This window comes from Cetorhinus maximus, unplaced genomic scaffold, assembly GCF_964194155.1.
Source record: "Cetorhinus maximus unplaced genomic scaffold, sCetMax3.hap1.1 HAP1_SCAFFOLD_1723, whole genome shotgun sequence".
NCBI lineage: Eukaryota > Metazoa > Chordata > Chondrichthyes > Lamniformes > Cetorhinidae > Cetorhinus > Cetorhinus maximus.
This window is the reverse complement of record NW_027597663.1, coordinates 1-70,718: the sequence shown is the minus strand read 5'-3', so window position 1 is coordinate 70,718 and position 70,718 is coordinate 1. Positions and strand designations below refer to the sequence as shown.

Genomic DNA, 70,718 nt, shown 5'->3' with positions numbered 1-70,718 from the left:
TGGGAAATTTGCAGCTGACGCAAAAAATTGCCGTGTACTTGATAGTGGAGAGAACAGCTGTCGACTCTAAAATGACATTACTGGTTTGGTTGAGTAGGCGAAGTGGCAAATTGAATTCAATCTGGAAAAGTGTGAGCTAATGCATTTGAGAGGGGGGAGGGGACAAAGCAAAGGAATGCTCAATAAAGAGGAAGATATTGAGAGGTTGAGGAAGTGCGAGACCTTGGAGTGTATGCACACAGCTCCCCAGAAGTTAGCGGGACAGGTGGACAAGGTGGTCAAGAAAACATATGGAATGTTTTCCTGTATTGGGCGAGGTGTTGAACAGAAAAGAAAGGATGTAATAATGGAACTGTTTAAAACGCTGGTTAAGCTACAGCTGGAGATTTGCGTACAATCCTGGTCACCACGTTACAGGAAAACATAATCGCTCGCAGAGAGCTCAGAGGAGATTTACAAGAATGTTGCCAGGGCTTGAAAATAGCAGCTATGAGGAGAGATTATATAGGCTAGGGCTGTTTTCCTTAGAACAGAGAAGGCTAAGGGGTGACCTAATTCAGGTGTACAAAATTATGAGGGGCCTAGGTAGGGCAGACAGAGAAGAGTTGTTTCTCGTAACTGAGTCGTCAATTATCAGGGGGAAAAGAGTTAAGGTGATTGGTAGAAGGATTAGAGGGGACATGAGGAAAAGCATTTTCACCCAGAGGGTGGTGGACATCTGGAATTCACTGCCTAAGTTGGTGGTTGAAGTTGAAACGGTCAACCCACTTAAAAGACACCTGGATCTGCACCTGAACTGCTGTAACCTGCAAGGCTATGGACCAGGTGCTGGGAAGTGGGATTAAAATGAGCGGCGAGTTTCTTTTATCTTTGGCCAGTGCAATCACAATGGGCTGAATGGCCTCTTTCTGCACCATAACTTTTATATGGTTCTATGTTTCTATTATCCGGCAGTTTTTAAGCTCTAAAGTCTGTATTCTCTTTCCAAAGTTGAATTCGCTTCTGCTATTATTTCAGGTTGTTTATTCCAGCTCATGACAACTCACGGTGTTAAAAAAATCAGTTCTCATCTCACCATCCAGTTGAATTAATCTGAATCTGTCTACTCTGATCACTGATTGTTGTGCCAGCTGATCGGGCTCTCTTTATTTAAGCCATCAAACCCTTAATAATTTTGAACATGTGTATGAAAGAGATGCAGAGATGAAGAGAGATGCCGGAACTGACACAGAGCATAAAACTGAGCGAGGGAAAACAGAAAGAAGGAAGAAGCGGTGAGAGAGATAAGCTGAGAAATAAAGCCAACAAGTAACACAGAGGAAATGGCACAAAATATAAGGGAGCAAGTGGTCATTTCCCGGCTTTAGAGAACAGGGGATGTTCAGTGAATGATCCACAGACACATCCAGTTATGTCCTGGAATGGCAACTCTAAATAGAAATAGATCACAGCAGCCCCATTTGTAAATCTCACCGCAATGTGATCTGTGTGACTCTGCACTGACTCTCTGGCCAGATATAGGCCGCCTTGACAGATGTTTCCACCAGATTGTGGCCCCTAGATTTATTTTCTGCTCAGAAGTGAGATGTGCGGTTAGGAACCAGCAGCAAAGAAACAGGAAGTGGTGTTACCTGAGAATGAAACAACAGCCGTCAGTTTCATGTTATCACCATGAACAGATTTCCTGCCTGTGAGGGTGAGCTCACTCTGACAGCATCAAGAAGCACAGCATAAATTGTTCCTAGTTCTAACATTGCATTCACATCCATTCCCATATAAAATAACAAAACATATGAGTTTATATTGGTTGTAGCACGTTTATTGAAGGTGGAGGTGGGTTAAGGATTATCACTGGGAGAAAAAAATAAAAACTAAAAAAATCCCTCACGGATGACTCTTCGGATAAAGAATGTTTTAAATGGATCATGTGTTGTCTGAGAAAGGGACTAGAGAGTTTAAGAGAGTTAAATGGCCTCTGTGTGCGAGCGGGGTTAAACAATTTTGGTTGTGTCTGAGAGAGTTTAAGTGAGTGAGTTGCTGTTTTGAAAAGAAAAGAGGTTAAGTGGCTGAGCTGTTGAGAGAGAGAGAGACAGACAGACAGAGAGAGAGATTAAATGTGTTTCGCGAAGCCTGCCTTTCTTTCTTTCATTCATTCATTCATTCATTCATTCATTCATTCATTCATTCATTCATTCATTCATTCATTCATTCATTCATTCATTCTTTCTTTCTTTCTTTCTTTCTTTCTTTCTTTCTTTCTTTCTTTCTTTCTTTCTATCTATCTATCTATCTATCTATCTATCTATCTATCTATCTATCTATCTATCTATCTATCTATCTATCTATCTATCTATCTATCTATCTATCTATCTATCTATCTATCTATCTATCTATCTATCTATCTATCTATCTATCTATCTATCTAACTATCTAACTATCTATCTATCTAATGTATCTATCTATCTATCTATCTAATGTATCTATGTATCTATCTATCTAATGTATCTATCTATCTATCTATCGATCTATCTATCTATCGATCTATCTATCTATCTATCTATTTATCCATCTATATATCTGTCTGTCTGTCTGTCTGTTTATGAGATGGTGTTTAGTGTAGTCTTAAATGAGCTGAGGCCTAGTGTGGTGTTAACATAAACAGTGTTTGGATCAGTCTAACCGAGGAACAACCTTGTGTAATTTAAAAGCACTCCGGCTTGAAGGTGATAACCGAGATTAACATAATTTAATAAAAATAGAGATATGGACTATTTTAATATTAGACGAAGTATGTTCGGCTGTAACAGTAACAGTGACATTGTCTAGAGCAGTACAACTGAGGCAGAATCCACTGCAGCCATTACATACAAAGTATCTGGAGGAAAATAATTTCATACTGCACCTAGGGGCAGTGATTGATGATACAGGGTTTGATCAATATAAACGGAGACACGGTCAAGTGCACTGGCTGATGATATAGGGTTTGATCAATAACAACTGAGGCAGGGCCTGGTGCAGTGATTGACGATAAAGGGCCTGGATTAATATCAATTGAAACAGGGCTGAGTGAAGGAATTACTGGTTAAGCCCCTGGATGAATATAAACTGAGACGAGGTCTAGTTGCAGTGATTAGTGTAACAGGGTCTAAGTTTAAATGAATTGAGGCATGGTCATGTGTAGTGATTATACTGATAAAGGACCTGCATTGATATAAACTGGGACAGTGACTAGTGCAGCGATGACTGTTACTGTGCAGAGATTAATATAAACTGAGACAGTGCCTCGTGAAGGAATTACTGATTAAGAGCCTTTGTGAATATAAACTGGGGCAGGGGCAAGTGCAGTGATTGTTGATGCAAGACTTAGGTTGACATAAAGTGAGGGAAGTTTAAGTTCTGTGATTACTGATACTGGGCCTGGGTTAAAATGAACAGAGCAGAATCTGGTGCAGTCATTACCGATACATCACCTGACTAAGGTTTACATCCTCATACCCCTCACGTGGGAAAGGGACTGCATGCCGAGGGACCTCAAGGATGCTCTTATCATGAGCCTGCTCAAGAAGAGAGACAAGCCCGATTGTAGTAACCAGAAAGGAGCCCCTTTGCTGTCTTCCAGAAGGAAGATTATTGCAAGCATCCAGCTTTGTCACACCCTTACCATGACCACAGAGCTCTTTGGAGAGGCGCAGTGACATTTTCGCCCATCGAAAGGTTTTCACTGTGTGGCAAATCCACCAGAAATGCCAGGAGCAGCACACGGACTTGCTCCGCATCAGAAATGTCTTTTCCCCTGCCGACGATTAAGACTTATGGAGTATCCCCTCAAATTTGGTGCCATCAGAAATGTTTCACATCTTCCATCTGTTCCACGATGGATTGCAAGCCCTGACCCTCACCAAAGGAACCAATACAGACCCTACCTCAATGAAAACTGGGGTCTGACAGGATTGTGTCATCGCACCAACCCTCTTCTCATTGTTTTCTCTCTGTAATAATTCACCTCCCCTCCAGCAGATTACCCGCCGGTGTGGAGATAAGCTACAGAACAGACGGGAACTGTGGAACCTACACCAACTTGAATACAAAACCAAACTCACCCAGCATCATTCATTGAGCTTCAGTAAGCAGATGACTCTTGTGTGCGCACTAACTGAAAACTAAGCTCCAGGTCATTGCTGACACCTTCTTTGAAGGATATGAAAAAAATGACTTTTCATTAAACACCAAGAAAGGTAAGACTCACTTCCAAACAGCCCCCAGACCACTAAACCTCCCCCATTGGCAAGATCCTAAAAAAATGGATCTTCATCAATATCTTCGGAGACTCCTCTCTAGGAAGGCAGAAATAGGCAACAAAATTAATCACCGAGTCTAATGCGCCAGGTCAGCCGTCGTCCGAAAGACGATCAGGGTTTTTGAGGACTAGACTTCCAAACCCAAGTCCCTGGCCATGGTATACTGGGCAGCAGTGATCTCCGTGCACCTAAATGCTTCGGAGAGTTGGATAAAGTAGAGTAGGCACCTCTAAGCTCTGAAAAATTAACACCAGCGGTTCCGTTAGAATATTCTACAAATTGAGTGTGAGGAAAGGCAGTCAAACAGCAGTGTCCACTCTCAAACCAACATGCCCAACAGAGAGGCCCTCATCAGTCAATACCGGCTCTGCTAGGTGGAACATATGGTTCGTATGCCTAACACAAAACTCCCAAAGTCATTTTTCCACTTGGAATTCTGTCGAGGCAGGAGGCAACTAGAGTGCTTGAGGGATGTGCTCAAAGTATCCCTGAAAAGGTCGAACAGATCTGCCAACTCATGGGGTCCGTAGTTTGCGGCCGACCAAAATCAATGAAGCTTATTCAGGAAGGCTGTAGTCCACTAATGCCCTTCAGGGAAGTCAGGCCAGGGCCACTGAGCTCCTGGCCTTATTACAGCCTTGGTCCAAACATGGACAAAAGAGCTAAAATCGAAAGGTGATGTGAGAGCAACTGCCTTTGATATCAAGGCAGCATCTGTCAGAGTGTGGCATCAAGGAGTCTCTGCAAAACTGGAGTCAATGGGAATCAGGGGGGAAACTCTCTTTTGGTCGTTATCATATGTTGCACAGAGGAAGATGGTTGTGGTTGTTGGAGATCAATTATCTCAGTTCCAGAACATCACTGCAGGAGTTCATTAAAGCAATGTCCTCGGTCCATCCATCTTCAGCAGAGTCTGCAGAAGACGCATTGGGCTTAACAGCCAAATCAGAACATATCGAACTGGCATGGCAGCATGTCATCCTCGACCCTGATGGAATGACTAATAAGAAGGAAACAGTCGCGAGATGAATTTATACCGAGACAGAACACAGTGCAGTGATTACTGATTCCGGGCCTAGATTAATCTGAACGAAGGCAGTGCCTCGTGCTATGATTACAGAAACAGGGACGAGATCGGTATTAACTAAAATAGAGTCGAGTGCAGTAATAACTTACCAGACCCTAAGTATTATAAGCTGAGAAAGGGCCTTGTGCAGTAATTATAGATACAGTGCCTTGGTTACTGTAAACTGAGACAGGGTCAATTACAGTGAATGCTGACACAGGGCTTAGAATAAAATAACCTGAGACAGCATCTACTACAGTGATTACTGATACAGGACCTTGGTTAATATAAACTAAGAAAGGGTTTGTTACAATGATTACTGATACAGGGCCTCGGTTAATATAAACTGAGACAGGGCCTATTCCATTGATTACTGATACGGGGCCGATATTAATATAAATGGAGACAGGGCCCATTACATTGATTACTAATACAGGGCCGAGATTAAGTTAAACTGTGACTGCATCTATTACAGAGAGTACTCATGCAAGGTAAAGATTCATAGAAACTGAGGCAGGGTCTAGTACATTGATTAATGATACAGGATCTAGATTAATATAAATGGAGACAGGGTCAATCACAATGATTATTGAGACAGGATCTATATTAATATAAACAGAGGAAAGGGTCTTTTACAGTAATTACCAATACAATGTCTGTATTAATATAAACTGAGACATGGTCTATCACAGTGATTACTGATACAGGGTCTGTATTAATGTAAACTGAGACAGAGTCTATTACACTGATTACTGATACAAGGTATGGATTGATATCAACTGAGGCTGTGCTTATCACTGTGATGACTGATACAAGTTTTGGATTAAAATAAACTGAGACAGGGTCTATTATAGTAATGAACAATACAATACGTGTAGGGATATAAAGTGAGACAGTGTCTATTACAGAGATAAATGATACAAGGCATGAATACATATCAACTGAGGCAGCGTATGTTACAGTCATCACTGATGCAGTGTCTGGGTTAATATAAACTGACACAGGATCTATTAGAGTGATTAATTATACATGGTATGGATTGAAATAAACTGAGACAGGGTCTGTCACAGCTTTTAATGAGAAATGATCTAGATTTATATAAAATGAGACAGAGTATATTACAGTGATTACTGATACAAATTATGGATTAAGATAAACTGAGACAGGGTATCTCACAGTAATTATCAATACAATGTCTGTATTAATACAAACTGAGACAGGGTCTATTACAATGATCACTGCTACAAGTATGGATTCATATTAACTGAGGCTGAGGCAGGACTGATTACAGTGATTGTTGATACATGGTCTGGATTAATATAAACTGAGACCAGGCCTATTACAGTAATTACTGATATATGGTATGGATTAAAATAACCTGACAGGCCTATTAGAATGATTACTATTACAGGGTCTAGATTAATATGAACAGAGACAGGGTCTATTACAGCGATTACCGATACAAGATATGGATTGATATAAACTAACTCAGGGTCAGGTTCAGTAATTACTGATGCAAGGTATTGATTAATAGCAACTGAGGCAGGGTCTGTAACAGTGATTACTGATACAAATTATGGATTAATATAAACTGAGACAGGGTCTATTACAGTAATTACCAATACAAGGCTCGGATTGATACAAACTGAGTCAGTGTCGACTTCAGTGATTACTGATACAAGGTATTGATAAATATCAACTGAGACAGGGTCTTTTACTGTGATTACTGAGGCAAGATCTGCTTTAATATAAACTGAGACAGTTTCTATTACAGTGGTTACTGATACAAGGTGTTGATTAATATCAACTGAGCCAGGGTCCATTTCAGTGATGACTGATGATCTAGATGAATATAAACTGAGACAGAGTCTATTACAGAGATTATTAATACAGGGTCTAGGTTAATATAACTGAGTCAGAGTCTGTTACAGTAATTACTGATACATGGACTAGAATAATATGAACTGAGGCAGGGTCTATTGCAGTGATTACTGATACAGGGTCTAGATTAATATAAACTGAGTCAGGGTCTATTGGTTTAATTACTGATACAAGTAATGAATTAACATAAACTGAGACAGGGTGCATTACAGTCATTCCTGATGAAGGGTATGGATTAATAAAAATGATACAGAGTTTATTGCAGTGATTACTGATACAAGTAATGGCTTAATATAAACTGAGACAGGGTGTATTACATTAATTACAAAATACTATGTATGTATTAATATAAACTGAGACAAGGTATCTAACAGTTGTTATTGATACAAGGTATGGATTAATATCAACTGAGGAAGGGTCTATTACAGTGCTTACTGATACACGGTCTAGATTAGTATAAATGGAGACAGGGTCAATCACAATGATTATTGATGCGGAATCTAGATGAATACAGACTAAGGACAGGGTCTATTGCAGAAATTACCAATACAATGTCTGTCTTAATATAAACTGGGACAAGGCCAATTACAGTGATTACTGATACAAAGTAAGGATTAATATAAACTGAGGCAGTGCTTATTATAGTGACTACAGATATAAATCTTCAGATTAACATAAACTGAGGCAGGGTTTATTACAGTAATTACCAATACAATGTCTGTATTAATATAAACTGAGACAGGGTCTATTACAGTGTTTACTTGTGCAAGGTATGGATTCATATTGATTGATACAGCATCTGTTACAGTGATCACTGATGCAGGATCTGGATTAATATAAACTGAGAGAGGGTCAGTTACAGTTATTGCTGTAAAATGGTTTAGATTAATGTAAACAGGGACAGTGTCTAGTAATGTGATTACCAATACAAGGCCTGGATTGATATACACTGAGACAGGGTCTATTACAGTGCTTACTGATGCAAGGTTTGGATTCATATCAATTGATACAGCATCTGTTACAGTGATCACTGATGCAGGGTCCGGATTAATATAAACTGAGACAGGGTCAGTTACAGTTATTGCTGAAAAATGATCTAGATTAATGTAAACAGGGACAGGGTCTATTAAAGTGTTTACCAATACAAGGTCTGGATGGATATACACTGAGACAGGGTCTATTCCAGTGAGTACCGAAACAAGTTGTGTAATAATATGCACTGAGTCAGGGTCTACTGAAGTGATTGCTGATACAATGTTTTGATTAATATCAACTGAGATGGGGTCAATTACATTGATTACTGATGCAGGGTCTAGATTAATATAAACTGAGGCAGGTTCAATTACAATAATTAATGATACAGGGTCTAGATTAACATATACTGTGACAGGGTCTATTACAGTAATTACTGATACAAGCTATGGATTAATATAAAATGAGGCAGGGCCTATTACAGTGATTACTGATATATGGTATGGATTAAAAAAACTCAGACAGGGCCTGTTATATTGATTTCTGATACAGGGTCTAGATCAACATAAACTGAGGCAGGGTCTATTAGAGTAATTACCAATACAAGATCTCTATTAATATAAACTGAGACAGGGTATATTACTGTGATTACTGATTCAAGTTTTTGATTAATAACAACTGAGACAGGGTCTGTTGTAATGATTACTATTAAAATGTATGGATTGATATAAACCAAGACAGGGTCTTTTACAATGATTACTGAGATAACGTCTGTATTAATGTAAACAGAGACAGGGCCTCTAACAGTGGTTACTGATACAAGGCATGGATTTATATCAACTGAGACAGGGTCTATTACAATGATTGCTGATACAGGATCAAGATTAATATAAACTGAGAGAAGGACTAATACAATGATTACTGATGCAAGACATGGATTAATATTAACAGAGATAGGGTCCATTATAGTGATTACTGATACAGCGTCTAGATTAATATAAACTGAGACAGGGTCTATTACAATGATTACTGATACAGGGTCTAGATTAATATAAACTGAGTCAGGGTCTATTAGACTAATTACCAATACACAGTCTGTATCAATATAAACTGAGAGAGGGTCTAGTACATTGATTACTGATACAGGGTCTAGATTAATATAAATGGAGACAGTGTCAATCAGAATGATTATTGATACATGATATAGGTTAATATGGACTCAGGACAGCGTTTATTTCAGTAATTAATAATACAAGGTATCGATTAATATAAACTGAGGCAGGTTCTATTACAGTAATTACCGATACAATGTCCGTATTGATATGAACTGAGACAGGGTCTATTACACTGGTTACTGATACAAGGTCTGAATTACTATAAACTGATCCTGAGTCTATTAAATTGATTACTGATACAAGTTTTGGTTTACATAACCTGAGATAGGGTCAATTGCAGTAATTACCAATAGAATGTCTGTATTAATATCAACTGAGTCAGAGTCTACTGCAGTGATTACTGATACAAGGTTTTGATTAATATCAACTGAGACAGAGCTTGTTGCAATGATTATTGTTACTATGTATGGATTGATATAAATGGAGACAGGATCTTTTACAATGATTACTGACATAAGGTCTGTATTAATGTAAACGGAGACAGGTTACTGATACAAGGCGTGGATTAATATCAACTGAGACAGGGTCCATTACGATGAATATTGATAAAAAGCATGGATTTATATCAACTGAGACAGGGCCTATTACAATGATTACTGATACAGTGTCAAGATTAATATAAACTGAGAGAAGGCCTAATACAGTAATTCCTGATGCAAGGCATTGATTCATATTAACTGAGGTAGGGTCTATTACAGTGATTACTGATACAGGGCCTAGATTAATATGAACTGAGACAGAGTATATTAGACTAATTACCAGTACACAGTCTATATCAATATAAACTGAGACAGGGTCTATTACAGTGATTATTGATATAGGGTCTCGATTAATATAAATGGAAACAGGGTCAATCAGACTGATTATTGATACAGGATCTAGGTTAATATGGACTCAGGACAGCGTCTATTTCAGTGATTACTGATACAAGTTATCGACTAATATAAACTGAGACAGGTTCTATTAGAGTAATTACCAATACAATGTCCGTATTGATATGAACTGAGACAGGGTCTATTACAGTGATTACTGATACAAGGTCTGAATTACTATAAACTGAGACAGAGCCTATTAAATTGATTACTGATGCAGGTTTTGGTTTAACATAACCTGAGATAGGGTCAATTACAGTAATTACCAATATAATGTCTGTATTAATATCAACTGAGTCAGGGTCTATTTCAGTGATTACTGATACAACATATGGATTCATATCAACTGAGACTGGGCTTATTACAGTGATTCCTGATACAGGGTCTGTATTAATATAAACTGAGACAAGGTCTAGTACAGTGATTACTGTTATATGGTATGGATTAAAATAAACTGAGACAGCGTCTGTTACAGTGATTACTGATACAGAGTCTGAATTAATATAAACAGAGGCAGGTTCTATTACAGTGATTACCACTAGAAAGGATTTGATTGATCTAAACTGAGTCAGGGTCTACTTCAGTGATTACTGATACAAGGTATTGATTAATTTCAACTGAGTCAGGGTCTGTTTACTGATTACAGTGATTACTGTTACAATGTGTGGATTGATTTGAACTGAGACAGGCTCTATTGCAGTGATTACTGAGACAAGGTCAGTATTAATATAAACTGAGACAGGGTCTGTAACAGTGATTACTGAAACAGGGTCTAGATTTATATAAACTGATACAGGGTCTATTAGAGTAACTACCAATACAAGGTCTGAATTAATATACACAGAGACAGGGCCTCTAACAGTGTTTGCTGAATGCAAGCTATGGATTAAGATCAACTGAGGCAGGTTCTATTGCAATGATTACTGATACAGGATCTAGATTAATATAAACTGAGAGAAGGCCTATTACTGATACAAGGTATTGATTAATTTCAACTGAGACAGTGTCTGTTGCAGTGATTACTGAGACAAGGTCAGTATTAATATAAACTGAGAAGGGTCTATAACAGTGATTACTGAAACAGGGTCTAGATTTATATAAACTGAGAAAGGGTCTATTAAAGCAACTACCAATACAAGCTCTGTATTAATATACACTGAGACAGGGTCTCTAATCGTGATTGCTGATACAAGGGATTGATTCATATCAACTGAGGCAGGGACTATTACCGTGATTACTGATATAGGGTCTAAATTAATATACACTGAGACAGGGTTTATTAAAGTGATTACTAATGCAACTTATGGATCAATATACACTGAGGCAGGGTCTATTACAGTGATTACCAATACAATGTAACAATTAACATTAACTGGCACATGGTTTATTACAGTGATTACTGATACAACGTATGGATCAATATAAACTGAGGCAGGGTCTATTACAGTAATTACCAATACATTGTCTGCATTAACATAAAGTGAGGCACGTCCTTTTATTGTGATTACTGATGCAAAGTATGGATTGATAAAAAACGACATGGTTTATCACAGTGATTACTGATACAGAATCTGGATTAATATAAACTGAGACAGGTTTTATTGGAATTATTTCTGATACATAGCATGGATGAATAAAAAATGAGACAGGGTTTATTACAGTGATTACTGTAATATATGAATTAATATAAACTGAGACAGGATTTATTACAGTAATTACCAATACAATGTCCGTTTTGATATAAAGTGAGACTGGGTCTAATACAGTGATCACTGATACATGGTATGATTTTAAATAAACTGAGACAGGGTCTGTTAACTTTATTACTGATACATGGTCTAGATTAAGGTAAACAGAGACAGGGTCTCTTTCAGTGATTACCAATGCAACACCTGGATTGACATCAACTGAGACAGGGTCTTTTCCAGTCACTATCGAGAAAAGATCTGCATTAATATAAACTGAGTCAGCATCTATTTCAGTGATTACTTATACTAGGTATTGATTAATATCATCAGAGACAGAGTCTGTTACAATGATTACTGTTAAAATGTATGGATTGATATAAAACGAGACAGGTTTTTTTGCAGTGAGTAATGATACAAGGCCTGTATTAATATAATTTAAGACAGGGTCTCTTTCAGTGGTTAATGATAGAACGTATGGATTAATATCAACTGAGGCAGGGTCTATTACAGTGATTACCAATACAAGAACTGGATTGATACAAACTGAGTCAGGGTCTACTTCACCGATTACTGGTACAAGGTATTGGCGAATATCAATTGAGACAGTTTCTGTTATATTGATTATTGTTACAACATGTGGATTATTATCAACTAGGGTCTATTACAGTGATTACTGATACAGGGTCTAGATGAATAATAACTGAGAGAAGGTCTGTTACAGCGATTACTGATATAAGGTGTGGATTCATATAAGCTGAGGCAGGGTCTATTACACTTATGACTGATACATGATATCAATTACCATAAACTGAGACAGGGTTTATTACAGTGATTGCTGATGCAACATATGGATCAATGTAAACTGAGGCAGGGTCCATAAGAGTGATTATTGATATAAGTTATGGTTTCATATCAACTGAGACAGGGCCTAGTACAGTGATTACTGATACAGGGCCTGGAATTATATAAACTGAGAGAGGGTCTGATACAGTTCTTACTGATACATGGTTTGGATTAATTAAAAATGGGACAGGGTTGATTATAACCATTACTGATACAAGTTGTCAATTAATATAAACTGAGACAGGTTCTATTACAGTAATTTCCAATACAATGTCCTTATTAATATAAACAGAGACAGGGTCTATCACAGTAATTACAGAAAAATGGTATGGATTAAAATAAACTGGGACAGGATCTGTTACATTTCTTACTGATACATGGTCTAGATTAAGGTAAATAGAGACAGGGTCTCTTTCATTGATTACCAATATAAGGTCTGGATTGATATAAATTGAGACAGGGTCTATTCCAGTCATCATTGAGACCAGGTCTGTGCTAATATAGACTTAGTCAGCATCTACCTCAGTGATTACTGATACAATGTATTGATTAATATCAACAGAGACAGGGTATGTTCCAGTGATTACTGTTAAAATATATGGATTGACATAAATTGAGATAGGGTCTTTTACAGTGATTAATGATACAAGGTCTGTATTAATATAAAATGAGACATGGTCTATTCCAATGATTACTGATACAAGGTTTGGATAAAAACAAAGTGAAACAAGGGCTGTTAGGTTTATTACTGATACATGGTATCGATTAAAAGAAACTGAGACAGAGTCTATTACAGTGATTACCAATACAATGCCTGGATTGATATAAACTGAGATAGGTTCTATCCCAGTCATGACCAAGACAAGGTCTGTATTAATATGAACTGTGTCGGGGTCTACTTTAGTGATCACTGATACAATGAATTGATTAATATCAACAGAGACAGGGTCTGTTACAGTGATTACTATAACAATGTATGGATTGATATAAACCGAGTCAGGGTCTTTTACACTGATTACTCAGACAAGGTCTGTGTTAATGTAAACTGAGACAGGGTCTCTAACATTGTTTGCTGATACAAGGTATGGATTAATATCAACTGAGGCAGGGCCTGGTACAGTTATCATTGATACAAGGTATCCATTTACATAAACTGAGACAGGGTTTATTACAGTGACTACTGATACAAGTTATGGATTCATATCAACTGAGACAGGGTCTATTGCAGTGATTACTGATGCAGGGTCTGGGGATAATATATACTGAGAAAGAGTATATTACAATGATTACTGATACATGGTATGGATTAAGATAACCAGAAATATGATCTATTACAGTGATTACCAACACAAGGCCTGTATTGATATAAACTGAGTCACGGTCTACTTCAGTGGTCACTAATACAATGCATTGATTAATATCAACAGAGACAGGGTCTGTTACAGTGATTACTGTTACAATGTTTGGATTGATATAAACCTAGAGAGCGTCTTACACAGCGACTAATGATAAAATGTCTGTATTAATATAAACGGAGACGGGGTCTCTTTTAGTGGTTACCGATACAAGGCATGGATTAACATCAACTGAGGTAGGGTCTATTACAGTAATTACTGATACTGGGCCTAGATTAATATAAACTAAGGGAAGGCCTATTTCAATGATTACTGTTACAATGTACGGATTAATGTAGATGGATAAAGGGTCTATTTCAGTGATTACAATACATGGCTTCTATTAATATAAACTGAGGCAGGGTCCGTTACAGTGATTACTGATACAAGGCATGTGTTAATATAATATGAGAAAGAGTCTATTACAGTGTTTACTGATACAAGGTCTGGGCTGGTGTAAATTGAGACAGGGTGTATTACAGCGACAACTGATACAGGGTCTGAATTGATATAATCTGATACAGGGTGTAGTACAGTGATTTCTTATACAGGGCATAGGTTAATACAAACAGAGACAGGGTCGAATACATTGAACACTGATACAAGGTCTGTGTTAATATAAGGTGAGGCAGAATCACTTTCAGTGATTGCTGATACAATGTGTGGATTAATATCAAGTGAGGCAAGGTCTCTTTCCGTGGTTACTGATGCAAAATATGGATTAATACCAACTGAGTCAGGGTATATTACAGTGATTACTGATACAGGGTCTAGATTAATATAAACTGAGACAAGGTCTATTACAGTGTTTAGTGATATAAGGTCTGGACTGGTGGTCACTGAGACAGCATGTATTACAGTGACTACTGCTGCAGGGTCTGCATTGATATAATCTGAGACTCGGTCCAGTACAATGATCACTGATATAGGTCTTGGATTAAACAAACTGTGACTGGGTCTAGGACAATAATTCCTGACACAGGTCCTGGATTGATATAAACTGAGGCAGGGCCTATTACAGTGATTACTGATACATTGTATGCATTAAGATAAACTGGAAAGGATATATTAATGTGATTACTGACATGAGTCCTGCTTTAATATAAACTGAGAATGGGTCAATTACATTAATTACTGATACAGCGCCTGGTTTAATATAAACTAAGGCAGGCTCTATTACAATGATTACTGATACATGGTCCCAATTAATATAAACTGATACAGAGTCTATTACAATGATCACTGATACAGGGTGCAGGTTAATATAAACTGAGACAGGGCCTATTGAAGTGATTACCAATACAATATCTGCATTAATATAAACTGCGACAGGGTCTATTCAAGTGATTACCGATACAAGACATGGATTAATATAAACTGAGACAGGGTCTATTACAACAATTACCAATACAATATATGTACTTATATAAACTGAGAAAGGGTATTTTATAGTGATTATTGATACATGGTATTGATTAACATAAACTGAGACAGGGTCTATTACAGTGATAAACAATACACGGTCTGGACTGATATTAACTGAGAAAGGGTCTATTCCAGTGATTAACAAGACAAGGTCTATATTGATATAAACTGAGTCAGGGTTTTTTCAGTGATTACGGATACAAGGTATTGATTACTATCAACTGAGGCTGGGTCTCTTACAGTGATTACTAATACAAGGTTTCTATTAATAAAAACTGAGACAGGACCTCTTTCAGTAGTTACTGATGCAAGGTAGGGATTAATATCTACTTAGTTGGGTATATTAGAGTGATTACTGATACAAAGTCTGTATTCATATAAACAGAGGCAGGGTCTAGTGCAGTGATTACTGGTAAATGGCATAGGTTAATATCAACTGCTACAGAACAGGATTATTGATACTGGGCCCAGTTTAATAAAACTGAGGCAGGGCCTAAAGCGATCATCGCTGACACAGCACCGAGCGTAAATCAACCAGGGATAAATCTAACGTGGAAACAATTGATGCAGGGCTTTGCGGCATATTGAAAGGGACAGAGAGTAATGCAGTTATAATGAACACATAACCTAGTGTAATATAAAGAGAAATAGGGTTTAGTGTTACATCATTAGAAACATCTTACTGTGCAATACAATCAGTGTATTGATATTGAATTAATATAAGCCCCAGCATCACTGATCCATTTGCCAGTGGAACAGCTTCTCCTTAAATATTCAAAAACACCCCTCACACGTTGGACCATTTCTGATAAACCTATCCTAAGATTCTTGTTGATGAGGAGAGCAACCCCAGTTCCTTGTTGTGCAGAGAGTGAGGGGCAGTGCACACTTAAGTTCCAGGAAATCTTCTGTCTTGTTGCTTCGAAATGATCATTTAGCAATCGCTGACACTGTCATATGGGCCCAGTAGAAATACAGCGCACTGTTACAACAGGGTCAGGCTAAGACACCGGGCTACAAGGCAACTGATCCCTTACGACTACATTGATGTGTGTAAGACTGGAGCCTGCTCCAGGACTTCAGATACATAGAACCAAATGCTATCATTTCAAAACAGCAACTGCAACATGTCCAATGCCTTGCATTAGTGGCTCTCATACATGGACAGTAACTAAGACTGAACTAAAAACAGAAAGTGCTGTAAAGACTCAGCAGGCATGGCAGGGTCTGAGGAGAGAGAAACAGAGTTAACGTTTCGATTCCATATGAATTTATTCAGAGCCATAACTGCAGGTTTGAAGCATGGTCAGTGGAGTGATCATTCAGATGTGACGTTGGTAATGTCATCTCAGTCTTAGGGAATAGCAGCATCGAGATAAATTAACTGGTAATACAGAGAAGATCAGAAATGCTCCAGAGACATGATTTAAATGCCACGACAGCAGCTGGCGGGATTTTCATTCATTTAATTCATTAAAACCGAAACTGGAATAAAATTACTCATTGCATTAATAATCGAAGAACCTAATTGTCATGAAATTGCAACTGGTTCACTAATGTCATTCGGGGAAGAAATCTTACCCTTACCAGCCTGGCCTACGCGAGACTGCAGCCCCACAACAACTTGGTTGACTCTTAACTGCCCCTGGAATGGCCCAGAAGGCCATTTAGTTGGGTCAAAGCACTTCCTGGAAAGTCCAATAAGAGGCGCACGGCAGAAATTGCAGCTGTTCAAGATGTCGGCTCCCCACGACCTTGTCAAGGGTACTTGTGGATGGACAGTTAAGGCTGGCCTTGCTTGCGACTTTCACAACAAAAGAACAAATAAAAACAACGGTCAAAGCTTTGTAAACTATTACGGATGTTCTCAATCTAAGATAAGGCCAGAAAATCTGGAAATACTCAGCATCGATCTCCGCTGACCCCATTTTACAGAGCAGGGGTATCGGAGACCAATGTTTAATGCGCAACTAACATCCCTAATACAGAGGTGATCTGGGCTTTTATTACAACTCTTTTGATGGGAGCTTCCTGTGCACAATTTGCCTCCTGTAGTTCCAATGTGACAGAAGAGATTATAATTCGAAATAAGGTACATCAATAAGGTTAATGAGATATGTGATTTGGGAGATCCTGAGCTGGTGAAATGTGCTCTAAAAACAAACAGGTTTTACTAAAAGTGAACATTTCAAAACACACGTGGTGATGTGTTAGAATGTCTGAGGTGAATGTGATTATAGGCCATTTCTCTGTTCATTATTCACACATGTTTACCTGAAAGGGGTTAGTCCTTCCACCAATCGATATTCAACCGAATATCAGGCTGCTGAGAAATGCTTAATTGATTTAAGCAGCAGAACTTACAGAAACATTTTTTAAAAATTTAATGGCTTCTTTTGTTTAAAATAAATAACATCTGTACCAATTGGTTTTCTGAAAATTGTGTTCATTTCTTATACCATCTGTGAATATTCTTAAAATAAACTTGTTTTGAGCTGAACATAATCAATAAGTCACTGTTGATCTGATTCTGCTGCCGTGAACACCACTTTAAAACCAGTGAGGCGTTTATGTAAATAAACATAGAAATAGATATCTCAGAATAGAATATTGAGCGACAGAAATACAATAGATGTTTCCCCACCAACAGAACATAGAAATAACAACAGAGAGAAATGCAAATCACACAAAGGATTCCAGTAATGATTAGTATTTGGAACATTTCTCTAAGTTATGGGATAACTATGTAAAGGTGATATCTGTGTTCAAAACTAGCGAAGCCTCCTTTGGTCCGGTATATAGTAGCATTGAAAATGTGTTTGCGGAGTTTCCTGCATTCTATCCCGCTCTGTCTCCCGTTCTCCCCTATCCGGGCCGTGTCTGGCCTCTCATTAATGTGTCAGCGTCTTTAACTCATAACATGAATTCAGTATCTGACCAAAGTTTAACCTCAGCCCTATTCATTGCCTTTTAACCAAATAGATGGCTGTTCACATGTAGAACTTAACTCTAAAATGTGTCTGGTGCACTCAACAACATGGGAGTATTTAATGAGACAGTCTAAAGGGAGCAGTCCTCTGCAAATTAACATTCCTATGCCTTCCTGTGAGTGATATATGCGACATTGTAGAGGGATCTTTTTACTGCATCTGATACTGCTGTACCATTCTTGGGAGCATTCGATCGAATAATAGAGGGACCTGTGTCTATTCAGCGCTATACATGTCCTTGGGAGTGTTTGGTGGGATAGTTTAGAGAGAGCTTTCCTCTGTGCCTCGCCCCGGAATTTACCAACATAGAGGCAGCTTTACTCTGCGTCTGAACTGTCCCGTGTCTATCCTTAGGAGTGTTTCATGGCGTTTCGGACTCACTGCATGAAATGGTGTTCCGGACCGAATCCCTCATCACATATCAAAATATATTTGGATGTTTACTTGAAGTACTATAGCCTCAAGGTCCCTGGAGCAAAAGCTGGGAAGTGGGATTAGACTCGATAGATCATTTCCAGCCATTAGGCACAGGGGGTGCAAAATGGCCTATTTCTGTGCCGCACATATCTATGATTTTCAGATCCTAAGAAGTGTGTTGAGGTCTCAGAAAGTGTACAGAGGAGGGTAACCACTTTGTTAACAAAGATAAGGGTCTTTAGTAACACCGATAAATTGGACAAATTAGGAGCATTCTGCTTGTGATAAAGAAGATTAAGCAGAAACCTAATGGTTATTTCCAAGATGATGAGAGGTTTTGAGAGAATTAGCAGAGAAAACCAATTCCTTCTATTCATTGCGTCAATATCCCGTGATCATAGCTTAATATTGGCAGATTTGTAAACGGGCGACGAGGAGAAATATTTCGCTAGCAACTGGTTCCCTTTATATTACACCAGATCCTGCCTCAATTATTACTCTTTGAATTCAAGTCACGGTTTCAGTTTTGCTGAAACCTGTGAAATTTATGGATACATAATCTGGTAATTGTATTTTTATTACACTAGGCTCTGACACAGTTATTTCTGTGCTAATCAAGCCTCTGTTTCAGGCCGACCACCGAATCAGTTATTACTACATTAGAACGTTTCTCTATTTATATTATATAACGCTCTGTTTCAGTTATTAGTGAACTATACCCTGTGTCTGTATATGTCGCAATCGACAACGTCTCAGTTATTACTATACTAGAGCATGTATGTGTTAATATTACGCTGGATCCTGTCTCTGTTGTTACTGCACTGGAACCTGTCTCTATTTATAATGTTTTACACTATTGTTTCTGTTAAAATTACACTGGAAAATATATGTCTTTATATTTTGCAGTGGGCCCCTACTCAGTTATCACTGTCTTATACCATGTTTTTGTTCAGCTAACACTTTACCTGCGCCAGTAAACATTGAATTATATCAAGGCAAACGTATTGGAAACTGGTGAGGAAATAGTGAAGTTAACGTGTAGCACAAAACAATGGAAACAGAAACAAATTATTATTTTTTAATTGAATTTCATTGAGAGTGGAAAGTGTTACCTTCCATTACAAGTGACAGAATTACAGGTTTACTATCCTCACGCCAGGTATAAGTACAGTTACATTTTCACCATCACTTGCACAGATCATCACACACCCCAGTGACGCACAAGTAATCACTTGCCAACAAGCAGAGAGAATGGTGGGTCGATGTCCTTTATTCTCCGGGTGATATAATCCACTTTCGAACTGAATTCTGAGGGCAGCTAAACTCACTTTGGAATCTGAATAGGCACTTTCCACACAAGAACTCGAAAAAGACGTCAGCATCAAGAAATGTTAACGGTAATAGATGATCTGAAATTGCTAGATGGATGGTTCGAAATGTAGATAGATAGACTGACAGACAAACAGGCAAGTACGCAGCTAGATGGGTAGACAGATAGAGGGACTGAGATACACAACATCTAGCGTAATATTGACAGTTTAATGCCAAATAACCTTTTCAGTGGCTCGTATTATACAAACAGGGAGACGGTCTTGTCTAATGTGAACAGATGTATGCATCAGTGCACTTACTCCAACAGGGCCTAGTGTAAAACACAAATTGAGACTAGGCCTTTTGCACTATTATCTGAGGCAGAGTCATGTGTAATTTAAAGGAAAGCATGACCCAGTCATTACGTATCAACAGCCTTCATGGTCTTAAATACCACGAACAAAGCCCCTCTTAACATCCTCTATTCTGAGGAAAACGATTCAAGATCTCCAAGGTCTTGTAACATTCGCGTCAACCTCCTGTTCATCCTCACTGCGACCTTCAAATGCTTTATAAAACATAGTTCCCGGAATAATTATGTACAATACTCATGGAAACACAGTAGGGATACTTTTACAAATGTTGTTTTTAATCATTCACTAGGCTGGAGTATTTTTCTCTCTCTATTCATCCAGGAGTTGTGAGCGTCTCTGACACGGCCAGCATTTCCCCCCATGCTCCGCTGCCCTGGAACTGAATAGTTTGCTAAACACTTTCAGAGTCGGAGGACAGTTAAGAGTCAACCACGTGCTGTGAGCCTGGAGTCAGATTTAGGCCTGACTGGGGAAGGATGCAGATTTACTTTACCGAATGTTCATTAGTGAACCAGATGCAGTTACAGCAATGAAAATTGTAACGATCCAGTTCCATTTCCATTTTTTTCAGTCATTCATAGGATTTGGGCGTTTCCAGCTGAACCAACATTCAATAGCCAAACACAATTGCCCTTGAGAAGGTGGTAGTGAGCAAACCTTTTGTACCGCTGCAGTCCACGTACTGCAGGGACACCCACAGTGCTTCTCGGAAGGGAATTGTATGATTTGGACCCAAGAATAGGGAAGAAACAGGGACTTTCCAATTGATGTTGTTCCTGTGCTTCTGCTGCCCTTGTTGCCCGTAGAATTGGGGAGTATTCCACCACACTCCTGACATCTGCCTTGTAGATTGTGGACAGGCATTTGCAGAATTCCCAGCTTCTGAACGGCTCTCGTCCCAATTGAATTTAAATTCCGCCAGCTGCTGTGGTGGGATTTGAATCCATGTCCCCAGAAGATGAGCCTGGGCCTCTGGGTGGCTGGGATAATGATGAGCACTTAGCACGTCATAACATTCAAGGCTAGGGGCCAAACGTTGGTAAATGGGATTGGTAGGTAGGTCAGGTGTTTCTCAGGTGCCGGTGCAGAGTCGATGGGCCGAAGGGCCTCTGCTGCGCTGTGAATCTGTGGCAGCGCCACGGCCAGGTCGTGCCTGATTTAGGGTCCAGTGTAATGTAACCAGAGATAGGGCCTGGTATAACTTAAATGGTAAGCTGCACGAGTTCTTTAATAACTGAAACAGGGCCTGGTTTAAAATAATCTTAAATATGGCCCATTACATTAAAAACTGAGACAAGTCCTATGAAATATAAACATAAACAGTTTAGTGCAGCAATAACTGTGAAAGGGCGTTATGTAACACAAACAGATATTACATGAGCTCAACTTTTAACAAAGCTTTTGGGAATTTAAATTTAGTTAATTTTATACAGCTGAATTATTAAAAATACATCCAATATCAGTAATGGGAAAAGCGCATCTCTCAGACTCATCAAAACACACCTGATATATAAATGTCCGTTTCGGAAATACATTCCCCCCTTAAATGTTTCTTTTTTCCCGATAGGATTCCAGATAAACTTTTAATTTCCCTCCAAAAATTCTCAGTTTGCAGTCATTTTTATTAAACGGCTACGAGAATCAGCAACCTGAGCACAGTCAGAAAAGCCAAACGGCATCAACCGAGGCACAGGCAAAGATATAGACAGTCCAATTAACTCTATAAAATTCTCCACACAATCATCTGAGGACATCTACCACAAGTTAGAAACACTGAACGCAGACTAGTGGAACACCCGCCTGACATAGTCCTGCTCAATGTTAATACCTTCCAACCAATATCCTCACGCCTGATTGACCCACAAGTGCTGGCGGGACATTAGTCGGGAAGGAGTGCCCCTGGCGGGTCCTCAGGATTGACTCCAGGAGTAATGAATACTCCTGGCAGCAGAGCAAGCGACGGTGGAACATTTCCTTTCTAATTCGAGTTATTTTCCAACCTCAACTAATGAATCAGCGCGTCTCCATGTTGAACACAATTCTGGCGAAACACTGAGAGCAGAAAAGGGAATGGAACTTCAATGCCCATCAGCAAGAATGGCTCGATACCAATACTGACTGAGCTGGCCAAGCCATGAAGGACATATCTACCAGACCGGCCCCCCCGGAAGGTGTTGAGAGAACACAAGGGGAAAACTTACTAGAGACCGCGCTCATTTCTCAACCTGGCACAGATAGATCTCTCCACGTCAGTATTGGTGGGAGTGTCCACCGCACGTTCCTTTTGGATACAAAGACCCATCTTCAGGCTGACCCATTGCGCTGTGTGGCATAATCATTGTGCTAAATGCGATAGATTTGGAGAATACTTGGCAGTTAAAAACTGTGCGTCAGTGAAGCCATTAGCTTGAGCAACATTCTTATCCCCCCACAATATGCAGGTAATGGGATGTATAACCCTCACTCTACCATTCGGATGAAGCGAGGGGATCAACGATTGTTCAATGATGAATTCAGAAGAATAGGCCAGATGCAGCAACAAGAGCATCTAAAAATGGGGTGTCAGCCTGATTAAGCTGTAACATGGTGAAAAATTGCTCAACAAACCCAATGCGGTCCATTGACCCTCAATCATTCTACTCTCAGCTATCAGCAACCTGATGGAAGGTGTCATTGATGGAGCAATCAAACAGCAGCTCATCACCAACAAGCTGCTCAACAATGCTCAGTTAGGCTTCACAAGAACCTTTTAGTTCCCGACTACATCACGTTGTTGATTTGAACAAAGGCACACAGCTGAACTTCTCATATGAGAGTGAGTGCCCTTGACATCAAGGTAGCAGTTGACAGATTGTGGCACCAAGGATCCTTAGCAACATTGAAGTCAATGGGAATCAAGGGGAAAACTCATTGGGGTCATACCTAGCACAAATGAAAATGATTGCTGTTGCTGGAGGCCAGAAGCCCCACGCCAGAGCATCGCTCTCGGAGTTCCTCAGGAAAGTGTCCTAGGCCCAGCCATCTTCAGTTGCTTCATCAATGACCTTATTTCCATAATCATGCCAGAAGTAGCGATGTTCACGAATGTTGGCACAATTTTCAGCACCATTCACGATTCCGCATATACTGAAGCAGTTCATGTCTCCATGCAGAGGGGAAAAAAACATTTGGACAATAATAAACCTTTGGCTGATGAGTGGAAATTGACATAACGTGTTACAAATGCCAGGCAGTGACCATCTCCATCAAGAGAGATCCTAACCATCTCCAGCTGTTATTCATTGACATTACCATCACGGAATCCAACACCAGCAACATTGTGGGGTCACAGCAGTAAATTAAGTTAACTGAACCAGCAACATATATAAATAATCTAGAAAAGGTCAGAGGCAGCACATTGTATGGCCAGTAACGCCCCTCATGACTCCCCACAATCTGTCCACAATGTCCATGCAAACTTTAGGGAAGTAATTGCCTGAATCAGGGCAGTTCCAACAACACACTTCCAGAGCAGGCCCGAGGAACCACATGGTCTTCTCCTAATACTATTTCTTATATTCGGAAGAAGGAAGACACCATGTAGGAAAAATCATCGCGCCTGATTGGCAATCCCATCCGCCGCTTATAAACTCATTCCCTCCAGCACCACTGCACAAATACAGCAGTGTGCGCCATCTACGGAATGGACTGTGGCAACTCGCCAACTGTCCTTTGACAGCGTCGTGCAGGCCCCTGACTGCTAGCACCTAGAGGACCAAGTGTGACAGACCCATGGACAGACCTATAAGTTCCCCCCAAGGCCAACTACCACATTGGCTTGGAAATATATCGTTATTTCTTCACTGTCGCTGGGTCAAAACCCTGAAACCCCCTATCTAACAGCAGTGAATCATAGGGTCATAGAAATCTACAATACGGAATTCATCCCAGCGAACAAGCAGTAACCAGCCTTGTCCTACTTTCCAGCTCTTGGTCTGTAACCTTTTGGGTTGTTTCACTTCAAGTTTCTACAAACCTTTCACATCATGAGTTTTAGATTCCCATCATCCTTTGGGTGAAAACATTTGCCATGACCTATTTACTCCTGGAAGAAGGGGTCGACTGTATTATAGCCAGATTTGCTGATGATACCAAGCTGGAAAGGGAAACAGGTTCTGAGGAGGATACAAAAAGGCCACAATGATATTAAGGTAAGTTAAGTGATTGTGCTGAAATTTGGCACATGGAATATAATGTTGGAAAAATAGGAGGTTGCCTAATTTTGGAGGATAAGTCGAAATGCAACATGTTATTTAAATTGAGAGGCTGCAGAATTCTTCAGTGCAGAGAGATCTGCGTGTCTTTGTACACGGATCACAGAAACTATGCGGGCACAGCAAGGAGTTAGGGAGGCAAATAGAATAACCCCTTTTATTGCAAGAGGTGTGGACTTTCAAAGCAGGGAATTCTTTCTCTAATTGTACTTGCCATTGGTGAGACAGTACCTGTGGTATTGAGGACAGTTATGGTCCCTGTTATCAGAAATATACGTGCATCAGAATCAATTCAGAGAATGTTCACTAGGCTGATGCCTGGGATGAAGGGGTTGCCTTATGAGAAAGAGTTCAGCTGATTGAACATGTACTTATTGAAGAGCAGAGGAAAGCGAGGTACTATGATTGAAACCTCAAAGATTCTGAGGGAATTTTAGAGAGTAAATGCTGAGAACATGCTTCCACTTCGCAGGGGAATCTGCAACTAGGGGACACGGTTTAAAATTAGGTCTTCTTCCATTTAAGGCGGAGATGAGGGGGAATTTCATCTCTCAGAGGGTCATTAGTCTTTGGACTTCACTTCTCCAGAACGCAATGGAGGCTAGTCATTAAATATATTCATGGCTGAGTTAGACAGACATTTGATCAACATGAGATTCATGGGTTATGGGATGCAGGCAAGAAATTGGTGTTGAGGCCAAAATCGGATCAGCTTTGATGTTCCTGAATGGCAGAGCAGGCTCGAAGGGCTGAATGGACTAATCCTCCTCCTATTTCTTCTGATCCTCTTTATCATTGACTCTCAACCAAGGAGAAATGGGGCTTTGTATCCAGACTCTCCAGACCCTTCATAGTTTATACACTTCAGCCTTGTCATCCCTTAGTTTCCTTTGTTCAAAAGTAAACAAACCTAACCAATCCTCCCAAATAGCAAACCTCCTGCAGCCGAGGCAATGTCATCGTAAATCTCCGCTGTAACGTTGCTAGCCCAATCAAGACTTTCCTATAGTTCTTGGACCAAGGTTGCTCCGAACTCTCTAACTCTGGCCTAACTAGTGTTTTACACAGTTCCCGCAGAACATCTCAGCTCGTATATTCTATGCCTCGGAGAATAAAGACAAGAATCCCATCTGTTTCTTGATCACCTCATCTACCTGTCCAGACACCTTTAGGAATATCTGCATTCTATAGTCCCACTTTACTTCTCAGTGTCGTATCATTCGTGAATCTGTGGAATTCACTACCTCAGAATGCACTGGATGCCAGAACGTTGAATAAATTTAAGGAGGAGATAGATGGATTTTTAATTAGTAATGGGTTGAAAGGTTATGGGGAGAGGGTGGAAAATTGGAGTTGAGGCCGAAATGAGATCAGCAATGATCTAAATGAATGGCGGGGCAGGCTCGAGGAGCTGAATTGCCAACTGCTGCTCCTAGTTCTTATGTTCTTATGTTCCTATTTACTGTTTATTCCATAATCTTGTTAGCCTTCCTTAAATGGTCTACCTCGCAATCATCTTTATGCCATTCTTATGTCTACCTGACTGGTCGAAATCCTGCAGTGTACAGCTTTCTGCTTCATTCTTAATCACACAGCCAATTTGTGTATCATCTAAAGCCTTCTTAATCATGCTCTTTTCAAGTGCAAGTCCTATTACTAAGGCCTGGGGGATACCACTCCCATTTAAAGAAACACCCCGTGTCATTTATCGCTTGCCTCCTGGCATTGAACCAATTTTGGATTTACCTCGCCGCTTTGCCTTGGATCACATTGGCTTTTAATTTCGGAACCGCTCTTCCATGTAGAACCTGGTCATTTTAAAATCCACATAGACTACATCGAATGCACTGTATCAATCGGCACCCCTTATTATCCCTTCAAAACATTTAACAATAATAGTCAGACTCGCCCTTCCTTTAACAAATTCTTGCTGTCCAGCTTTGCTTAGTGAGTGTCATTCTAAATGTAGATGCACCCTGTCCCTTGGAATGTTCGCTTTCCAATACTATTCCCGGCTCCAAGATTATATTCACTGTCCTGTAATTACTCAGTCTATACCTTTATCCGTTTGAACAAGGATACAACGTTAGCTGCCCTCTCGCCCTGTCTCAGTGCCTGAAGTTGCAAAGGATTATAAAGTGATGGTGATTCCTATGCCGAGGATACAATTCGGGCCGGCCTTGGGATTCATGCAGTTTCAAACCGCTTGATACTTTCAAGAAGATGGCAATTCGCCATTTCTCAATGAGAATTGGGAATGGGTAGAGATGTTTGACTTAACAACTCTTCCAAATCAGTCGATAATTAAACGTAAAACATTAGAGACTGTCTAATGTAATATAAACCATCCATGCCCATCCCTACATTACACTAGGCCCTTTTTCAGTTATTGCCGCCTGAGGCAGTGCTGGTTTGGTACAATTTAGGAAAACCAACTTGCACTGTCTCCTGGTGGCCAATCGTTGCCATTACTGCTATCGTGAAAATGTCGACGTTCGTACTGTTGTTGATAGAAACGTATCAACAAACAAATTTGCACTTACATTCCACTCAACGCATTTTTAATGAAATTGAATTAAATGCTGTGAAAATAACTGGTGAAGGAAATCCATCTTTGGGGATGTAACTTGCAAACATTATGGATGATGTGTTTTGTATGGACACACTCACAGACACAAATAGAGGCATATATATATGTTCAGGCTCGGTCACACAACCAGTAGCCACGGAAAACGTAAATGTGAAGGCCCTCAGGAGAAACATTCCTTAACATTAAAACACGGTGTACAATAGCCACAACAGAGATTTCCACTAATCAGTATAAACTGCAGTGCACTCTGGCTCACCTTTCCTTCAGTCCCTCAACCCAGTTCAAATTTCCGACATTGTCATAAGATTCGACCAGTACTTTCAACAAAACTGTTACATAACACCAGCGCAATGGGAAATTGTACACAGCTCCTTATGGCTGTGACCAAGACTAAACGTATTTTTACAACAAACAAAAATCCATCCTCCCACCCAGACAAATATATGTTCTTTAATTATTATGAAACATACCTCTCCCTTCATCCATCTGTCTATTTACCTAAAACAGAAAAACTTACAGTACCACAATAACTGACATTGGCAATAGATTAATTTAAACAGAGTGTCCAGTGCCGTCATAACAGAAAAGGGGCCTTATTTAACATAAACAGCGATAAGGACTCCTGCACTCTGAGCTGTTTAGTGCATGAATAACTATGGCAGACCCCGCCGAATATAAACAGGGAGATTGCCTCATGGAGCTTAAAGGGGGGCATAACATAATGCAGAAATAAACGAGAAAGGGTCTAGTGTAATATAAATAAGGACATAGATGAGTGTAATATAACCAGACACATGCTTCAGTGCAGCAATAACTGAAAAGGGGCCTAGTGTAAAGTGTGGATGGGCACAGAGTTTATTGCACTAATATCCGTGACTGGACCCAGAATAATATGGACTGAGACAAGGTCAGATTATGGCCTTGCAAAACCCTTCAGAAACTTGAACACTTCTTTCAAAACATCTCTTAACTTTCTCTGCTCTAGGATGCGATTTCTATCGTTTTTCCACATAACGGAAGCCCCTCACCCGTTCTGATAAATCCTTCGACAGCATCTTCAGAACCCGAGAGCTCTGCGGCAGAGAAGGACAAGGGCAGCAGGTGAATGGGAGCACCAACACCTGCTAGTGCCGCTCCAAGTCACACACAGTATTCTGATTTGGAAATATAGATTTTTTCCTTCGTTGTTATGGAGTCAAAACCCCAGAGCTCCCTTCCCACCAGCACTGTTTTTGGATTTATGCCACACGCGAAGTGGCTCACCAACACATTCTCCAGGGCATTTAGTTATGGCTAGTAAATGTCGGCCTTGACAGAAATGTCAACATCTGTGAATGAAGTAGAACTAGCAATAACTGCGTGAAGGTCTGCTGTGATATAAACATAGACATGCTATGGAGCAGTAATAGTTGAAGCAGTGTATGTATGTTTTCATGGCAGCACTCGCGCTAGCACTGCCACCTGGTGGCGAAAGATTGCCATTAATGTTACTGTAAAATGCCTTCATCAGTTATTGTTTCTCATATTAACGCATCTAGAAACAAGCTACAATGATATACAAGATTATTACATTCTACAGGGGGTGGCAAAGGATACAAAATGCAAAGAATTCCGTCTGAGTGAAGCTTTGTTGCGCAAAGAAACATTAGCAAAAGGACAATGTGGTTCAACCCCTGTTAATTTATATTAATAGACATTTATTGCCATTAATTGAAGGGAGGAATTTTAATCAGGGAACATTTGTGTGTGTGTGTGTGTGTGTGTGTGTGTGTATGTGTGTGTGTGTATGTGTGCGTGTGTGTGTGTGTATACGTCTGTGTTTGTCTGACTGTATCTGTGTGTCTGTTTGTTTACATGTGTGCCTTTGCGTGTTTGTCTAAACACATCATTCTTAATGTTTCTATGAGAATTCTGCAAAGGTAAATGATTATGTTTTCCAGTTATGTTTCAATATTTTATTCCCTTTGATTAAAAATATAATTTTAGGTCCTGTAATATCCTTAATGTGCATTGATTATCCATTTATTTTGTGCTCCTATTTAGATCGCATTGTCCCACCGAACATTCTGTTACCAAGGCAATGTCTGTCTGTCTTCAGAAATCATTTGTAAAGGTGATTAAATCGGAGCATGCATAACGTGTATGAACACATTGTTCTTTGTGACAGATTGTTAGTTGATCATCAGCACATCTCTCGGGACCTTGTAATGATTTCGGCATATTGCAGTAAAAGCGAGAATCTCACTATACGTGATCTGAGATTAATAAAACATTTACAATTTCCTTCAGTCAGAAAGAAATCGAATTATATCCAGCAACCATTTGCAACTATATAGCCCCTTTAATGCCGTAAATCGCTCCACGTTGACTCACCAGACCACTAGCAGGCCAAGTTTGACACCGAGTCACGTAAGGAGACACAAGGGCGGATGACCCTACATTAGGTCAACGATGTAACTTTTAGTGAGGATAGTAAAGGAGGAGAGAGGGAGAAGGGGTTTATGAGTGAATTCCATGGTTTAGGGCCAAGGCAGTTGGCAACAAGTGATAAAATTCACGGATGCAAAAGATGTGAGAATTCGAGGAGGGAAGGGATCTGGGAGGATTGTGAGGCTGAAGGAGCTGACAGGGATGGGGGTGGTGGTAGTGAGGGCGGGGGGAGAGGTGGTGGAGGCCATGGAGGGAGTTTAACAACTGTGATAATCTTATTACTGTTGCATTACTTAACCGAGAGCTGGCGTGGGTCAGGGAGAACAGGGTTGATGGGCCAGCGGGACTTGTGTGCATTAAGGTATGGGCAAGAGCATTTAGCTTGAGCTCCTATTTATGGAAGGTGGGCTCTGGGAGGATGGTCAGGAAACCATTGGAATATTCAGATCAAGAGGTGACAAAGAGATGGATGGGAGTTTTAGTCCACTGCCTATGTCATGTAGACCCAGAAACAGGGAATAATTAATCGAGTTTCTGCTCCCATGTTTGTTGGTGTCATATAGGACCAATAACAAATAATCATTCCTAGGGTTTGTGCTCGCTTGACTGCCTGTGTCATATAGGCCCAGCACCTGGAGATAATGCCCAGGGCTTGTGATTCAATGTGTGTCTGTGTGACTTGGGACCAGCCCCTGGGAATCATTAGTATAGCTGGTGCTTCAAGGGCAGGTCGTATCAGATAACCCCTGCACCTGGAAGCAATTCCCAGGTTTTGAACAACTAAACGGTCATACATCAGAAAATCCAGGTTCTGGGGACAATTCCCAGCATTTATGTTCTCTGGTGAGTCTGCTGGGCCCAGGTGTTTGATACTAACCCCAGGTTTTATGCTCCCTGATACTTCTAATATCCCCCAGTCTCTAGGAATCACATTCAGGATTTGTGCTCCCTGGAGCGTCAGATAGGCCCCAGCGTCTCGAAATAATTCCTTTGGTTTCTGTCACAATTGCCTCATGCTCTGAGAATCTTTCCTAGGATTCATACACTGGTACTTCAGAGAGGATACAGTTTCTGGGAATCAATCTCAAGTTATGAATTCATTCGAAATGAACGTCCATATACCCAATGGAGATGAGCCTGGACTGTTTGGGCACATTGTTGCTGGGCAGATCTGTGTATAAATAGGTTCCTTTGCTAACACCTGGGTTCTTGTTGCCTTGCTATATTTGATCAGCGGGCAGGAAACTGATTGTTGAATTCTCTGCACAGCAGCCACAGATGTTTCCTGTAAATTGAAATGTGAATTATCGCTCCTCCCTGATGGTGGAATGCTGGATTCCTGTCACTGCCTGTTGGGCAGAGATATGGGATGAACGTGTTGTTCAACAAACTGGGAATAAATTTATCAGCAAATGAATCGTTAGGCAATGTTAATCTAAATTGCATTTCTTATGAGATGATATTAAGGAAACTGCGTTTTGTGTATGGCAGGTGCAGAACAGACTAAATGTGAATACAACAATACAATGAGTTTGCGATTTTAATTATTTAAGGCCAATTTGATTCCGATAATTGGGAAGTTCTTTTACAATCCTGTAACAGGGAATGCCAGCTGTGCTGGTATCACACAGATATAAAGAACACATGAACTACTCTGATACTAATGTTTGATTCATTTAATAATTTTGTAATTTACCCAATGGTCTGCAGATGGCAGAGTTACAATCCCAATCTGGAGACTGACTGAGAACTCAAATTATTCACTGGAATTTTAGTATAATTGTAATGGCAGGCTTTATATTTTCACATGTAACCCGTTATACATTTAGTCTTGGCACCTGAAAAGCTGAACACAACAGGTTTGATATCACCATAAATTCAATGATTTATCTTCCTTGGTGAAAATTAACAACATCAAAAAAAAAATCAAACTCGTGATGCCCCAAATCTCTGAATATAATTTATGCTTTAGTGGGGTCACCCAGATCGATATTGTTTTATCTGCATTGCTAAATATTTCCCCATAGTTTGTGGGATAAATATGTCACATCAATTAGAAAGGTAGACATGGTGATTTAATTCTTAACTAAACAGTATTCGGCTGGACTGTTTCAGCCTCATCACACAAACATTCCTCGGTGTAAATCTCAACCAATCCCATTTAGAATCGTTCAGTGTGAAATGAAAGAACAATATTCACACTGGTGAACTGAGATCCAGTGGAAAATTGATTCACCGGGAATTGTTTTAAAGCGAAGATTCATATTTCACGATGGATTATATCTGAAATTAAGTGACATTATTCCGAAACTGTCGATGTCCTAGGACAACTATAATCGCTTTCTCTGGACAAATATCAGTAACATTTGCAACTTTTAGACCACAGATAGGGGAAAATGGAAATAAAGAAGACTTGCAGTTAAACAGTGCATTTCACAACCACAGGACACCTTAAAGCACTTTATAGGCAATGAAGATTTGTTTATTTATAAACATATAATCACCATTGTATTGCAAGGAAAGACGACCGTGAATTTACGCATAGGAAGATCCAGCAAACTGCACTGTGATAAATCACCAGATAAGCTGATTTTGGGATGTTGGCTGAAGGAGAAATATTGGCCCCAGGGGATCTCTCCCTTCACCTTCGAAATAATTCCATGGGAGCGTTTAGGTCCATCTGAGAGGAATTGGACACTGAGCACATGTGAGGTGTTTATTGGGAATATAAAGGTTCGCCCTGAATCAATTTAAAACTAAACCTGCTTTGGAGAGAGAGTGTCACAACCCAAAGGATAAATAGACAATCAAAAAACGTACATTTGTGGAACACGGAATATTAATGGTTAATAATTGTTTATACAGCTGGACCCAGACAGGAAAAGAGAGGAGGAGTCAGGCTGTTAACTGGGGGAGGAGAGTGACTCCCATTATCCAGCTCTCTCTCTCTCTCTTATTTGACTCTAGCCGGTATAAATAGCGGGACAGTTCAGCTCTGGGTTCACAATCCGCAGGTGTCGCTGCGACGGAGAGTCACGCTCCCAAGTCAGTTATACCCAGAGACTGAAGGATGGGATTTGCGCTGTGCCTTTGCTTCTTCTTGGCTTGCTCCACCTGTGAGTATTCCTGACTTTATGGTTGATACAATAGAAGTCTGCTTCTTGTCTGATATCGTGTTGCTATTTACATTTACTGATTTGATTGTTTTCTAATGTAATTACATTTTTTCCATTCGCTAACAGATGTCCAATCCGCCATCGTGCTGACCCAGCCGGCTTCAGAGACCGCCAAGCCCGGAGAATCTCGCAAACTGTCCTGTTCAGTGAGCGGGTTCAGTCTGGACAGCTACTATGTGAACTGGGTTAAACAGGTTCCTGGGAAAGGGCTGGAGTGGCTCCTTGCTTTCCACAAACCCTCGTCAACCACGTATTACGCGCCTGGGGTTGAAGGTCGAATCATCCCATCAAGAACTTCGTCCACAACTTACATTGAGATCAAAAATCTGAGACCCGACGACACCGCGAGGTATTACTGTGCAAGAGACCACGGCGACATGAACAAGTCCAGAGCTCGTACAGAAACCGCAGAGGAATAATTACAGCGAATCATAGGTCAGTATTAGCTCAAAATAGGTTAAGAGATGTGATTCAACCAAGATTGAAAAGTTACATTTTCCAAAGCAATAAAGTGGCGAAGAATAAAAACAAAATATTGACTAACTCTGTATATTAAAGAGCATAGTTACCGCTTAGAATGTGCACAACTGACGACCAGGAGCCAAATGGAAATATTGGCAAATTATTATGTGAATGGGGATAATTTTAGCCTAAAGTTCTGCTCCTGAGTAAAACTCTTCGATGAAATGTAATCAAAATCTGCAAATCTTCTGCTGACTGAAAGGTTTTATTTCTTGGAGCAACAATCAGTGAGTGAGAGCAGTATTTGTGCTGGTGGGTGTCATTGTGGTACTACAGTGGGTCACGGTGCTGTGTATAGCGAACTCCTCATACAAATACCCCGGAGAGGGACTTTGATCAAATCTGCGATCAGTATCACACCAGGAAAGTCAAAGAAAATAAATATGACCAACAATAAGGGTTTGAAGGAACACTGAATTACGAAAAATGTATAAAAGTCTCCGTTTTTGCTAATTTTGATTGTCTTGCTAAATAGGGGCATAGATGTTAAAGGCTTATTTCGATCCGCTTTATTAACATAATGAAGAGTTCTAACTGAAATATCACAATGATGTATTGCTACAGTATTCAGAATCATGTTTCTCACACCGCTGTGGATTTGAATCTCTGTATTTCACATTTACCTGTCTGCCACAGTTTCTGACATGGTGCGTCTCACAGTGATACAACTGGATGGCACAGCCGTTACTGTTAATGCAAAAACCTCATCGGGGCTAATTGATTGCATTTGGGTCAATGCATTTTTTCTTACAATACAACTATATTAAACAAAGCCCTATCTGTGCCTGGAACTCTCCAACTGACAGGTTTCAAGAGGTGCTAAAGTGTCAATTATTAAATCATTGGTTGTTGATTTCAATGCATGATCATCAGTTACTCTGTGAAATACAAATAAAACAGTGTAATTTATAAAGTTTTAAAAAATAATTCACAATTTTACTTTTTTGATAAAGTCGATTATGATTTTACTTTGCCTCTCGGTTCTTAACATTTAAATTAATATTGAATTTCTCCCCTTGTGTGCAGAACTGGTTATTGTGTGACCCAGACCAGCGAGTGTAACACTGTGACTATCCTGGCTACTGGGGACAAGGGACCATGGTGACGGTGACTGCAGGTAAGAAACATGCCTTCATTCTGTGCTGTTGGATTTGCTTCATTGTTTCACATTTCTGTTTATTTTAGTCATTAATGTGTTAACCGAAACTTTGCATTCTGTGTTTAAAATGTTTCATTGAATTATGCTGCAAAGGGATTGAACAATTCTCCTGCTTCTCGGCAAAAAAAAAATGCTCTGGGGGTCTTGTTTGAGTGATTTGCCTTTTGTCTGCTGATGAGGCTTTGTGCTTGGCTTACTTTAAATACATGAGTTTTTCTAAACAGTTTGGTGTTTCTACCATATTTAATCTCGGTGACATCTGATTGCTGCAAGTTTTCTAATCGACTGAAAACATTTTGTTTAAAAGTGTTGGAAATAACATTGTAGACAGGAAACCGAGTGCTATCAAGTACAAAAATGTCATATTAAACTATGGGTTTTAAAATAAATGCTTATCATGTTTATTTGTGTTAACTGCGCTGAGAAATATCAATATAATGTTGACGAATGTTCATCTTAAATAAGTGAAATGCTACCATAACTAAGAACAACAGAGTTAACAAATTTCCTGCCTGGGTCTGGTTTAAATGAAAACAAATTGAAACATTAAAATGCAGTAATATCGCCCGATATTACTAAAATATACCGTGAAAATCAACACAATGCATTAAACACGATCCATCGAAATATAATTCTTCTGCCATGGTTTCATATTTCTGTTTATTTCAATAAATGACTTATTCAATGAAAGGCAACTTCGGTGCGATGTATTGAGGTTTATTTGAAATGTTGCACCTGATTCTGCTGAAACGACTTAGGTAATTAAGCAGTTGTTGGATTCAGTCCCTCGGTGTTGTGATTTCATGTTAAGTGCTGAGGAGAGTATGGTCCTGGGTTACTTTGAATGGTTACAGCTCATGGACCTGTTTTGTGATTCTAAAACATGTAATGTCGATCACATCTGATTAAACCATTATGAAGGAGGGTTATAGTTACAAAGCAGGCAGGCTTTTAAATCAATATTGATAGATATATTGATGCATTTTTATTTTAGTGCTAATTGCAGATTTAACAATTAATATTTTGCACCCGATACTCCTACCTAATGCTTGAAGTAACACTGCAATGTTAAAGTGCATAACCAGCGAATTTGAACTGTGATGAGGAGTTAAATGAATATAACTCAAACGGCTATAATGCGGAAATATTTCCCAAGATTACAACAATAAAAAATAGTATTGATAGACATTTAGCAGATAATTTGTGCTATCCACAACTCTGCTGCAAAACGCAGCACAATTAATAGCAGCTGGACAAATGCAGAGGTTCCAGCAATTTCCATTGTTTTTTTTTAATATAATACACACTGATCGCACTGCAGTGTTTAGTTCAAACAGGGATTTTAAATTAATTGGTTCCTCCCTGTTTTACACAAGTTGAAAGGTGCAAATTAATTATCAATATTAAATGCGTTTTGTAAATTGCAGCTAGCTAATTTTATATATCTGCCGGGTTGCTGAACCTTTGCTGTGCAGCCAAACAGCGTTGTTCCTTCAAATTTAGACCATTATCACTAAACCAATCTTAAACAGTTTACAGTTAATGAATTGCTCAATAATTCTATTCAAATTCAGAGAAAGTCCAAAATGCATAAGGCTGTAGATGGACAAACATTGCAATTGAAGCAGGTTGGCTTAGTTTTAAATGTAACTTCTGAATTGAAGAACAGCCACCAATCTTGCAAAGCTGTGAGATATACGGGTTGAATTAAATGGAAGCTACCTTTAATTCTCATTAAAATCGTTGTTCTTTTTGCTCGTGGAGTTTCAGTGTCTCAGGTGATGCAGTGGAATTGTTATCTCTCAGTTCTGCATTGATGGTTGTGGATCTTAATTTCAATAAGTAGCATTATATATTTAAACAGAAATTGCTGAAAAAAATACTCAGCAGGACTGGCAGCATCTGTCCATGGAGAAGCAGAGATCTGAAGAAGAGTCATACCGATTCGAAACGTTAACTCTGTTGTTCTCTGCACTGATGCTGTCAGACGTGCTGAGTTTTGCCAGCATTTTCCGTTTTTATATCAGATTCCCAGCATCCGCAGCATTTTATGTTCATTATATATTTAAAACTCATTTACGTGCATTATGTGGATTACGGGAATGGTATATCGAAACTTGGCTGTATTATTATCTAGGGGAGGCTCCGAAAATGGCGACAAACTGCCAGGGCTACATTAATTGTTAAAAATAAAAATGCTGTTGAAATGTGGGATGATATTTAAACTCCGGAGTCCTGCTTTAGTGACTAGAGGATATTGCAATCCATTTTTTTATTACCGATTTGAGTACCCGGATAGTGTTTGAACAATGTTAAGCTGCCCACTTATAATTCTATCATGTGAAATACACGTTTAGAACAGAAGAGCTTTTATGTCTTGCCAACATAGTTACAAACATGAAAAGCTTACACGGGTGTAGTTATAGGAGCACATTCTTATAAATTTTTGATCATCTTAATTTATTAAAAGTAATATAATATATTTGTCCGAATGTGTATCTCATTATTTGTTTAATTTAAGAAACGTCACCTTAATTTAATTAAGCCGATTATTAACAAGAGACAAATCAGAAGAAGAATAAAATTATTAACTAACTTGGCATAATAGGGTAAAATATCAACAATGTGAAAATAGAATCTAAGATCAGTGCAAACTCATTACAAAAAAATCTCTCAAATGTGCTGCGCTGAGTCCAGGATTAAAGTTAAAACTCATGGTTGGAGAATTTTAAAAATTATTTTCAGTTAACTTGGAAAGCAACATGTTTCTTACTCAGCTGCCTTCAGCTCCTTTGGATGTTTTTGTACAATTTAATTAATTACCTTCGTGTATTGCCTCAGCAGTTTCAATGCTTACACGTAATTCTGAAATTATGTCAGTGAATAATCGGATTTCAGTGTAATTATCTCCCGATTTGTTAAATTCTTGTTCTGGTACAATGTCCCTGTTATAGACATAAATTACCATGAATGTAAATTATTTTGATGAACCTGTTCTCAGCCAAACTAACTCTAAGGCTGTTGTGAATACTATACACAGACAGGGAGATATTGCGGCCCCTCAAAGGGAGTTTTTCAATTTAGAATCAGCTTCATTTCAAAGAAGTGACGTGGTCATAAATTTACAGAAGTTTTAATCTATTCAAACGGATTAATGGATACTGGAGAAATCTATCTTTAATAGAATGATTTTTGCATTGTTTATGTCTGTTCTGTTTCTACGTGCGTGGTCACTGTGCGAGAATCAGGAGCCTGCTGGCTGTTGGTGAACTTTCTGGTTCATTCTCCTGTATTTCAGGGAATTAATTTCGAACCATTATATAAGAAGTTTGTATATCCGAGGAAGGTGCAAGTCTGTTCTTAAGTTTGAGAAGGTGTCTCAGAAATAAGATCAGTATCCCAGGTTGTAGAATTCAGAAGGAATGCAAAGTGTAGAAAGATATTTTTCCTGTTCAGTGTTTGCTGTATCAGAGCCTGTGGTTTGTTGATGGTCCAGTCTAAGCGTAAGTTTTAACTAACAATGCGGAATAGAGGGCGTTTTAGAATGCATCCCACCATTACTATTCCTGAAATACAGCGCTTCACAGGACTGTGCAAAGAGAGTTTTAGTATAATTCATCTGTTCTGTATCTGACATGAGCGTGTTGGCACTCTCAATGTTCAAGGAACTTTAACCAGTATCAAACACATTGGGCGTGAGTCCTCCGAATTAGGTATGTAAAATTAAATGCCTTAATTCCTCCAATGAAGTAGCATATCATTAATTTAAAGCACATTTCATTCTAAAAAAAAAGCCAAGTTTCTGATGAAGGGATGATGATTAAACATTTTCAGTAACAGATAATATTTGAATCAGATTGTCCTGACCTAAAGATCAATTTCAGGACAGTTAAATGAAGTGACTGTAACGTTACCTTCTGCGATATGATCGAATCTGGAAATACATTGTGCAGCTTAAATGGACAGTATGGTGCCTTACTCCTTGTCTAATGCAAACTACTGTGGGAATGAAAGCTGGAAAAATATGAATTTAACTTAACTCAATGCACAACCTGATTCCAACTGCCCTAAGGACATTTGATGAACTATCATAGAGGCAGTTTTACTGTTGTCCTAAGGGCTTTACTAGAGCTGTGAATTTGATGTGGAACTTAAATGTTCTTCTCTCTTGTATCTAATCAGAACAGTCTGTGAACTGTGAACATTTTATTGTGCAGTGTGGATGAAACGCCTTTTTCTGAACATGTATCTATTCATGCATCCGTTTTTCCATCCATCGATGCAAAGATCCATATATCGATCTGTCTGTCTGTCTGTCTATCTATCTATCTGTTTACCTGCCTACCTTGTCTATCTGTATGTCTGTCTGTCTGTCTCTATCTTCTATCACTATCTATCTATCTATCTATCTATCTATCTATCTATCTATCTATCTATCTATCTATCTATCTATCTATCTATCTATCTATCTATCTATCTATCTATCTATCTATCTATCTATCTATCTATCTATCTATCTATCTATCTATCTATCTATCTATCTATCTATCTATCTATCTATCTATCCATCCATCTGTTTATCTGCCTGTCTCTCTCTCTCTTTCTCTATCTCTATCGATCGATCGATCTATCTATCTATCTGTTTGTCTATTTATCTATCTACCGATCTCTTTAACTCTCTATTTATCTATCTACCTATGTATCTATCTATCTTTTTATCTAACCAAAATAGCTGATAATAATGGATTATTTGTACACTCATTGAGCATTGACAGCTTTGGAGAGTTAATTCTGAATTGTGATTGGCCGAAAGCCAACCGTCCATGCTATCAAATAGTCTCATTGAACAACGCTGGGTCATGCTTTATAAAAGTGCTAAAAGTTTGTCTGTAAGTAATGAAGCTAGTCGATCCACCGGTCGGAGTTACAGAATCTTTAGAGCAAATGCTGCCAAGCATCTTCCAAGTTTATCCCCTGAAAACAACAACATATTGAACATGAAACTAGAATAGATTAGTGTAAAAACCCCTCTGGCTCACTGATGTCCTTCATGGAAGATAATCGGCCATCCTGGCCCAGAGATAGCTAAATGTTGCTGCATTAAAATAGTCATTTGCTGGTGATAAGAGGTTGATAGTAAAATACTTTAAGCGAGAGCTCAGTGGAAATAATGTGGAAGGGTCTAAAGTGAAAATGTTTGAGGAATGATTGATGTTTTCCTCAACAGATGAGCAAGGGCTGGAGGAAGCCCAGGTTACAATATCCCTTATTTAACTCGCAATTATGTGGCCTCATGTGCAGTATTTCCCTTTTCCGACTTGTGCCTCATTTTGTGTACAAGACTGGCCATCATGGCGGCGTGTCCCGTCGGGCATATCAACTCCTAAATGCAGTTTATGATCAGAGTATTTTGGAAATAAATGATACCAATCTTAAACTTCGAACAATTTGCTTATTTCATAAGCACGTATAAAATTTTTAGCTTGTTTAATTGACTCTTCTTTCCCAGCGACAGATTCTCCCCCCACCCTCTACGCCCTCCTCTCCTTCTGTGAACAAACAAACACTGCTGGCTCCGTGACCTACGGCTGTTTGGCTGCGGACTACTCCCCCGAAATCACCAGCGTTTCCTGGAAGAAAGATCAAGAGACGATCACAGCTGGATTGAAGACTTACCCGTCAGTGCTGAACAAGGAGGGAACCCACACCCTGAGCAGCCAGTTAACCATCACCGAATCAGAGGTGGGAAGCAGCACAATCTACTGCGAGGTTCGACGGAGCGGGTCGGTCTGGGTGAAGGAAATGCCAGGTTCGTGTTGTGGGATGCTCAGGGCGGCAGTGCCGGGGCTGGGTGAAGGGTAAACGTGGTCAGCAAATGAGTTATGTTCAAATTCTGCATCACATGGGTTAGAATTGAGTGAGAGTATTGTGTATAGTTCAGGTGCCCACATCACACTTAGTGTATTGTGGATACCTGTATTGTCCACATCACACTTAGTGGATTGTGTAGAGTTCTGGCCTCCACATCACACTTAGTGTGATATGGACAGCTCTGGTCTCCGCATCACAGTTATTGCACCTAGGACAGTTTTGTTCTCCACATCACAACGTAGTGTACTGTGTATAATTAAGGTCTCCACATCACAATAGGTGTACTGTGTGCAGTTATCCCCTCCATATCACACCGAGTATACTGTATGTAGTTCTGGTTTCCACGTAAGGAGAATGCTACAGAGGCGTCACAATAGGAGCTAAACTACTTACAAGGACAATACCAGAGCTGATAGATTACTTCTGTCAAGTAACAGCGAATAGGCTGGTGGTCTATTCTCTACAAAATAAAAATCTGTGGTGGGACCGAATAAAGGTCCTCAGACTTCTGAAATAATTTGATTGATTACACAAGAATTAGAGTTCATGTTTACAACAGAATGTTAAAAAAAAAACAATTGGCAAATCTGAATCTTCTTTACACCAAGGATGAGCAGAATGTGGGACTTCTTGTAGGTGAGACGTTACTGAGACCCTGTTCAGGGGAATCTTAATAGATACATGAGGGAGATTGTAAAGAAGGTGGTTTTTATACTGCAAGATGAAGTAGAACGAGAGGAAGTTCTTGTGGATCCTAAAGTCCAGCATTGAACTATGGGGCCGGCTGGCCTGGTTCTGTCCTATGGATTTTATGTAAATAGTTTTACAGTTTTTAATTGTTTGGTTTGAAGGAAAATTATTTCCAAATAATATGAATTTTCTTGCAGATATTGTGGTGCATCATCCAACTGTTCTCCTCACCGTGAGTCCCAGTGACGAAATCACAAGCAGCAGATTTGCAACCATCGTCTGTTCAATCGTTGATTTCCGTCCAAATTCAATCAACGTGAAGTGGATGAAGAATGGACAGGCCATGGACTCGGGCTTCGTCACCTCTCCCGGCTTTGAAGTGAACGGGAACTTCTCAGCGACCAGTCAGCTGACAGTCCCCGCTGGGGACTGGTTCAGTCATACGCTCTATACCTGCCTGGTCACTCATAAAGGGGTCACTCAAAGCCGAAACATCACCAAACCTGATGGTAAGAGACACAACCCAAGAAATTTCAAGGCCATTCTTGGTGCCAATCTCTGTCCAAGCCAAGAATTATTTTGGAATGATTAAAATTCAGAGAATGTCTCCCATTTGCCAGTTTGCCCGCTTGCGTTTCCTTCCAAAGGAAACAAAAACACACTGAAGTAATCCTATCATTTACAAAGCGTCTTTATCAGCATCAGATTGTCCTAAAACACTTAACAGCCAATGAATGACCGTGAAAATGTGCTCATTGTCGTAAAGCAGAATATTCAGCAGCGATTTGCTGTACAACAGTTTCCTATAAACTGGGACATGATGCTGACTGGATTTATTTATTTATTAATTGATTTAATTCTGTATGTTGAGGGACACATGTTGTCCAGCAAACAGACACACTTTAGCTAATCATTTACATTTTTTTTCCAGATTTCCAGCAATATTTGGATTTTAGAACTAAATAACATTATTGGTTTTGCTGCTGGGGATGGTTCAAAGTAACTCAGGAGGGGCGTAGGAACAAGGAGTGAATGTCAGAGAGTAATACCAGGGTGCATGGAATTCTGGGAGAGGCAGCTAACACTAAAAGAGGGTATAGTCAGTTAATAGATGGAGTCAGGAGAAGGAAGCATGCAATGAAGCCTAAATCAGTCTTGCGCTGCATGTATGTGAATGCACGGAGTATAGTTAATAAAATTTGGGAGTTACTGTCGTAGATTGTCTTGTGGGACTATGATGTTAGGGCGATAACGGAGATAACGGTAAGCTTAAGGAAGGGCAAAATTGGGTGTTAAATATTCCTGGTTACAAGATGTTCAGAAAAGAGAGGAAAGGGCATAGAAACGGGGTGGGGTGGTCGTGGCGTTTTTGCTTAAGGAGAATATTGCAATACTGGAGAAAAAAATGTGTCAGGCGATTCAAGGACAGTGCCAATTTGGCTGGTGCAAAGGAATAAGAAGGGTGCAAGTACATTGCTGGGTGTAATGTGTACACCGGAATAGGCAGTGGGAAGATAGAGAGGAGCAAGGAAATAACAGAGAGGTTTAAACATCATCGACTAGTTATAATGGAGGGGGGAGGGGTTCATTACCCGAATATATACTGGGATAGTGGTACCGTAAGGGGCAGTGAGGGAGCAGCATTCCTAGATTATACTCTGGAGAATTTCCTACAGCAGTGTCCAGTGCAAGAAGAAAGGAGGCACTGCCTGACATCGTTCTTGGGAATGAGGTGGGCCAAGTAAATAAATTGACAGGAGGGGAGCATTTAGGGGACAGTGATCATTGTATCATAAGGTTAAGGATGACGCTGGAAAATCACATTGATCAATCCAGGGTAAGAATAGTCAACTTGCAGAGAGCAGACTTCAATGGGGCAAGAATGGGGCTGGGCCTGATAGACTGGAACCAAAGGTTGGTGGGAAAAACAGTAGCTGAACAATCGGCTAACTTCAAAGGTGAGATGGTTTCGGCACAGTCAAAGTATGTTCCCTCAAAAGGGAAGGTCTGGAGAAGCCAATCCAGAGCTCACTGGATGGCAATGGGGATAGAAATTAAGTTAAGGAAGAAAGAATGTGCTTACAGCAGATGCCGGGTAGCAAATACATTTGAGAACCAAGCTGAATACAGAAGGTTCAGAAGGGATGTGTAAAAGAAAATACGAGAAGCAAAGATGGATAATGAAAAAAGACTGACAGCTAACATAAAAGGAAATCCCAAAGTATTCCATAAGCATATGAATGGTAAAAGGATTGTAAGAGGAGGAATAGGCCGATTAGGGATCAAAAAGGAGATTTACACATAGAGGCAAGAGGCATGGATGAGGTGTTAAATGAATACTTTGCAGCTGTCTTTACCTACGAGGTAGACGTTGCCCAGGCCATGGTGACAGAGGAGGAAACTCAGTCACTAGAAGGGTTTAAAATTGATAAGGAGGAGGAATTGCATCAGCTGTTGGCACTTAAAGTTGATAAGGCACCGGGACCGGGTGAGATGCGTCCAATAGAACTGAGGGAAGTGAGGGTGGAAATTGCAGAGACACTGACAATAATTTTTCAGCGTTCCCTGCATTTGGGGGAGGTGCTGGAGGACTGGAGAATTGCAAATATTACGCTCTTGTTCAACAAAGTTTATAAAAGTCTGCCCTGCAATTACAGACGAGTCAGTTTAACATCGGTGGTGTGGAAACTTCTGGAAACAATTATTCCGGATGGAATTAATATCATATGGGATAATGTAGATTGATTAGGAAGAGTCATCATGGATTTATCAAAGGGAAATCCTGTATAACTAACTTGCTGGAGTTTGTTCAAGAGGTAACAGAGATGGTTAATGAGGGCAAGGCCGTTGATGTGGTCTATATGGACTTCCAAAAGGCTTTCGATACAGTGCCACACCACAGACCTGTGAGGAAAGTTATAGATCATGGAATTAAAGGGACAATAGCTAAGTGGATAAATATTTATATATATAAATGATGTAGATCTTGGTTTGCAGGGGACAGTTTAAAGGTTTGTGGACGACACAAAACTTGGGAGAATTTGGGGAAATGTGAGGTCACACTGACAAAGCAGGCAGTCCCGGGCCTTAACAGTTGATGTTGAAGTTGGTACCTCTCACAATACAGTACTCGATCAGTACTACATTTCTGGTACCAGAAGCTACACTTGTGTTCAAACATCTGGAGTGGGGATTGAACCCATGTTCTTTCTGAATCCGAATCTCCCGGTGTCCAGGATTCCATCAACTCACAAAACACGGTGACATTTTGTTCAAAAGTTGGACAGTGAGTGAGGAGTCATTGGTTTTAGTTTTATCCGAAAATGATTGTTCATATTGTGAGTAGGATCGGTGTCTGCAGGCCTTTACTGGTAACTGCCCATGACTTAAATTCTGACAAAGATGTGCACTTTATTTCTGCTGCTGTTTTCAGATTGATCAGCGCTGATAGCAGTTTGCATCGTCTCGGCTGCATTCCTTTGAGTACAAAAGTCTCATGAGTGATCGAATTCCGGTGTTTCGGTTAATTAATGAAATTGGAAAAGGGGAGAAAGAGTTTAGTCCTCCAAATTAGACATAGAAACATTCTGGGGAAGGCGATTTTGGCAACATTTTCCTCACACTGTGAAATATTATCACTTTCATTTACCCCAAGAATTTCTGAGGCTGGGAATCAATTGACATTTCAAAAAAAGAGATTAACATTTTTTTTTTTGAAAATGTTATCGCACGTGACAGAACGGGGTGGATAAATGGGGTTAAGGCCCACATTATTCTTACAGAGGGACTTAGAGAGCTGAATGGTCTCCTCCTGTGCTGTGAGCATTCTATCATTCTCTGATTCCTTGATTTCGGGGCGAGTGATAATCTGTCTATAAAACAAATGTACCTGAATTTATTCGCATTGTTGGACAGGCATTTGGTTTATCCAGTCCCAGTGGTTCTGGCTGGAAATTCCCATGGAATGTTATGGAGTCTCCCGGAATTATTGCAAGTCACTGACCTTCAAATAATGAAGGCGTTAACACGGCAGCGGCAGGTCAAATAAATATTCCCGTCCTGAGAGTGAAAGCTGAAAACTGGGTTTATGATTCTGAAGATGATGTTTTGGTTGACATTCATTTCTGCTTCACAGTTTCCGACTGCACCGATCCCGTAATTACTCTACAGCCACCGCCAATAGAACAGGTCTTACTGGAGGCGACAGTGACCTTAACCTGCATCGTGAGTAACGCCCCTTATGGAGTCCTCGTGTCCTGGACACAAGAGCAGAAGCCTTTGAAATCAGAGATTGCTGTCCAGCCGGGAAAGGATCCTAACAGCGTGGTCAGCAACCTGAACATCTCAACACAAGCCTGGCTGAGTGGGGCTGAGTTCTACTGCGTGGTGAGCCATCAGGATCTGCCGACTCCTTTAAGAAATTCCATCCACAAGGAAGAACGTAAGTGGTGAGAATGAATCAATAAGTGAGCCTGTGTGCAAATTCCCAGTGTAAGTTTAAGAACCAATAATTAGTGTACAGTGCATTAATGAGCTAGTCTGATTGGTAATTCCACTAACTAAAATCCCTAGGCCCGTGCATGAAGCATTCCAGCAGTAAATTCATAAGTAGGTGAATGAACAAGAAACTGTACTGCAGGGTTTGATGATATAAGGTGGGAGGAGCTTGGTGTGCAGTTTAGACACCAGCACAGAACCGTTCCGCCGAATGGCCTGTTACTGATGAAACTTTCCAGTCCAATCCCGCATATTCTCAGCGTAAATGATTGCATCCACAGCTGCTCCGAGCTAGAAAGCCGGTCAGACCCTAAAGTGGAAAATGGAGATCTTGAAAAGTCAAAACAAAACACATTTCTCTCACATCTAACCACCGGTGTCATTGTCCCTGCAATTCTCCAGTTTTTTTTTGACATTTATTGTAAATTTTTTGCAGCTAAATATCCGCGGGAACCATCCGTCTCTGTCCTTCTGCCCCCGGCTGAAGATGTCTCCGCTCAGAGATTCATCTCCCTCAGTTGCTTACTGAGAGGTTTCTCCCCCCGAGAGATCTTCGTCAAGTGGACCGTCAATGACAAGCCGGTGAATCCTGGAAACTACAAGAACACCGAGGTGATGGCGGAGAACGGCAATAACTCCTTCTTCATGTACAGCCTGTTATCCATTGCAGCGGAGGAGTGGGCCAGCGGCGCTTCTTACTCCTGTGTGGTGGGACATGAAGCGATTCCTTTGAAGATCATCAACAGAACGGTTGATAAATCCAGCGGTAAACCGAGTTTTGTGAACATTTCCCTTGCACTGATGGACACCGTTAATTCATGTCAATGAGAATCTATCGCTTAGATTTCTTACGCTAGTAGAAATAATAAAGTATTTTCCTCCAATTATGAATTAAATACACAGCCACTTAATTAATTGTGTTTTCCAGTTTTGCTAATGTTGGACCTGTTTAGTTGATGTCGGGAATTTACAGATCTCAGACCCGAGTCTTGTACAATCAGTGCCCCCAGCTCAGATACACTCTGGGTTAGAGACAGAATAATTCTCATCCATTACAGAATTCTGCAAAGTTACTTCACCAACTTGCCCCTCGCTGAGGTGAATTCTGACAATGTCCCATTTCCCACAGGCCCACACAGCAGCAGCATTTAGATCCCGTTGTTCCTGCTTCATTTTTCGTCCATCGATTCAAAGTTCTACCAGCTGGAAGTTGCCGCATCGCACCCACTGGGAACTGAAGTGAGGGTCACACGGGAAGGTGAATTGTGTCTCCACTTAGCCAACATAGAAAGGGGGGAGGGCATTAGTTAACGCAATGTACCTGCACCTCCCCAACAGAGACAACCGGAGAGGAAATTGTTTAGCCAACGAGAGGGAGTGGAGGGCGGATCATTAACTTGCTAAAAACCCAGTCCCAGAGCAGAGGGTTTAGAATTGAACAGCTGTCTGTGATATGGGTTCAGATACAAGGCGGCTTCTAGCTTCCTGCGCTCAGATTGCAATCTTCAATCATGGCAAACATAGTGCAACATGATGTTTTGAAATGATTTTCAATCTCTTGTTCTTGTAAATCACAAGTTGCCGGTGATTTTTCATAATCCAAATCAGAACTGCTGATTCCATCCTTCCTGTGTTCCTGGTTCTGTTTCTAATGTGTCTGGGGTCCTTCTGTTTAATTGTTGCATTCTATCGCTTGATGTCACATTGAATCCCACAGAAAATACATTCATACACAGAATGGCGAATAGTGTTCTCAATCGATCAGACCTTCACGGTCAGGCCACGTTATTGATGCTCAGCGATGTGTGGAACAATAATAATAAAAACACATACAACACACTGACACAAGTTCATAAACACATACACACACAAACACACACACACAGGAAAAGACACACTCATACATGCCCTGGCACGAGATCACACACACACACACACACAAACTCACACGCACATACAGAAACACACACAAACACACACACATACTCACACACACACACTGACAGGAACAGTGCAAACACAGTAGTACATAACAAAGCACACACAAACACATACATACACACACACACACACAGAGTCTCACACACACACAAATGCACACACACACATTTACACACACGCAAACATACATAAACAAGCACACACCTCCACACACAAACACACACAGACAAAGACAGACACACACACACACCTTGGCACAAGATCACACACACACAGAGACTCTCTCTCTCACACACACACACACACACACACACACATATACACATACAGACAAAGACAGGCTCACACAAACCCTGGCACAAGATCACACACACACACACACACACACACATACACAACAAAGGCACACACGCAATCTGACACAAGATCTCTCTCTCTCTCTCACAGAAAAACACACAAAGCAACACAGAGACAGAAACACACGCACACACAAGCAGTGACAGGAAAATGTACACTCACTAGTACGTAAAATACACACACACACACACACAAACACACACACTTACATACACACACATACACAAGCACACACACTGACAAAGACAGACTCACACACACCCTGGCAAAATATCACACACAGACTCACACACACACAACAAAGACACACACCCAATCTGACACCAGATCTCTCTCACCCTCTCTCACAGACAAACACACAGAGACACACACATGCACTGAAACCAAATTGCATACACACACGTAGACAAAGGCAGGCACACACACACACACACACAAACATGCACACACACATACACAAACACACACACACACACACACACACACTGGATCATGCTCACATGCCCGAACAAATCAACACAAACAGACATACACACATGCAGACAAAAACATGCAGATAGACACAAACACAATCACACACACACACACACACACACACATACATAAACAAGCACGCACATCCATACACACACACACACACACACACAAACCCCAGTGGATCATGCACACAAACCCGAACACATAAACACGGGCTGACATACACACAGTGAGGTAAAAACACTCAGACAGGCACAGATGCACACACACACACATACGTAAACAAGCACATGCACACACACACACACACACACACACACACACACACAGGCATTGGCACAGACATGCACACACACACACGCACTTACAGACACACAAACACATGCATATACGAGCACACATACAGTTATACACAGACATACACACATTCGGGCACACATGCAGGCAGACAGACAGACACACACACACACACGCACACGCATCCATTGGATCATACACACATACCCGGACACGTAAATACAGACTGACATTGACACGGACAGACAAACGTAAACAGACAGACACAGAGTCACACATGCATGCATACATACACACACACATGCACACACACACACACACACAGACACACACACACACACACACACAAACATACATAAGCAAGCAAACACATCGACACACACACACACACATTCACACACACACACACACTCGGATAGACACACACACAGGCATTGACACAGACATGCGCACACACACACACTCACAGACACACACACACATGATTAACGAGCACACATACAGGCATACACAGACATACATGCATTCGTGCACACAGGCAGGCAGACAGACACACACGCATAAACCCACCAACTGGATCATGCACACTTGCCCGAACATATACACACAGACTGACATTGACACAAACAGACGAAAGCACAAAGCCAGACACAATGGCATCACACACACACACACACACACACAACCACACACACCCCACTGGATCATGCACGCATATCCGAGCACATAAACACAGACTGACATACACACAGACACACAAAAGCACAGAAACAGACACAGAGGCACACACACACATGCACAAGCATACGTAAAAAAGCACACAAATCGACATACACACACACACACATTCACACACACACACACATTCGGATAGACACAAACACACAGACATTGACGCAGACATGTGCACACACATGCAATTACAGACACATACACACGCACACATGCATAAACGAGCTCACATACAGGCAAAACAGAGGTACACTTATTTGGGAACACACGCAGGCAGACAGACAGACAAGCACACACACAAGCACACACGCACACATACATACATAAAGAGGAACACACACTCACACACATCCAGACACAAGATCACACAAACACACACACATGCACGCACACACACACACACACACACACACAAACACACACACGCACACACAAGCACACACAATCACACAGGCATATACACAAACCCGCACGCATGTATACACACAAACACACATACACACAAACACATGGACGCATACACACATATACAAAATGAGTCACACAATCAAAACACACAAAGACACATGTAAACGCACACCTCCCCACACTGATAAATATACACACACAAACACACACACAGGCAGAAGATCACACACACATACAAAAATACACAGGCACACAGAAACACACACACACACAGGTTCATACATAGGCACGGGGAAAGAGGCACACGTACACAAACATGTGCAAGCATGCATACACTCGTAGACAGACACATGCGCACACACATAAACATACATACACAAGCACAAGCATACATATACACACAAACCATCACACAGACGCATATACACAGAACCACACACACACAAACACACACAAATGCACATGCAAACACAGACCCTCACAATGATAAACATGCACAGGCATACACACACAAACCAACCCACACACACAAATACACACACACACTCACAAGAGCATACATATACATCGAAAATATGCAGACATGCAAACTCTCAGTAACACACCACACATATGCACAGATGCAAGCTCACACTCAGAAATATACACCCACTCTCGACAAACAAAGACACACAGAGAGAGACATGCGCACACACACGCAGGCACCTGAAAACGCAGATACTCTCTCACACACATGCAGTCACAGTCACACACATGCAAACGTGTGTGCGCAAGCACACACAAACACACATGCATAGATACACACAACAGACACAATTGCAGATATACACAACCCCATAAGCAGACTCAGACAGGACCTGTAAGCACATACATGAACTTGTTCATTACAATGCTTCAACGAGCACAACAATATAGATTTAACGACACACTATCATACACAATAGTGCACATGCATAGGCATTTCTACAAACACATTAAAATTGACACACGGGCACACAAACAAATAAATGAACAAACAGTAACATTTTGACAAACATAGAACAAGAAACAACTATGAATATATTCACGCACTCACAATAAAACAAACACATATAAACACTCGCTTTAGTAAACACAGACACGTAAACATACATTAACACATAGCTAGAAACATCCATGAACACATAAAGGCACGCCTCAACATATTCACACGCTCATGGGGGCACAATCATTAACATATCAAACATAGAACATAAAAAGGCACAATATCAGATATATTAACAGGCATGGTCGTAAACAAACTCTTTATCACAAACATTAATAAGTGAACATAAACAACAACGCATATAAACACATTGATACACACTCATTAACAAATTTACAAACAAACTGATACACACTCATTTACGAATGAACAAACATACACACAAAGGCGGGCCACACTTAAATAAGAATATCAACGCTCATGCCACAGGAACACAAACATCAACACTCATACAACATGGCACACAAAAACAGTTAAAGGCAGAGCAAGAGATACTCGTGCACATATACGCAAATATTTAAAAAGCACAAAGGCAAATGCCAGGCTACAGACGAAAGTCAATTTGAAATGCATCGTTTTAATGGACACATCTTCCAAAAATTGCTGGGAGCACATAAAGACCCAGGAGACACGCTGAAGCAATGTTCTTAATAATAAACTGATTTAAGTTAATTATGTCCCAAACATCACCACCACAAATAAACAAACAAGATCAAAATTCACAAAATATATCTAACAGAGTTCAGAGTCTTGGAATTAATACCTATCAGTACCTATCATTAAAATAATTGTTATCAATTGGTAAACCTCCTGAATTTTCCATCATAATATAATCCAGTGATAGGTCGTACTAAATTGATCCAAATGAACTGGTATCGAAGGGAAAAAAAACTCGTTTTCCAATAGAGGCAGGATGAGAAATGTAAAGTGAGAACAGCTGTTGAGTTAGTAACAGACAGAGATTGTTGAGAGTCAATTATTCATTGATAGATATGCATTGAATATTTAATTACTGAAGCGATCAAAAGCTTCAGGAAGATAAAATAGAATTAATATATTTTAAAAAAAGTAAGACACCCTCGATTAATAAGAATGTAATTAAAATTTCTCGGTTATATCCCTGTAGATTCCACAGACCGCATCTGGATTGAAGACAATGAGGACGATAACGGGAACATCTGGACAACTGCTTCCACATTCATCGTCCTGTTCTTCCTGAGCATTTTCTACAGTACTGCCGTCACTCTGGTGAAGGTGAGAAGATACAATCCACTAACACTACAATCTGACTGAAGCGGTTTGAAAATTTTCTAAATATTTGAACAATTAAAAACTATAACATAAATGCACCAGATCATAAACATCTGCTTCATTATTTTCTCCCTCTTTTACAGATCAAGTGATCGGTTGAATTTGGACCCCGTAGCCTTTCCTCAGCTGTTCATTAAGATCTCTGTATTCCAATTTAAAATATGTTAACTTAGTGATCCTGAATCTGTAACCGAACCTGTAACAGTATTTCCGTTTACCTGTATGAAATGTGCGAGATGATAATGGTTGTAATGTAATTGAAGCATCTACGTTCCTTAGAGTTAGGATTTCAATTGTAATTAAGTAACTTTTCTCATTCCTTATTCACTATTTCCCCCTTCCCTTTCCGATAAGCCGCTGTTTTCTCTTTCTGATCTATGTTCCAGTGGTACATACAGTTTACCAACTCAAAGCGCATGTGTTCTATTCCCAACGTGACCCCAGTCATTATATTCATTTCTGTTAACTTTAAAATAAACTTTCCTGTAAAATATTCTCTGAAATTACTAATAAATCTGGAATGAAAAGTGTACTAGCTATGACTTTGCTGAATTCCTTTCTCCAAGACCCATCGACACCGTTCCATTTTCCCTATTACACATTTCTCACAGTTTTACCAGTCCTGTCTGGGATCTGTTTGCACCCAAGGCCCCATTAGGCTACCCATCGTCCCATCCGTGTAAGGAGACCTTTACCTCTGCCTGTTTCTGGCAATTGCCCGAGGCGGAATGATTGAACAGGGAGGGTCACCTCGGTGATTTCACTCTGGGCGGTCACAGTCACATGTCTGGCAATTCCAAACTGTAGGGTTCGGCTTCATCGGAGGCTGATAGCCGACAGGAAATTGGAGCGGAAAACTTCCTTTACAATGCCCCATCAAACATTCCCATGCTTGGTGCAGCCGGGGTCAGAAACAGGGTAAAGATTCCTCTGCATTGTCTGATTAAACACTTTGAAGGTGGCGGTGCCACGGGCTAGATATATAACACAGGCAGAATACGGAGCACAAACCAAGGGGCATTTCTAGGGGCTGGAGCGCGTCTGGCACTGATATTTTATTAAGTACAAATCCTGCAAATTATTACAGAGCTTTAGGTCTATTGGACATACCGGGGGGTCAAAACGGCGAAAATACTCAAAGACGGGATTCAACGATATGCAGCAAGTAACCATGAACATGGGGCTTGTTCACAGATCCTGGGGCCGATCGGATACTGAGACACTAGCTTCGCATTTTCTCTTAAATACACAAACAGACATAGCCCGCACCTCGCCCTGCCCCACCCCTTTTCTGTTAAGCATATACACTGTCCTTATTCCGGTAAACACTCACTGACTCTCCACTTCCACCTTTTCTGTTAAATCCATTAGCCCTGTCATTCTCCCTTCTGCTTCGATAATGAACTGTCTCCCTGATCAGCTTATTCCCACTGATATCATCTCCCTGAACTAACTGAACATCACCCCAGGGATCCTCTTCCCCTGCTCAATTCCCTCTGATACCATCTCCTTGTTCTCACTGAACATCACCCCAGGGGTAAACACGAAAACGCTGGAAAGCTACTGCGGATGCTGGAAATCTGAAACAAAAACAAAAAATTCTGGAAAAATTCAGCAGGCCTGAGAGCATCTGAGGAGAGAGAAATAGCGTTGAAGTTTCGAGTCCGCCTGTAGAAGGGTCATAACGACTCGAAAAGTCCACTCTGTTTCTGCCTCCACAGATTCTATCAGACCTGCTGAATTTTTCCAGAATTTTTTGTTTTTGTTTCAGATTTTCAGCATCCGCAGTATTTTGCATTTATCACCCCAGGGATTTCGTTTTATCTGCTTTATCGTTCCGTAAGAGGATCCTTCAGAGGCTCCCGATCACGGGAATATCAGCAGAAGTTTCTCTTCTTACCCTACTATCTTCCAACAGTTTCCCTCTGAAACTGAGCCGCTTTTCTCTAAAACCCCAGAGTTCAGGTGCGAGGTTCCTTGTTGTTGAATATCGGAAGGGTTAGGCAGAGAAAAGTTACCTACACGTCTTAAAGACTCGGAATTATATTTATGAATGGGTGGAGTTAATGCTTAACCCCTTTCTCTCTCCCAATATCTCTCCCTCTACCGCATTGCCGTTCAGAACATCTGAATCAACAACAGAAAATGCTGCATTTTAAATGATGCATTCTAAACGCATCTGTGGAGAAAAAGATAGGGTTAACGTTTCGAGCCCGCATGGTTCTACATCGGAGTCTTCTTATCTGAACAAAAGTCATACGGACTCGAAACGTTAATCGTGTCTTTCTCTCCACAGGTGCTGTTGGACCTGCTGAGCTTTTCCAGCATTTTCTGTTTTAGTTTTAGATTTCCAGAAACCGCAATATTTTGCTTTATCCGTTCAGGATTTCCCTCCTCTCGTGGCTGCATTTTTCTTTAATTGCCGCCGTTGCACATGGGATTAGGGGTATTGTATTGAGATGGATAGAAAACTGGTTGGCAGACAGGAAACAAAGAGTAGGAGTAAACTGGTCTTTTTCCGAATGGCAGGCAGTGACGAGTGGGGTACAGCAGGGATCGGTGCTGGGACCCCAGCTATTCACAATACACGTTAATCATTTAGATGCGGAAGCTAAATGTAATATCTCCAAATTTACAGATGGCACAAAGCTGGGTGGGAGGGTGAGTAGTGAGGAGGATGCAGAGATGTTTCAGTGTGATTTCGAGAAGCTGAGTGAGTGGGCAAATGCATGGCAGATGCAGTTTAATGTGGATAATGTTGAGGTTATTCATTTTGGTAGCAAAAACAGGAAGGCAGATTATTATCTGAATGGCTATAAATTCAGAGAGGGGAATGTGCAACGTGACCTGGGTGTCCTTGTTATTCCAGCAGAATGGAGTGAGTGAATCACTTGTAGCTCCCGGTGCAGCTGAACAGCCGCTTGCCAGTGGGAACAGACAATTAGAGTTTCGGCGGATCCATTCTTTCTTCTGTTGTTCGTCCAGCGCTGTAAACATCATCCCAGGCATTCTCTGCTATGCCCCCACCCCCCTCCACACCCCCACAGGGAGATCCTGGTGTATTGGTAATGTCACGATGCGGATAAGCTAAAAACACAGGCTCCCGCTCCAGGTCAAATGTTCAAACCCCGCTACGGCAACTGGTCGAATTTCCGTTAAAAAAAAACAGGAATTGAAACCCTTTCAGGAATGGGGATGATTTCGGTTTAAATATGAAATCTCTGGTATTCTCGCGGAATCCCCCACATTCTGGCTGCTCCACGTGATTCCAGACTCACAGCAATGTGGCTGGTCCTCAAATAGTCTGGACACCGTGAGTTATATCAAACCGCTGCAGACAAGCCAAAACAGATGGACCACTTCTCTTCAAGAACGTCGCCACCAACAACTTCTCAAGGGAAATGAGGGATGGCAATAAACACTGGCTTTGTTTGCGATGCCTCTAACACAATAAACAATGCAAAAAAACCCCAAACCTATTGCATCGGAACAGAGGAACAGGGGTATGCCAATCAGCCCATCGAACCTGTCCCACCTTTCAGTGTGATCATGGATGATCATCCACTTCAACATCCTTTTCCCGCAGTCTCCCCATACCTCTTATATCTTTGGTAGTTAGAAATCTACCATTCTCTGCTTTAAACATACTCAATGATTGAACTTCCACAGCTCTCTGGGATGCAGAATTCCAAAGATTCGCGAACCTCTGAGTAAAAAAACAATTCTCCTCATGTCAGTCCTAGTGGCTTTCCCCTTAATTTGAAATTGTGTCTCCTCGTCCTAGACTCCCCAACCAGGGGAAACATCTGACCTGCATTTACACTTTCTTCCATTCAGGTGTTTTGTTTGTTTTAATGAGATCTTTTTGCTAATTTTTCGAAACTCTTGAGAATACAGGCCCAGTGTCCCCATTCCTTCTTCACAGGACAGTCTCGCCATCTCGGATGCAAGTCTGGTGAGCCTTCGATTCACTCCCTCAATGACAATTACACCCTTCCGAAGGTAAGGGGGCCAAACGTGCATATTGTACCCCATGGGCGGCCTAACCATGATTATATACAAATGAAACGAGACTTCGCTACTGCTGTATTCAAATCCTCTTGTGATAAAAGCTAACATTCCATTAGCCTTCCTAATTGCTTCATATGTATGTCAGGTTTCAGAGACTTATTGATGAGGGCACCAAGGCCCCCTTGTACAGCTACATTTTCTCGGATCTCACGTTTTATGAAATAATCTGCACATCTGTTTATCCTACCAAAGTGGATAACCTGGCATTTTCCCACATTAACTTCTATCTTTCCTGTTCTATCCCCCTCACTAAGTCTGCCCAAATCGCCTTGAAACCGCTTTTCATCTTCCTCACAACACACGTTCCCACCGAGCTTTGTGTCATCCTCGAACTTGGAAATGTTACATTTGGCGCTCACATCCAAATCATTGCTATGTTGTGAACAGCTGGCTCTCATGTATTGATCCGTGCGGTACCCCACTGGCCACATGCTGACAAAGTTTGATATTTCACTCTATACTTTCCCACCACCACCCAGCACAAAAAGCTCCCACTTAGCCCGCCAGCCCCCCTCACCCCACACCTCACACCTTTGAAATGACAAGCTCAGTTACTGCTGCAGCAGGAGGAGGCCTTTCGATCACCGAAGGGTGTCACAACACTGATGGAAGCTCTTAAAGCTTTAGTCTGTTTCTCTCTACACAAAGGCAGCGAGGGCTGCTGATTATTCCCAACGTTTCTGTTTTTTATTTCAGTTCCGAGCACATTGGTCCCCCTCTCTCTCGTCTCCTGAACATCCTGTTTCCGGATGGGTTTAGAGGGACATTTGAATTGACGAATTTCACTGGGACATAATTTGTGCAGTGGAAAGAAACCATTATTTGAAACGAGGAGACTCCCCGCTCGAGGTTCTGGGGCTGTTCAGCTCTAAAAGCAATAAACTCACAGAATGATTTTGAAAAGCTGAAATCACTGACCTTTGAACCGCTGAAAACCTCCCTCCAATCTGCTGGTTAGTCCGAAATGTTTTGAACAAGGTTTCCCTGAGATGCTGGAGACACTGCGGCAGTAACCTGCCCGAGTGGCCTTATCCTCCAAGCCTCCTTTGTGTAATGACATGAAACTCGAGGCTGGTGGGTGGGAATTTCACCAACCAGGCCCAAGGCGAACCGGAGAGTTGGAATAACCTGAAAACCAACAGGACCAAACAGGACTGAGGTGAATTACTTCCCAAATGCACCGTTTCTGTTAGTCACTGAATCCTCGCGGTGAAAGATGGAAACCGGCCTCACCCTGTGCTCATTACCGAGGTGAAGAGATTGAGAATAAAACAGGGTCAACTCGTATTGATAATGGAAATTCTTCTCACGGTTTAATAAATTTAACAATTACAGAAAAGGGATATTTCACCATATTCTTCAGCTCCTCCCTGAATTTAGTCTGAGTCACTGCATAAATGGCCGTGTTGGTGCAACAACTCAGGAGCTGAAACATAAATCCCAGTTCCTGCACAAAACGAGGTAAATTTACAGGAATAGCATCTAAAAAATAAAGCCTGTTACAAACAGAATAGATCATAAAGATTGCCCACAACAGGATAAAATTCCCCGATATAGCAAAAAGTAAAATGATGGATTTCCTGCGTTTCTCCATCTCTGGGTCACTGGGATTCTCCCCACTGCAGTGAGCCCGGGGTCTCCTGCGGGCTCTGCTCGACACTAAAATATATCCGACAATTAAAGCATTAAACACCAAAATCAAAACAAATGGTGCAAATGGGGTTAAAATATAATGAAGAAATTCGATTGCTGCCCACATCGATGAAAGTTCAGCATCCGTCACTAATGTGCAAAACCAAGGAGCGTTGGAAATTGTATATTGACCTTCATACGTAAAGTACCAGAAAGTGTTCTTCACACAGAATAGCAGACTCACTGTTCCGAGAACCACAGCCGCCTTACGCTCAGTGCAATGTTTTGTTTTCAACTACTGGAAACAAATAGCCAGAAATCTATCAAAGGTGAAAGGGACTGTGAACCAGACAGAACAATCTGTGGCGGCATAAAGCAGGACTGCATGGATATTACACACTTTAATCGTCCACATGAACTGAAACTGAGCCCAGTAACGAATAGCAATTTATCTGAATATGAGATCAAGTATAACGACCAGTAGATCCGCGGTTGCCATGGACACCAGGTAACGGGAAACACATTTTGAGAGACCACACCTTCCCTGAGACAGGGTCACAATAGTCAGTAAGTTCGCTGTAAGGAAGACAAAGACAGGAAATTTATTCTTTAACTTAGAGCAACTGTTGCAGACTGATAGAGTGAAATTTGAACAGAGTTATCCAAGGTCAGAATCTAATTACTTTACCAGTGTTTGAACTTTCCGCTGGAGGGATTGCTTCGAGTTAAACATCATCCTGTTGTAGCAGGAAACCAAATCCAGCAGAAGGTCCCAGCGCCATTTCCCGACGTTATTCATGGAGTCCGGAGTGGAAATCACTCACCCCATTACTAGTCCTGCTTAATATCCCATGAACATGCTGCAAACCGCACACATGAACCTTGGAAAATCATATGTAGGATGGGCTGTGATTTGTACTGAATGAAAAGGGATCATTTTTATTTGACAAGACATTTGAGTGGAATATTAAGGTTGTGTAAAGAAGTAAATACAGATTTGAATTCAGAAATTGTCTTTAAAATCAGGATGTCCGAATGTGCCTTCCTGATAATTATTGCCTTCGCCAAAAGTCACAATGAACCCTTAGACTGAATCCCAGTAACAAACAGACTCTCGAAAAGAACAAAAGAACAGGGTAGGTAAATAGATCCCTAAACTGAAGAAAATAAGTTAGAGATTGAATCAGAGCTGGATACTGGCCAACAGAAAGGAACAGCGGAGAGTGACAGCACCCAAATATCAGGCTGGAAAGCAGGAGAGAATTTACCAATGGATCGGATGTGTGTGTTCTGGGCCAGGAACTAAATGGGCCTGTTGTTGAGAATTGAGGTTGTTACATAACAATGCAAGAACTAGGAGCAAGAGAAAGCCATGTGTTCCCTTTGGCCAACTCTAATGTTCACTAAGCCCATGGCCGTTCTTCGACCTCTACTTTCCAACACTATCCCCATGTACCCTGATGGCCTTAGACACCAAAGATCTGTCGACCACTTTCTTGACTCTATTGACACCAACAACCCTCTAGATTTGATAATTCCAAAGATTCTTCACTTTCTGAGTGAAGAGGATTCTCCTCATCTCAATCCTAAATGGCTAGCACCTTATTCTCAGGCTATGGGCTCGAGTTCTGGACTCCCCAGCTAAGGGAAACATTCTCTCAGCATTTACCCTATGAGGACACTAAATAATTTTTATGACTCGAAGAGATAATCACCCCTCCTCTAAATTAAAGATGATGCACGTCTAATTTGATTCATTGATTGATTGATTAGATAAGTATATTGTTCCTTAGGCAAGGAGGCCGAAACTGTACATATTAATCCATATGTTTTCTCACCAATCACGTGCATAATTATATCAACAGTTCCTTACTCGAATACAGGGAACACTGCCATTTATTATCCTTTCCACTTGCTGTATTGCTGTATCCTAACCCCATTACAGCCTTTTCTCAAACATGGGCAAAAGAGCTGAACTCCCGAGGGGAGGTGAGAGCGGCTGCCCTGGGCATCAACGCAACAATTGGCAGAGTGTGGCATCAAGGGGCCCTAGCAAACCTGGAGTCAATGTGAATCAGGGGGGAAATCTCTGCTGCTTCGAACTATACCTAGCACAAAGGAAGATGGTTGTGGTTGTTGGAGGTCGGTCACCTCAGCTCTAGGACTTCACTGCAGAATTTCTTAAGGGTAGTGCCCTCGGCCCAACGATCTTCAGCTGCTTCGTCAACGACCTTCTTTCCATCATAAGGTCAGAAGTGGGATGTTCGCTGATGATTGCAAAATGTTCAGCACCATTAACTACTCCTCATATACTGAAGCAGCCCATGCCCAAATGCAGCAAGACCTGGACAATACAAAGGCTTGCACTCACAAGTGGCAAGTCACATGCGCGCCACTCAAGTGTCAGGCAATGACCATCTCCAACAAGGGAGAACGCAATCATCGCCCTTTGTCATTCAATGGCATTACCATCACTGAACCCCCCACTAACAAATCCTGGCGTTTACCATTGAGCAGAAACAGAACTGAACGAGCCATATAAATACTATGGATACAAGAGCAGGTCAGAGATTAGGAATAGTGCGACGCATAATTCACCTCTTGACTCCCCAAAGCCTGTCCACCATCTGAAAGGCACAAGTCAGGAGTGTGGTGGAATGCTCCTCGCTTGCTTGGATGGGTGCAGCTCCCAGAACAATCAAGAAGCTTAACACCATTCAAGGCAATGCACCTCGCTGGAATGGCAGCACATCCAAAAAAATTCACTGCCTCCACCACCATTGCATAGTAGCAGCAGTGTGTACCATCTACAAGATGCACTGCAGGATCTCACCAAGGCTCCTTCGGCTGCACCTTCCAAACCCCGACCACTACCATCTAGAAGGAGAAGGACAGCAGACAGATGTGAACAGCACCACAAGGAAGTTCCCCTCCAAGTCACTCGCCGTCCTGACTTGGAAATATATCGCCGTTCCATCACTGTCGCTGGGCAAAAATCCTGGAATTACCTTCCGAACAGCACTGTGGGTGTACCTACACCACGTGGACTATAGCAGTTCAAGAAGGCAGCTCAGCACCACCTTCACAAGGGCAACTAGTGATGGGTAATTAATACTGGCCCAGCCAACGAAGCCCATTTCCCATGAATGGATAATAAATAAAACATATTGTATGTTAACTTTCTCTAGTTTGTGTACCCGAACAGCCAAGTTACGAAAATTTACAATATTTACCAGTTTCTCGCCTGTTGAAACGCTGGATGAGGATAGAATGATAGACGTCTGTGTTAATATCTCAGGGAAACTGAAGATTCTGGTGCAATATTAACACAGGGCAGTGATGTGTGTGTAAATTAATACGTGAGATAATTCATAAAATTAATTGTCCTGGCCTCCCATTTGGTGGTGATACTGGGATGATCAGCGCTGATTTTAAATATAATTAAAGCCCTCTCTTTTTCCACGCTTGCAGCTTGTTTTTCATACCCACGTAGCGGGGTGGGGGAGATGAGGTGGGTATGAGGTGCGTAGATGGCGGGGTGCTTAGTAGTTAGGATGGGGATGGGTGAGTAGTTAATGTGCTTTGCAGTCGGTTCGGGGTTGAATGGACGGGCGAAGGCTAGTGAGAGGTGTGCAAGTGGGTCGAGGGGAAGGCAATCGGGTCAGCTTGCGCATTCTGGGGTCAGTAGTTGGGGATGCTGTGGGTTGTTGTGTGTGGGCTGAATGTGGGAGGTCTGTAGGTGTGGGTTGGGCGTGCATGGGCTGCGCTCGACAGTTATTCACTGACACATGCTAGAAATTAACAGCGGGTAAATACTAGGGCAAGCACCTGTCACACAACAGGCACACGAGTCCAAACCTGAAGTCAGTGTCGGAGTCATTGTTAGAGGGGTCCGGGCAGTACAAATCTGTCCATCAGAAGTTTAAAGTTAGTGGGAAATTACCATGCATGCGCCTGGATCAAGATATCTGATGGGTCCTGATGTGCACAGCGGCGGATATTTCAATATTCACCACTGTTGGCATCGGGAGCTCCGGTTAATGAGACAGTCTGTATCAAATTCACCGCAACGGACTCCAGACACCAGCTTCAGATAGAGGGAAGTTACACAAGAGGGAAATGGTGATCAGGTCAAGGAATGCTGGCTTAGGGGGAATAACAAAAAAAACACATTTTAAGAAGTATCTTAACGGATGATAAGTTTGTAGCGAGGACAACAGATTTAGGAGGAAATTCAGAACATGAAAGTCTTAATATTTCACAGTGGTCACCCATGCCAAAGGCTGCAGACATGTCGAGAAAAGGAAAGAGAGGCAGCTTGACATTAGCACAGTCACATAAGATATAATTTGTGCCATTGCTAAGGACGGTGTAAGAGTTGTAACAAGGGAGAAAAATGGTTAGAAGGATTTAAGCATGGTGTCCCTAGAAAGTGGGGCAGAGACGTCGGGGCTAGCAGCAGGCACAAGGAATTTGTAGAGGAAAGAGAGGTTAGAGATGGAATGTTTGCTTACAAGGACTGAGGCATCAGGGGTTGTTTATTTACAAGGGCAGGGGTGATGACTACAGAATGGAGCAGCATAAGAACAGTGGCTAAGCAGATGGAACTATTAACTATATCAGCAACTGAGGAACATGGTGAGGAAGTTCGGTGTTCAGCAGTTTGGTGGGAGTGCGGTGAACCAGTTCCAACAAGCAGGCACCCCCCAGCCCACCCCCCACACCACGCCTTCCACCAAAACAATCAAACGCCTGGAAATCTCAAGCCTGAAATATGATGGAACGCTCACTACTCATCAGTATGATTATCACAGCAACACACAATAAGCAGAATCACCTTCAAAAATGGAATAGATTTTCCATCAGTGACCGTCCATCATTAAACTTGATATTTCTCCGCCTCCACATCCGTGGATGCAGGAAGAATGTCTACAGCATCAACCACAACAAAACACCGGGGCTACTTCGACAGCACGTACCAGCACAGCAAAATGTAGAAGGTGTGCAAAGCCGCGAGATTCACCTTCTCTAACGCAACATCCTGACTTGGAACGGTAACCTCTCCCTTCATCAGAGTTCTGGAATTCCCTAACACCAGGTAGGAGCACCGTCAGCAGAGGGAATACTTCAGCTCAGCAAGAAGACTCAGCACCAGCTTCTCAGCTCACCTCTGGAGGGGTAATAAATGGAACTTTGTCACAAGCATCCATTTCCCAAGAACACATTTTGAAAATAAAAAACTGTGGGAGGAGGATAATGATTTACAGCTCTGAATAAATTAATGCAGAGACAAGGGAAGGAAATTAGGTCTGTGGACAGAAATGGGAACGGAGTCAATTGTTGGTGAGGGGAGCAAGCATTGTTGAACAATTATTACATTTTAAATCCTCTCCTAAATATCTAAATTTGGTGACTGTTAGGCAAACCGGGAGATGGTGGAATGGAATTTGCCTGGAGCTGAATCATTATTTGAGATTTTCCATCATTCCTGTCTGCCCTAATTTCCACAGATCAGTGCAAATTACGATCTGCATCACACCGCAAAACCAATACCTGCATAACATATTTCTGCTCAGATATTGGGGTTCAGTTTAAACAACAGACTGCAGCTGTTCAATAGCTATAATTCATCACTAATATTTATTGCGTAAAATATTCAACCAGCCAAATTCTGAAGAAGAAGATCACTTGAAACAAGTCCTGAAATGTACAAACGGTCCATTGAACTGTGATCAGGGAATCAGCAACAGATGAAATGCTACTTGACAGAAGCACAGGGCATTACACGTCACAGGACACAAGAATTAAAGAGAATAAAATTAATTAACTCACATTAAGGACAAGGACAACAAACACAGTGAAAGATGTTTTATAAAACAAGTTTCTAAAATAATCACTCACCAGGAATACCAACAGCAGCGAGGAGCGGATAGTAAATCCTTTGTAAATCATAAATCACCCACACAATCCGAAGTTCAGTTGGAATTTCAAACAACATGATGTCATTTGCTGTGAGATCCAATGATCGCTGTTTATACTGGAGACCGCAATCTGTCAAACACTGATATACACATTGAAAGCATTGCCTAGATATAGGTGGAGGAGAGTCTCCGGCGATTCAATGAAACAATACACTGTCTGACATTAATTACAGTCACTTAACAAACAAGATGCCTTAACCCTTTCATCCCATCACTTTGTATGGAAAAAATATAGTAAAAACAACATGGCATTCCTGTCAAGATAATTCATTCGAAGCAAGCACGTGACGTCTGCCACTTTTGTGATAAACAGGTTATGTAATCCTGCAGGCTTGCAGCACAGATAAGAAAAGAAAAACAGACTCAAATCCAGAGCTTTGATTATTCCGGAGATAAAATGCTGCCCAACAATTTCACGGTTTCAATTAATTTCTCAGGGGATGAACATAACACAAGTGCCAGAGGGTGGACAGAAGCAGTAAAAGTCCAAAAGGATGTATGGTTGATTATTGTCTAGTGATCAGCATGGGGAATAGTGGACTGATGATTTGAAACTGCTTGATTTAACAGTAAACATAATACTGATGCTATGGATCAACAATTGCCATGGAAATGATAAGAGAGTTTAACTTTAAAGCTGACCTGGAAAATGATGCCCCGGTGTAACTTAACCCTGTAATTGAAATCCATGGAATATTAGTGTCCATATAAATGACACTAGACAATCTAAAATGACCTTATACCTGACACCACGTATTTACAGTGACCATGCAACTAATACCTGGTCACACAGTGCTCATTTAAATTATACATAGGTCCATCAGTGGGATTCCAACAGACACTGTCGTCAAACGGTGACCATGGGGTTGAAATATGGTATCCTATTCGCCTTGTACCTGAAACTTCGCTCTAACAGCCACCTTGTAACTGATGATCCAGTGTAACAGTGCCCTTGTAACTGATATCCTGATCTAACATTGACCATGTACATGACATTCCAGTCCAGCAGTGCCATTCTAAGTGATAATTCAGTCTAACAGTGGCTTTGTACCGGATGCCCCAATTTGAACGTGATCATGTACCTGGCGCCCCGGTCGAACTGTGACCTTGGAACTGGTATACCAGGTTAATAGTAAATTTGTACCTGATACTGCGGTGAAAAATTCACCTTCTGTTACGTATGCCTAGTGTCATAGATCAGATGATTTTCAATCCAATTGTTAGTTTTAGGAATGAAGGATTTAACTGTAAGGCAGTGGGGTTATCTGGTGGAAAAAACTGGGAAAAGCAGCCTTAAATTAAATGCAATTTACCCAACCTTGGAGTTTATTATTCTTAAAAGTTTGGAGCATCTTGACTTAAGAGGTTAACAGCTAGAAAGCCAAGATTATGATAATGCGGGCGCTTTGAATAAGCTAAGGACAAGGAGGCAGAACGTTTGAAGTTATTCTACTAAATAAAAAAGCTTTTTACGTGGTTGGCCAGGATTAAGGAAAGTTTTGGAGCTAACAGGTAGTTAAATTGCATTTATACGTGCTAACAGACCTTGTGTATCACGTGAAGCTCGGTGGAGCTCAGTTGAGATTTTAGAACAAGGTGGACTGAAGGAAACGTATTTGTCAACAGAATTCGGTTCAAATTCTGGGTGTTTGCTTAAACAATTAAAGCTTTTGTCATCTGTAGGGTTTTCTCAACAGTGAGTAGAATGTCTGGTATGGCCAAGCTAAGGGGGCAGAGAGAGAAAGATTTATAGATACAAGCCTCCATAGTCAGAGAAGAACACAGCGAGGGGAGTCCTAGCCCGAGGCCACTATGTCGCCAGAGACAGCGATGTTGTAAGGTGTGGGGGTCCTCCGCCAGTCCGTGGCCTCTCGATGTTGTTATGGGCTGCCTTCTCTTGAAAGCACAGAGGACCATTCATTAGTCCACACCCAACCTGCAGCGCCATTACACCCTGGCGAAAACCAGCATTGTGGCACCATGCAGGGCACATCCACATCATGGCCCATGAGCCACATGGCACTCAGACAAAGCAGCCAAGGCTCAGCTACTTGGCCAGCGCCGGAGGGATTGACAGTTGGGACTCAGGTTCTGACACCCGTGGGAGGGCGGCTAGCTCAAAACTATTCAACACACTGACTCATTCCAACACGGCAATTACCCTTTCTGAGTGCAGCAGGTCACTGAAACGCCTCTGGCAGTGCAATCGGGTGTGCATTATGGCTGTTCACTGAGGCTGCCACTTCCTCCCAAGGCTTCGTTGTGAGGTTTGGAGGCGTCCTCCTCCAATCTCTTCGGATAAGGGAGTCCCTTCCGGCAGCTAAAACAGAGCCAAAAAGAGCCAAATAAAGCACAACAGAGCCAAACAGAGCCAAACAGAGCGAAACAGAGCCAAACAGAGCCACATAGAGCAAAACAGAACCAAACAGAACAAAACAGAACCAAACAGAAAAAAGCAGAGCCAAACAGAGCCAAACAGAGCATAACAGAGCCAAACAGTGCCAAACAGAGCCAAACAGAGCCATACAGAGTAAAAGAGAGCCAAACAGAGCCAGACAGAACCAAACAGCGCCAAATAGAGCCAAAAAGAGCACAACACAGTCAGACAGAGATAAACAGAGCTCAACAGAGCCAAACAGAGCCAAACTGAGCAAAACAGATCCAAACAGAGCCAAACAGAGCACAACAGAGCCAAACAGAGCTAAACAGAGCTAAACAGAGCAAAACAGAGCCAATCAGAGCCAAACAGAGCCAAACAGAGCAAAATAGAGCGAAACATAGCCAAACAGAGCCAAACAGAGCCAAACAGAGCACAACAGAGCCAAACATAGCCAAACAGAGCCAAACAGAGCACAACAGAGCCAAACAGAGCCAAACAGAGCACAACAGAGCCAGACAGAGCCAAACAGAGCAAAACAGAGCAAAACAGATCCAAACAAAGCCAAACAGAGCACAACAGAGCCAAACAGAGCTAAACAGGGCAAAACTGAGCCAAAGAGAGCAAAACAGAGCCAAACAGAGCCAAACAGAGCAAAATAGAGTGAAACAGAGCCAAACAGAGCCAAACAGAATCACACAGAGCCAAACAGAGCACAACAGAGCCAAACATAGCCAAGCAGGGCCAATCAGAGCCAAACAGAGCACAAAAGAGCCAGACAGAGCCAAACAGAGCCAAATAGAGTCAAACAGAGCCAGACAGATCCAAACAGAGCACAACAGAGCCAAACAGAGCCAAACAGAGGCAAACAGAGCCAAACAGAGCACAAGAGATCCAAACAGAGCCAAACAGAGTACAAGAGAGCCAAACAGAGCAAAACAGAGACAAACAGAGCCAAACAGAGCAAGAAAGAGCCAAACAGAGCAGAATAGAGCCAAACAGATCCAAACAGAGTCAAACAGAGACAAACAGAGAAAACCAGAGCCACACAGAGCAAAACAGAGCCCAACAGAGCAAAACAGAGCGAAACATAGCCAAACAGAGCCAAACAGAGCCGAATATAGACAAACAGAGCCAAACAGAGCTAAACAGAGCTAAACAGAGCAAAACAGAGCCACAAAGAGCCAAACAGAGCCAAACAGAGCACAACGGAGCCAAACAGAGCCAGACAGGGCCAAACAGAGCAAAACAGAGTGAAACAGAGTAAAACAGAGCCAAACAGATCCGAACGGAGCAAAACAGAACCAAACAGTGGACAACAGAGACATACAGAGCCAGAGTCAAACAGAGCCAAGCAGAGCCAAACAGAGGAACACAGAGCCAAACAGAGCCAAACAGAGGATAACAGAGCCAAACAGAGCAAAACAGAGCCAAACAGAGCCAAACAGGGCCAAACAGAGTCAAACAGAGCAAAACAGAGCCAAACAGAGCCAAACAGAGCCCAACAGGGCAAAACAGAGCGAAACGGAGCCAAACAGTGCTAAACAGAGCCCAACAGAGCATAACAGAGCCAAACAGAGCAAAACAGAGCCAAACAGAGCTAAACAGAGCCAAAAAGAGCAAAACAGAGCAACACAGAGCCAAACAGAGTGAAACAGAGCAAAACAGAGCTAAACAGAGCCAAACGGGCCAAACAGAACAACAGAGAGGACAATAGAGCCATACAGAGCCAGAGAGAGCCAAACAGAGCCAAACAGTGCCAAACAGAGGAAAACAGGGCCAAACAGAGCCAAACAGAGGATAACAGAGCCAAACAGAGGGAAGCAGAGGCAAACAGAGCCAAACAGAGCAAAACAGAGCCAAACAGAACCAAACAAGGCCAAACAGAGCACAACAGAGCCAAACAGAGCCAAACAGAGCCAAATAGAGTAAGACAGAGCCAAACAGAGCCAGACAGAACCAAACAGCGCCAAACAGAGCCAAAAGGAGCACAACAAAGCCAGACAGAGACTAACAGAGCTCAACAGAGCCAAACAGAGCCAAACTGAGCCAAACTGAGCAAAACAGATCCAAACAGAGCCAAACAGAGCACAACAGAGCCAAACAGAGACAAACAGAGCCAAACAGAGCCAAAAGAGCACAACAGAGCCAAACAGAGCCAAACAGAGCCAAACAGAGCTAAATAGAGCGAAACAGAGCCAAACAGAGCCAAACAGAGCCAAACAGAACCAAACAGAGCACAACAGAGCCAAACATAGCCAAACAGGGCCAAACAGAGCCAAACAGAGCACAACAGAAGCACACGGAGCCAAACAGAGACAAACATATCCAGACAGAGCCAAACAGAGCAAAACAGAGCAAAACAGAGCCAAACAGAGCCAAACAGAGCACAACAGAGCCAAACAGAGCTAAACAGGGCAAAACTGAGCCAAACAGAGACAAACAGAGCCAAACAGAGCAAAACAGCGCAAAATAGAGTGAAACAGAGCCAAACAGAGCCAAACAGAATCACACAGAGCCAAACAGAGCTAAACAGAGCCAAAAAGAGCCAAACAGAGCAACACAGAGCCAAACAGAGCCAAACAGAGTGAAACAGAGCAAAACATAGCCAAACAGAGCCAAACGGGCCAAACAGAACCACAGAGAGGACAATAGAGCCATACAGACGCAAACAGAGCCAAACAGTGCCAAACTGAGGAAAACAGAGCCAAACAGAGGATAACAGAGCCAAACAGAGGGAAGCAGAGGCAAACAGAGCCAAACAGAGCAAAACAGAGCCAAACAGAACCAAACAGGGCCAAACAGAGCACAACAGAGCCAAACAGAGCCAAACAGAGCCAAATAGAGTAAGACAGAGCCAAACAGAGCCAGACAGAACCAAACAGCGCCAAACAGAGCCAAAAGGAGCACAACATAGCCAGACAGAGACTAACAGAGCTCAACAGAGCCAAACAGAGCCAAACTGAGCAAAACAGATCCAAACAGAGCCAAACAGAGCACAACAGAGCCAAACAGAGCCAAACAGAGCACAACAGAGCCAAACAGAGCCAAACAGAGCCAAACAGAGCTAAATAGAGCGAAACAGAGCCAAACAGAGCCAAACAGAACAAAACAGAGCACAACAGAGCCAAACATAGCCAAACAGGGCCAAACAGAGCAAAACAGAGCACAACAGAAGCAAACAGAGCCAAACAGAGACAAACAGATCCAGACAGAGCCAAACAGAGCAAAACAGAGCAAAACAGATCCAAACAAAGCCAAACAGAGCACAACAGAGCCAAACAGAGCTAAACAGGGCAAAACTGAGCCAAACAGAGCAAAACAGAGCCAAACAGAGCCAAACAGAGCAAAATAGAGTGAAACAGAGCCAAACAGAGCCAAACAGAATCACACAGAGCCAAACAGAGCACAAAAGAGCCAAACAGAGCCAAACAGAGACAAACAGAGCCAGACAGAGCCAAACAGAGCCAAATAGAGTCAAACAGAGCCAGACAGATCCAAACAGAGCGCAACAGAGCCAAACAGAGCCAAACAGAGGCAAACAGAGCCAAACAGAGCACAAGAGAGCCAAACAGAGCCAAACAAATCAAGACAGAGCCAAACAGAGCAGCATAGAGCCAAACAGAGCCAAACAGAGCCCAACAGAGCAAAACAGAGCGAAACAAGGCCAAAAAAGAGCCAAACAGAGCCGAACAGAGCACAAAAGGGCCGAACATAGCCAAACAGAGCCAAACAGAGTCGAACAGAGCAAAACAGAGCAAAACAGAGATAAACAGAGCCAGACAGAGCCAAACAGAGCAAAACAGAGCTAAACAGGGCAAAACTGAGATAAACAGAGCCAGACAGAGCCAAACAGAGCAAAACAGAGCTAAACAGGGCAAAACTGAGCCAAACAGAGCAAAACAGAGCCAAACAGAGCCAAACAGAGCAAAATAGAGCGAAACAGAGCCAAACAGAGCCAAACAAAGCCACACAGAGCCAAACAGAGCACAACAGAGCCAAACATAGCCAAGCAGTGCCAAACAGAGCCAAACAGAGCACAAAAGAGCCAAACAGAGGCAAACAGAGCCAAACAGAGTACAAGAGAGCCAAACAGAGCCAAACAGAGACAAACAGAGCTAAACAGAGCAAGACAGAGCCAAACAGAGCAGAATAGAGCCAAACAGAGCCAAGCAGAGTCAAACAGAGACAAACAGAGCAAACCAGAGCCAAACAG

The 70,718-nt window shown here is 41.3% G+C and overlaps 1 pseudogene and 1 gene segment (V, D, J or C); both read left to right on the top strand.

Annotated features, from left to right (window-relative positions):
* Positions 1–29,678: 29,678 nt before the first annotated feature.
* On the top strand, positions 29,679–33,574 carry LOC144676593 (igW heavy chain V region W26 pseudogene; annotated as a pseudogene).
* Positions 33,575–34,775: 1,201 nt separating this feature from the next.
* LOC144676592 (Ig heavy chain C region, membrane-bound form-like) lies at positions 34,776–52,971 on the top strand. The segment is given in 7 exon segments: positions 34,776–34,794; positions 40,346–40,645; positions 41,595–41,906; positions 45,533–45,838; positions 46,331–46,660; positions 52,257–52,384; positions 52,525–52,971. Coding segments are annotated over 7 exon segments (1,404 nt in total).
* Positions 52,972–70,718: the final 17,747 nt, after the last annotated feature.